Below are 72,089 nucleotides of genomic sequence, written 5' to 3' on the forward strand. Positions count from 1 at the left end.
AGAACTAACTGAACCTAATTGCACTGAAAGCATAAATACATCAGATTTACTCAAACATACTTGACAAAGTGGTGGAGAAAAAACTCTGCTCCCCCAAGAACAAACACTTAAAGTGGTCCAGTGAACGTCAATGGAATCTGAGCACCTAACCTAGTTAGATTTTATAAAACCAACAAGCAATTCCAGTAATCATGATGCAGTTAAAACCTTCATAAAGCTCTCTTCCTGCCTTGCCGAAATATCCACAGCTACTTGGTGAGAATCCTATCTTGGAATTTCCATAATTTACAGAAAACTTAGATCAACTTAATTCTTCTGTGAATTAAATGTTGATCCTTACATTCCCACCCGTTTTGTAAGTGGTCAAGTAAAAATTACTCTCCTGTAAGAAAGCATTCACCATTTAATACATCTCGACCTTCTATTCTGTCGTTAAGCTTGCTCCTCTGTACTGTACACAAAGTGAGTATTATTTGGATCCACAACATAGGCATTACGGCAGCACTAAGCACACGCATCTCAACCATGAATTTAAGTATCCTGTTTACTTACCATTGCCACCTACTCCTTTTACATGATTTAGCCTCACATGTCATGTTTACCATACCATCCTCACACTTAGCTTTAGGTCTAGAAAACATCTTAATGCACTCTGAAAACTTAACACAAAGGAAACAAGATTAATTTGACAACTAATTAGCACAACAGATTCTTAATTAGAAGGCCTGAATATTGCTGTAATTGAAGTAGATGAGTTATACGGCAGGGGAAAATGCACCTAATTCACAATGCTTTTCTACCATATGGTTTCTCTCTACAGTCATCCCATACTTTTTCATGACATTTAGATATGTTGGTACAATTAATTTCATTTATTTCTACTTCTAGAAGACAATTGTTACATTAGTACGACGACTTTGGAGACAGAGAAAGCTACAATTTCAAAATTTCTACAGCATTAAAATTGTCACTACTGAATGAGTTCATAGACTTCTTCTTTCATGTCTTTAATTAAAGTAAAATGCACCAATATCTCCCCTGCGTTCCCCAATCTTTAAGTGTGTGAAAAATTTGCCCCCGAACCCCAATGCTCACAGGAAACTCTCTGAAGACATAAAAATGTATGTGTGTTTAGTTCAGTAGCAGCTTCTGCCACATAGCCATGTAACAGGCAGGTTTCCAAAAATGTCAGCTAACCAGAGGAAAACCAAGTTCAGATTTAAGAGAGACAACTAGCCAACTGCATTAACCAAATAATACCAATTTCAAGGCAGTGTTTCCTCACGTTTTGGTATTAAATTCTAAAATCCAGTTTATGGAGGTACTGCTAGCTATTGCATTCTGGTCCCCTTTCAAAATACCTCAGCATATTCACAGCAGATTTTTTCCCTTTTAGCTTGTTTTCTAACATTTCTCTCATCTTATGACTATTCCGTTCCCTGTCTTACTAGAATATCAACGACAGTTGCAGCACTGCGATCTACTGCTGCTTCCACGTGCCAGAATACCTTTGGATAGGCACAGAATGATGCTCTGGCAATACTTGCCAGGGTAACGCCATACATTAGTGCCTTAACAAAAACTGTCGCACACAGAACAGGATGTAGAAGGCACTGAAGAAACCTCCTTTCACACTTTTATAACAAAGGCCGAGTTGAATCCAGAGTTCAGCAGCCATTGAGCAGCTATTGTTCTTCTCTGCTCATTTTACCTCCAGCTCATCCTATTTCCCTTCGATCTTCTGGTTTGTCCACCTCAGTTCCAGGGGATCCAGCCTTTGAGTTTGAAAAACCATGAAAACTGCAGAAGCTGTCATATTTGCTGCGAGTATAATCTGCAGGGTCATGCTATTGGCAGTTCAAAAACCCAGGTTAAAACAACTAACCTTCATTCCTCCCTTCCTGTATGAATGTTTTGTATGTTAAGATACCTGAAAACTGCACTGATACAGTAGCACTTATTTTAACTTGTATTACGAATAAACTGCACATGCTGTTTTACAGACAATATATATATTTGTAAATTTGCTCATGCAAAATTAGTGTGCACAAGGATTTTTGTTTTTTAATCCCCACACCTTTAAAAATGACATTTATGTCTGCTTTTTTTTTTTGAACTGTGCCCAAGCCCTCTCTTTAATATAATAAATCTTACACAGAATTTATCTGCCAGCCAAACCAATTTATGAAGATGAAACAAAATGAAAAAACGAATAAAAAGTTATACAAAAACATGGTGCACCTGGATGCTTGATTCCCACCTTCCCCCACACACACCTTTTTTGTTGTTGTTTACAAGTAGAGAGTGAATAAAAGAAAAAAAAATCATGGTCACAAAATTTTAACATTTTAATCCTAAATGTTACAGGGCAAATGGATGTTGGAACCTATTTCCATACACCATGCGTCAACTTTTAATTCCCAAATGTGGCCAAATCCACTAAAACAAGAGTGGTTAACAAACTCTGGATTATGGAAATACATTTCTGGAATAAATGCTAGAAAAGCAACAATGGGAAAAGCCAACTGTCTCCATAAAGGTAAATAAAGTGGAACAATGTGTAGATTAGATACTTTTTCTGTTTCTTACTCATAACCTGTCAATTCAGTGCATCTTATGGTTCAACATAATGGTCCCCATTTTGGGCAAACATCTAACTAGTGTCCATTGATTCCAAGTTAGTGGATGATGAATCTTTTTGGATACTTTCAAAGATGGCTGCCAGCTCAGGGTTAGAGCTTATCTGTGACTGAAATTCACTCATTAATGGACTCTTCTCTGCTTCTGGAATGGTTAGAAGCGCTGCTACTGCCCTCATAGCTGATCGTTTCAGTTCATCTTGCTTTTCAAACTCCTGTTTCACTGAATTTGCCTTGACCTACAGAAAAAAAAAGAAGCTGTTTGAAGATTTAGCTCAACTTTCCCTCTACACCCACCTTAACACAGACAGCTTATGAAGATCTACTTCCTTCCATAGCTTTGGACAACTTTCACAATAGTTTTAAAGGTCTTAAAATGTGTACTTTTTAGCAGACTTTTTACCAGCAGTTTAAAAACAGACTGAAACTTGAACACTGAAAGTAAGCAGAAAAAAAAGCTGTGAGTTACCAAGACAATTATCAAATTAAAACAATTCTAGCAGCCAACCTCTAGCTATGGTCAGGAAACAACACTGAAATGGTATTAACACTTCCAGCCTCCAGAGAATAGAATTTTTTGAAAAGAGTTCACCTTTATTAAAAAATTGATTAGTCTTGTTTGATTTCAGTGATAAAAACAAACTATTGTTAAAAGCAGTCAAATTTCTTGACTCAAAAAATAACAGATTACAGTATTGAAGAAAAGTAAATTAAGCATTAAATCACTATCAGAGTATGTAGGTGGATCAAGACAACAGTAGGTATAGGAGGAGACCAACTGTGCCAAGAACCAAGAGTCTCATAACATAAATGACAAAAGGAGAAAAAAACAGCACCCCTTTACACAGCCTCCATCCTTCAGCACACGATTTTTGACTGCAATAACAATTATCAGAAGTCAGAAAACCCCTCAATACTTTCACAATTTATAATGAAATGAGACAAGTTGTCCATGTAGCAGCTAGATTTTTAAGGCATAAAAGGAATGTCAAAGAAGTAGAGGATTTTAAAAAGAAGCTTAACGAGTTTACTCTTCAATTTGTAATTTAAGGAAAGGTAACACACATAAGGGCTCATATTATTTGTATTATTTTACCTATTGCAAATTATGAACTGCAATTCAAGAAATGCTGCAGCAATACACCTAGTTCTCAGAATTGTTCTTCATACACAAATTTGTTTATACTCCTGTAAGATAATACTAAGTAATTAACAAGCAAAAGTTAAAATTTAAAACAATACCTTAGTTGTACATGTAGCACGCAAAGGTTCAACAAGTCTATCCAGTCTCTGCAGTACTGCACTTGGACAAAGAGTAGACAGTCTCACCAACATTAAGAAGGTTAGCATCTAGTTTGAGAGAAAAACAATCCCAAAATCAGTTATGCTCAGCATGTGAAGAGAAATTCCTAGAATGCTGTGTAACCTTTAACAGCAACACTTTAAATATTTAGCTATTTAAAACTTCTTTAAACATATGAAGTAGTATTTTTACCATTTCAGTCTATACACTATTTAAAATATTTTTACTGAGTCACTGTGTGTACACACACAAAAAAAAAGACAGCTAACCTTAATATCATAGTGGTCCTTCAAGCCATCTTCAACATGGTTCAGGAATTCAAATATATCTAGTCTATCCAAACAGCTATCCAAAAGAGTATACATGCACTCAAAAGCAGCTTTCCTTATGTCCAACCCATCATCAACTGTATGCTTAAATGGTCCCATTTCCACCTGTTGGCAAATTCAAAATTAAAGTTAAAAAGTAATGTATTTAGAATAACTAAGTCTACTTATGTCAATTTAGCCCTTTTTTTCTTAGTTAACATACCTCTCTGATCAGTTCCTTTCTGACTTTCGTTTCATTGTACAGATGAGGAAGCACAGTATCTAAGAGGTCCCTTATTAATGATGGTTTATTGTGTGCAGCTGAGTTAAACGTCACTAGGGCTACTCTCCTGACATTGAGATCTGGGTCTTCCAACGTTTTCAGAAAATCACCTGCAATTGTGTACAGAAACAGATCAACACATTCCTAAACTACCAGAAGACAAGCCTACTCAGTACATATAAATGTAACAACACGTCTCTCAGCCCACCCCACCCTCAGCACATTTTCAGACTGGACATTTTGGAGTTCTATAGCACTGCCCTAGTAAAATAAATGCCTGCAAGAATATATCATTTTCATCCCCGATGTTTAAAAGAACTGAAAATTTAAAAAGGAGGAAAACAGAAGGCTGTAAACAAGTAAACTCCATAACCACAATAAAAAAGGGGGTAAGAAAACTGAAAATTATTTTTAAACAAAACTAAACAAGATTTTTGCAGTACTACATCCGAATAGTTTTTGACTGTATGAGTATTCAATACTTAGTAAATACTTCCAGAAACCAAAGGGGCATGGCACCTTCAGCGGAAGAGGAACAGCAGGAGGAAAAACCCACAAGCATAATCAACCAACTTTATATACTATTAAAAACTATTTAAGGTTAGTGATGGAAGTAACATACAGCAGCTGACAACCCCTTCACCATAAATAAAAAAGTTGCTCCCTACCAAACTGTTTTTAGAGATGAATCTTCGCCTCCCCATTATAATCAGTAGTATACACAGCTTTGTACCGATTTTACAGTGTAATCATATCCACTATAAAACTAATATTCACCATAGCATATTAAACAAATCTACAAGACTATCATACAAATGAGCATTGCAAAGCTCCCTCATAATCAAAGCTCTGGTTACTCAATCCCTGTAATAACTACACATGCTCCCAATAACTTTCAGACCACACAGCATTACAGAATCACAAGGATCTACATTTACAAGTCACCCAGCATTCACATATATACATATTTTAAGTGACAATGTCAAACATTTCCACAACTACCCTTCTGGTTAAAGACAGTACCTTACTACAACAAACTGCTATAATTCAGCAAGAGCATGGGAAAGGAAATCAGCTTTTAGGCACCATCCTAAATACCCTAACTCTTTGTATTCTTTGCCCATCGCAGCTTCAATACATACCACTTTTATCACATATTTTTTACTACTCAGAATTCAAACATGCTAGAATTAATACAAACATCTGCCTATTAAGGAAGCACCTGATAACTGTTGCAACAGCTAACATTAGCAGCTATTTCTGGTACCTACACAATGTTTTTTTCTGAAAGCACAAAGAAAACATTTTAAATGCAATTTAATCACTGGAAAACTTAGAGATTGTCACTAAAAGCAAATAACTTACCTATGCAGTTCTTCAAGAGTGGGTCTATGGGTTGTGGATGATCAGAAATAGTGAACTTAACAGCAGTAACCACTGAACTTCGTGCATATGAGGATCCTAATATGAAATAAAATCATGAGTACATAACAATAAAACAGCACAACTAAACCTTTTAATACTCTTAAGAAAGCTGAAAAATAAATGTTACTTATTACTTGCAGTGCAATGTTACTTCCACAGATGCACTGGTGTTGCATTTTAAACAGGGGGCAACAACATAATATTTGTAATAAACATCTTCTGTCACAGAAAATTCAAGTAATGAGCATATTAGACTTTTTTAATTCATCTCACACAAGCCTACAAGCAACTTTCCTTTGTGCTTTCTTCATGATGCACTTCTACTTTACATCATTACAGTTCTTGATGTGAAACTGATTCATGAATTATACAGTGATTCCTCTTAATACTTACAAATTCTAGAATTCTCGTCCGAAATTAGGAATACTGTAGTTTACTTAAAATGTCAATGCATTATAATTAGTCTATCAAGCACTGCTGTCCCTTTGTTGCCCATGCTCTTCCACTTAAGTTTATAGCTTTGTTGAATGTAACATAATTAAATAAAATACCATACTCGTACCAAAAGAAAGATTACAAAGTATTTCATGTTATGTATGACTAACTTCCTAGAGCAAAATGGATCTAAGCTCCAAGCTGTTCTTGGTGCAGAAGCAGGGAGGGAGAGTAAAAGAGGAGTATCACAGAACTTAAGCAGATCAGTTGCAAAAACAAAACAATTCATTAACAGATAGAATAAGGACATTTGCTACAACATATACATGAGTTATTACTACTCACCTGATGCCAAGTATCCCTTGAGTCGTGGAAGCAGAGTCTCTGGGTCTATTAAAGTAAGCTTGCCCAAACATTCAGCAACAACATTCCTTGTACCCTCTTCTGCACATTCGCAGTGTTTCAGAAGTAAGGCCCAGATGTTCTCAACATATGGCTTGAGACCAACCACTGATGCAGAGCTAATTATTTCTTTCAAGGAATGAAGAAGAAGGTATTGCCTCTTAGGTTGGCTGGTTATTTCTTGTAAGACAAATGGCAGATACTCAGGAAGATTGCCAACACTAATACTGCCTAATGCGTAAGATGCTGCTGATTTGACTTCTTCGCTAGGAGAAGAGAATGCTTCTAGTATTACAGACTTCAGCTCAATTTGTCCACTTAAGTCAATGTGATGCCCAACTTCCCCAAGAGAAAGCAAAGCCAAAAGCCGAATGGAATCCGTGGACCTTGAGTTCTTGACATCTTGAATGAACTGACCTACAACAGCTGGTCCTTCCTTGGGGCAGGCTCGAGTAAGGGCAGCCACACATTTGGCAATGGAATAGTAAGACTGCTTGTGAGTAAGTGCTGTGCTCTGAGAGTACACTGGACCCGTTAACATGCGCAGTAAATCCATATAGCCTAAATTATTTGTACCAGTCACAACTAAAGCTTGGAAAAATTCTAGCATGGCACTAAGTGCTCCACCCTGGAGTAGAGGCGATCTCACCAGCCCAATAAGTTCGTTGAGAATGGACCCACTAATCTTTGACAAGGAGGAAGGATATACTTTAGCCAGTGTTGTCAGAAAACTGATGGCCATCTGCGACACATGCATATCACTTTCACTAATAAGAGGTGGAAGCTCGTCCAGGACAGCGTCAATCATGGCAGCTGTCAAGCTGTCACTGTAATTCTTAATTAAGATATCTAGAGCAGAAAGAGTACCCAGTTTCAAAGCTCGTTGGTTCTTTCTCAAAAAAGAAGCAAGAATAGGAACTCCTTCCCCAAGGATTGGTCTCAAATCTATCTTCAAAGGAGAACCAGCAATCAGTGTCATGGCCTTCACGGTAGTTAACCGAGTGATCTCATTCTTCAGTCTCTCTAGGAAGATCTGAAGTGTACTAGGCAGGTCTGTACCCAAGCTGTCACCAAGGCTACAAATTATTTGACCCATGCAAGATATTGCCCTTTCTTTCACTTCCTGATCAATGTCAGCAGCCTTTAATCTCTTGATTGTACAAGTAAAGAGATCTTTGATGTAAGGAGTAGCATCAAAGGAAGAAGGCTGGTCTAAAGGACGAATGACCTTCACAAGCTGTTGGGTAACCAGAAGTGCCTCTGATGTTATCTTGTAAAACGGGTCTCCAACACAAGCTACAACTGGAGGTACCAGTGCTTGAACGTGAGGATGAAAGACTTGGGGAGAATGATTGCAGAGGATCACATACAAACAGGACAGAGCATCTATCTTCAGATTAGAAGAACTTGATTTGTCATTCAGTGAAAAAATTATTCCTGGAAGAAAGAAAAATGTACTTTTAGGTTAGGGTATTTATATTCTGTTAGAACACTTCAAAATTTCTGAACAAAGATAGCTGTAACTGTGTCAGGTTGGGTGCAGGAAAACATTTCTTGAATGATTCTAAGCCCCTTTCACCACTTTATTCAAACAACTACTTTTCAGACTTTCTCTGCACAGAAGACCTGGGCCATTTGATGGTTTGTGATGTCTTTTCTTAATTATAAAGGTAACCTGTACCCTTAACTTTTCCAAATTGACTTTTCCTTTTTACTTCAGAAGTCAGCATTTTAGGCTCCAAAAGCTAAAATATGGGCAATATTTTTGATGTAAGAGGGCAGCGTTTGATCTTGCAACGAGAGGCAAATCAACTTTTCATCAAAATATAGAAGAAAAATGTCAAGCTTACAGCCAACGCTTGTTTTCAAGATTAATGGATATGTGTCACTAAAATATTTATATGGTTTCACACAGTATTCACACAGTAGCTGATTATGTTGCCAATTTCTTCAAATAGAAACAACACTTCAAAGCTTTTGTAAAAAGCACATGGAAGATTTTTGTATTTAGAAACTTCATAACCAAGTTGCCAGTAAATCTTTAGGTTAATAGTATGTTTTTCATACCTGGTACAAGTACAGGAACATGTTGTGTTAGGGCTCCAGGTAATACATTTACTAGCTCAGTCAGCATGTTGAAGCAACACTGACGGGTCTTCACACTTTTCTCCTTCATTTGTTTGTGCAAGGCTTTAACAATGTTGGGAACCTGTAACCATCACACATCTGTTAATTGATTCAGTAGCTGACATTTCTTTCACCTTTGATCACTGGGGGATATAGAAGGCTAGGACACATCTTTCTCTATTTCTGATTTCTCCACAGAATCGGAGTTGTTATATAAACAGTAGGAAATTAAGATTCTAAAAGAATTGGTAACCATAAAAACAGCAATTTAACTTCAAAAGGTGAGATGAAATACATGAAAACTAGGTTTGCACTAATAAAACTATATAGAGCAACAACTGAAAATTTATTCAAATAATTAACTTAGAAAAAGGCAAATGCCATTTGACAACACTACCCTTTTTATTCTGCAAATAAAATGTTGTAGCAAATCAAATTTTATCTTGATCAGTAGATTTTTTGCCTACGTTCTAGAATGCACAAAATAACTACTTTGCTTTGGTTAAGGTGGCAGAACTACATAGGTCATACAACTTTTACAGGTGAGAGTAAAGAACAAGTCAGCTAAACATATTTGCATGAGCTGGTAATTTTTGTTTCCAAGACTGCTGTACTGTTCTAGGCCAGTTCCCGGGCTTACTCTCTCTGTTAGTACTACAGTAATAATTTGTAATCTTCAAATGACAAAGTATGGCACAGCATATTTCAGGAGCTATCCATATGAACAGGACAACTTCAATGTGTCTTCAACAAGATAACAAAAATTTTATGACCAACCTGACTCTGAAGCATTGTCAAAGGTGTTTCTCCCTGCTCCATTGCATCAGGATCACAAAGCCAACTTTGCACAGGTCGAGTTTGTTTTAAAAGAGAAAGATATGCATGAAAGACATCTGCTTTAACATTCTCTTCACGCTCTTTGAATCTGGCTATTAAAGCAGGAGATACAGTTTTGTAGAATTCTGGAAGCATTTCGTGTCGTGTGCTAACAACAGCATCCAGACATTTAGCAGCTGCACGCCTCACTTTCCAGCTCATGTCATCATCATCACTATATTCATCATCGCTCCCTTAGGAAAAAAAAAAATGCATATGTTCAGATCTAGACAATCACAGCATCAAGTTTTATTTTAAACAATTAATAAAAACACTCTTTGTTTCTTTGTGTGAGGCACTCCAAAGTAACAGGTGGAAAAGTACGTTACAAACCATACATAAAAGGCTTCTGAACTGCCTAAATCTTAAGACTGATTATTTTCTCTACCATTTTCTCACACTAGTCTTACACATGTATTTATTTAAGCTGGGAACTGGACAAGGTGGTTCCCATCACATTTACAGCCTGACTACTGATTTAAAGCATGTTCTTCTTTTTCCATGACATAATCAACAATGCAACAGCTACTAACTGATCAAGATTCAACAAATTATTCTATTCGGTTCTTTCTAGGAATACATCAAACCAAATCATACCCAAACTGACCACAGAAAACATACAATAAGCAATACAAATTGACTAAGGCAACAACTACGCAGCTCATTCAATCTTAAAGTAATAATAATGTTATGCTCTGGGTTCAGATTATTTGTATCCAAGTTTTCATAAGCCTTATATACCGCAAAGAATTTAGCCACAATATTAACAATAAATACTTTCTATTTTTCAGTCAAAATCATTTATCCTAACAGAAAAACACTGAGTATCTTTCAATTTTCAATGTATTAGATTGTATGCATTAAATAATGATATTTTATATATTGGAAGTACTAAGAAGTCTTTCCCATGACAAATATGTATTTTCAATTCATTAACCAACACATTTCTTACTTCAATTCAATCATCCATTTTAGATGCTGCTAGCTTTTACCATCTCATTTTTCCATCTTTCAAAGTATTTTAAAGTATTTCTCTTGTACTTTACATTCACCACTGGAAGTATTTATCTCCAACAGTAACATCCAGTACTTTTATTGTATATTTATTTTTAAATGAGTTCATATGCTGTTTTTAAACACATCTTAAAAAATGAATTCAGAAATATACAAGCCATTCAAATACTTGTACTTATTAGCAATACCACCCATTTTCTCAGACCACTGCAAGTTCACAGGCTCTTTCTCTCCCCCTCACCAAAAACCAAACATACCTTGATCATCATCATCACCACCATCAGCATCCATAGCATTTTCATCTTCGTCTTCATCATCATAATTGTAATTTGGATCATAGGTAAGGTATTTAAGACAAATGTTTATAATAGTAGATACATGAGGATAAACTTCTTTAGGGCATCTGCGTAGTACAGAAATAAAAGTAAAGTGAAATTACCTACAAGAATTTAAACATTTCTACCTAGAAGATGAAATTATCACATCTTACACTCTGAAGATGTTATAGCCAAGGCAAGTGTCATTGAATGCATTCATCTGAATCTGTACTTTAGAAAGGACCCAAACTACTAGACTGGAAGATTGCACAAAGACCAAGACATGCCTTTGGATATCAAGTTTTTGTTTTTATCCCTCATCAGCAGTGGACAGCCTGGCACAGTAGACAGTTTATGAAGTGCAGACATATGTGTTAAGCATACTGCTTAACATTTAAGACAGTTATAGGAACAGTTCCAGATCAAAGCTTGCAAAAATACATTGTACCAAGGAGACTACCAGTTGACACTTACAAAAAAAAAAGTACACAACACATAGGTACATCACACAGGTACCTGAGAATTACTTACCTCCTAACAAAGGATTCAAAGGCTTGAATGCAATACTCTCGTAGTTCATCGTCATCTACATTACAAAACTTTACAACCAAAGGAATTATTTTCTCAAGATATTCACCTGATAAAAGAATATTAGCAAAGTCATTATTCTCATTTAAAGAACTTTTTAGTTACAGATAATTTATGTAATTTTCTTACCTATTCTATGACCTGCTTGCCTACTGATAGCAGCAATACACTGTATATAGGTCCTAGTTGTTGACATGGAATCATTTTTAGACAGCTCTGTCAACAGATGTTCAATGAGGTCAACAAAAACCATATTGCCACAACTCATAACCAGGTGACCAAGAGCAATGATGGTTCTTTTCCTCACAGCAAGTCTGGGGCTAGTCAGCTGGGGGAGCAGACAGGTCAGAATTGAAGGATGGAAGTTAACAAGCAGTCCTCCTTGCCTTAAAACAGACAAAACACAAACTCAAACCAATTGAATCTAGGTAACTTTGTTCATATACTCTACCAGAATTATTTTAAATATTTTCAAAACATCACAGAGATTACAATTAAGTTTTTAAACATTCCAAAGGCTTAAACACAACAAAGGAGTTTAAAATATACCTTCAAAGCAACAAGCATTGAAAATTAGCTTAAAGCTACAGTTCTGAGAAGATGAAGCAATCATCAGTTTATCAACCAACTTATTTTCAATACATTCACTTTTTTTTTTTGAAAATGAGGCTTCATCTGAACTTAGTATCTTGCCATTTATTTTTTTTTACTTAACTTAAAATAATTTATATTTAATATTTGAAAGATTAAAAAGTTCAAGCTTTAAGGAGTATTTTATCAGCATTCACCAGCATTTCGGAAGAGGGATGTTTACCTGCTCAGCATATCAGCCATGATATCCAGCGCCTCCAGTTGAACAGACACATCTTCCTGCTTGGCTATAGCACTAGTGAGACGCCCTGTGATCTTTTTGCAAACATTAGCCGCTAATGCAGAACCTGAAAGTACAACAAAACCTCAGCATTTTTGTAATGAGAAAATACAGGTTTTAAACACCAGATATCCTTTGTCACTATGAGAAGCTGAACATAATACGAAGAAGCTTTCACACCCAACAAAACAAGCTTGAACAGCCAGTTGCTTTGCTGATGTAAAGTATTATGCTCTGCATTAGAACTGGAAGACTACACAGAAACACACTGAGTAGGATAGCTTTAGATTCAGAAGGTGAGCACAACAGAAAGGACACTGCTTTTGGCAGGGCAAGCAAAGGAAAGTGAAGACCAAGACCAGTCCAGAGCAATAAGTAAAAGGAATATAGGTAGAAATAAAGGAGTAACTAAAAGGTAAGGGGAAGCACAGAAGTAGATAAAGCTACCTCTAAAGAACAGCTGTAAAATGAAACAGGATTGTAGAATGATTTTGCATAAGAAGGTATTTAAATCTACTTGAAATACTGCTGCAACATTTGAAAAAAAAGGACAAAATATATACCCAATGTATTTTAAAATTCAAGTTAAAATTTCTTCACTGTATCTATGTAGGTTCCCTCCACCATACACACAACTCCCAGCATTGTTTAGTGTAATGTTGTGAAGCAGTTCATGTTTCCCGATGGCTAGCACTCATCTTCATTTGCATTAAGTTTTCTGTTGTTTGTTTGTTTGTTTTAACCCTATTTTTGCAATCTAAATGCGTAATTAATATCATTCCAACCTGTATTAAATATAGTTTGTTTTTTTTTATACTGAAAGATTTTGCTGTCTTTGAGCCTTACATGCAGCTGAAAATCTGCTTTTGTTTTATGTGGGCATATAAAAGAATAATAAAAGCTTCAAGCGATTTATTTATTTATAAGTTTTTGCATCTCACCACTACCTGATAAATTGATAATTTCCTTGTGGACTTCCAATAGAGGATGTCAAAATCAGAGGGTTTGGTGTTTTGTTTTTTAATTTAAGAAACCTCAGCTTCTAAAAACTGCATGTCCAAAACCTTTCTAATCACTTTTCTATTCTCATTCATACGGTAACCTACAGTATTAGAAAACCACTTGAATAAAAATGTAACACCACAATGATGAGCTATTCATCATTAACATCAGCTTTGGAGTAAAGACTGCACTCATTTAAAACTGCAGGTAAGCACTGCATTAATTTAGCAGGCAACTGTTAGAAACATTGGGTACATTCCAAAACACTTACCTAAACTGAGACAAGAAATCAGATCACTGAAGAAAAATGAGTTACAATCAATTTAAAAGTATACTATCAACCAAAAAGCAAGATGAGATTTATCTGTGACTAGAGTCTAGAAACATTCCACCACACAATTATTAAGATAGGAGCTTTTACACTCGATTTGTTATACCAATGATCATATACTGCAAGTTAATTTTCCCTATCCATACAATTCTTCAGTAAAAAAAAAAAAAAAAAAAAGTTTTTTAAACCAGCAAAATCTGTGAGTACAGTCACGGAAGAAACAGAAGAATATCTTGAATAGCAAGCTCCTTACCGCTGGAAGCTGGGGGGAGTTCTCCAATCACAGTTTTAAGGCCAATGCTTGAAATGTCACGTAACTGTTCTTTATCTGAAAGCATGTTTGTACAGAGTGTATCTACAATGGTCTCCACTTGATACTCCTTTACTTTACTCACCAAAGGGCCAAGGCTGTATAAACAAAAGAAAGGTATTAGGCTTGTAACCTTAAATAAAACCCTCAATCCTTCATTTTATTTCACTATTTTATTTGAAGTCACAAACTTTTAGATTGGTTTTGGTAGCAATACAAAGCAGAATTTTTAAATCCAAAAACCTTCAACTGGTTAGGCTGATAAACTCACCTTAGATCTAGTAACAAACTACTGGTTTAGTTCATCTGGTTTTTTAATCCATTGATGGAAACAGTTTCTGTGTAACTGTTCTGCTTCACAGTCTCAAAGTCTGAGTCCCTCTTAACTTCATCATACATAATGCCCAGATTTATAACTAAGTTACCTAGCCAGAGACACCAGTTCATGCGTTTGACCATCAGTGTCCATCCACACAGTTTGGACAAGTAAGCAAACTTCTCGATTACTGCATCTTTATTCTAGACAACACCTGGGTTCGGTCTGACAGACCCATTCTGTCTCAGAGTGCCTTAACTGAATGCAAACAGTGAACTAAAAATCAATGACTTGGTCTTCATTTACAGACTCCAAGCACCCCTTTACACACTGCACTTGGAGGAACGATAAAAAACATCACCAAATTTGGGGGGTTTAGTTATTCTGTTTGAGAATCAGGACAATTTTATATCTCTAGTCAAATGTTCCCATTTGTTCAAAACACTGAAGCTGCAGGTCTCTGGTGAAGTCTAGTTCATCTGTCTCTCTATGGCCTCGGATGCTGCCATCCATCTGCTTTTCTTTGCTTTGTACTGGTATCAAAAGTATTCCCACGTTCTTGCTGTGTTAATGCATTTTCTCACTGTGTTTAATTACTATACGATACATGATCTGATTACATCTATTAGCCACTATGCAATAAAAGTAGTTATGAAAAAAGACATGATTTCAGTACTCAGCAGATCCCATAAATTAATCAAAACTAACATCAAGAACCACAATACAATTAGTTTTTCTCTAACACAAAAGTGGTAGTGTAAGCACTTGGCCACAATCACCAAAGTTATATTAGCAAAACAAGGAACACTACGTTGTAAAAATAAGTTACAATTCCATTCACCTGTGAAAAGGCTCCATAAGAACAAGACTTCACTCTTTTTCCCTCTCCACTCCAGATTTGCTTACCTAGTTTCTCCCTAAACTTTTAAAACACCTGCCTTCAAACCACCTCAGAAATGGAAAATCAGTTTTGAAAGACTTGACCAATTCTTTTAATTTAATTCCACTCCCCCAAACATGCTACATTAACAACAAACATGTCAAATTCTGCAGAATGAGTATTTTAAGCTGTGTATTCCATTAAAAAACAGTAGTCAACCTGCACAAACAGTAACATCTCTGAAAGACACAGCTCCGTTGTTCTATGAGCTTCTGCATGATGATCTTGCCAGCTGTTCTCCCTCTGCAGGGAAATCTATCACATTACACCCAATCAAAGCACGCTTCCTAACGTAACATCAACACGAGTTGAGATGCAATAGGAAACTCGAGTTAGTAAGTTTCTGCAGGCTTCAGTTTTGGACTGACCCTGACAAAAGCAAGGGTTGCAGACCAAGGAACTGCATACAAGCCACACAGGAGAACAAGCAATGGCTCGAGGCAAAAATGGAGACAGCAGTAGGGAGGACCATCTACAGAAAACATGGGAACCATGAACTAGAAGTGAAGCTCACCAGCAGAATTCACAGAAACACAGATGCATCTCGAGAAAAACACTACTTAGTTTTTCTTCCAGGTCAATTAAAGGGATAATGGATAGCACTCTGTCTTGGTCTGGAGCACAGACCTTCCCCGGGTTATGTTTTATAGCTGATCCAGATGTCCCATCAAGAAAATCCTACAGCCTGATTCACAGCAGCATCTGAATGCTTTTCCACCTATGATACATGCTTCAGCTTGCACCACCATCAAATTCAACCTGAGCTACAACACGAAAGCACAGAAGGTTTTCAAGAGATTCTACATGCACCCTCAGTGTGAACGCTGATGAGTGAGATAACTTTTGATATGAAGGGCTCACCTCACCGGGTTATGATTTCAGGAAGTGGAAAGACTTAGACTTGAGCAAGGTTATTATTTCGGAAGCATTTTTTAGAAGCTTAAACTTTGTCGCGATGCCGTTTTTGTGTAAGTTAGCACCCAACTCGCAGTACATGATGTGGAAGGGTTTCATCAGGTCTGTGTGGTCTTCTGCTGAGATGCCAGAGCGATCAAGTGGCTTCAAGAGCTGCAGCAGCCTCCTGCTGCAACCAACAGAGCCAGAAGCCAGGGATGTTTCTGCAGATCACAAGGGAGGATCCAAATCTTTTTTTTTTTTTTTTTTAATCTGACCAACACCGTACACAATGTACACAGACAACCACTCTAGAAACCACAGATATACAACTGAAGCATATGGAAATAAGTGTATGAACAAATGCAGGAAAAGGAGCATCTTTAAGCCAATTGCAAGCCAATTCTATTAGGACTACGTTAAAATACGATGCCTCCATATAGCTTTTTCCCTGCACTGAACTTTAATACTGCATACATCTGCTTTTCATTAAGATTTATTCTAGCAAAGCTAACAAGAGAATAAAATGATCTCTGCAGGCTTAGTAAACAGTAACTTTGGAGAGCTGAAACCAAACTGAAACCCTACAGGAAAAGATGAACAAACTTGTTATCAAAATAACATTAAGTGTAAGGAAGCGAAGTTTAAGTTTTCAAATCCATGCCACCAGTTACTACAAGTACATCGGATTTTTGAGGCTGCAATGATTTAGGGCCATATTATTACTGAAACATCTGAAGTATGCATAAGTTTTACAAATAATTGCACCATCTGCTTGTAAAACAGATTAACATAATTAACAACAGAACAACTTCCAACTAGAAGTATTTGTCTAATCTAAATACTTGTCAACTGTCAAGGCAGAACCCTGGAGAAAGACAGACAGTCTTCCCATGGTCAGAAAAAAAATAGTATTTAAAAAGTTGTAATGTATTAATTTATAATTCAGTTTTCACTGATCAGAAACAAATAGCAGCTATCAAGCTTTTAGAACAGCTCGGTCACAAGTAAGTTTGAAACAAGTGTAGATAACTTTCTTCTTCCCTAAATTACCCTCTCAAAGCATTTTACTGAAACAAAACAAAAAAACAAGCCCAAGACACTAGGGAAAAAGGTGGGATGAGAACTTCCAACTTCATAAATGTGATTATCCAATGTAATAATGGAGTTGCCAGATGATGGTAGCGCAAAACCCCGAGTAACAAATAGCAGCATGCAGTGCTAGTAAATGAAGAAGCGCAATACATGATAGTCGAGTTGTACTAGATTACTGGAAGCAAGCAATCTAGATGCAAAGTATTTCCTTTCAGTGATTACAGCAGGGAAAAAATACTTTGGCTTTATTTCCTAAGATTCTGAGAGTGATTCTGAATTAAAAGAGCAAGTTTCATATTTAAAAAAAAAAAACAAAAAAACACACTGGCACTAAGTCAACCGTACAAAAGAAGAAATAAAAATCAAGATGCAAGCAGAAATTCTGTCCAAGATATCTGGCAAGATACTCATCTGTCAATAAAGACTATTACTCTGAAAGCAGATAGTCCAAAATCTAAATCAAGATATGCCACTCAGGCAAAAGCTTACTTTAAGCCTAAATCATCTAATTCCCACATTACTGTATTATAAAAACCCACAAGTATTTTAAGACTGAAAAAACACCGCTGAGTCTTCATAATCTAAAGGAAAAAGTTGCTGTATATGTATTGAGACAAGCACACAAGATGACGAGCGAAGCAGTCTGTCTTGTTTTACTGGAAATGGGTCTGGAGCTGAAGCCTAAGTCTCCAAGAACACAGCTGGATCCTGGGTTCACCACTAGCTAATAAAACTGTCAGGAAGGCAGCTGCCGGGGAATACACCAGTGACCCATCGCATTCAGAAGGAAAGGCTCGAGGCAACAGGATTCAGCATACAGGCACTCAAGTTAGTTTAGGAGCTCAGTGCTGTATTTGCCAAGGCAGAGCAAGACAACCCCACGCTTTTATTACCTTGCTGGTACTGCTGGGGAGACCAATTTCTGGATTGTTTTAGCAGTGGAGATCTGAGGACGCGTACCTCAATTCTGAAGAGCTGTCAACAGCAAAATGTTACCTGCTATTAATTTTACTTGTCAACCTATACATGCTTTGGATTTTCTCACTGAAATGCAACTTGGCACCACAGACCTTAATGAATTAACTTCTGAATGTACAGTCAAACATAAATTTATTCATTTTGAAGTTGTGTATTTTACTGATTCCTCTTTCTGGATGCAGCTACTGTCCTTTCTACTTTACAAGGGGGGAGACAAGAACAGTCTAATAAAACAGTTTAGAAGCACCTACAGGGTGAATACAAACCTGTCTGTTCCAAATTCCTCTGTAACTGTCTTCTATCCTGTCTCTGAGCATCAAGTTGTCTACTCCTGCCACAAAAGCTTCCAAACACGCTCCAAGTTCCCTACACCTTTCATACTTCTTACTGTCTATGTCCTCTCATCACTTCTTTTCACCATATAGCTCCCACCACAGGATGACTGTAGGCCTTCCAAAACATTACACCTGATCTGGTCACCCGTTTTCTCCACTCTTAAAAAAGGTGGTGTTCCTACAGCCCCAACTAAATGCCACACACAGATTTTGGAGGAAGCTAGACTGGAGGACTAGGTTCAAACTCTGAGGACTGCAAGCCAGTGACTCCAGACGGATTGAAAGCCAAGATCTACAGCTTTCACTTTAGGATAGCTAGCAGACATGGCTCTATATGAGAGGGAAACAACATACAACTTCCACCCCTAAAGCCTGCTCTACGTGCCCCCCACTACTGTTACCTTTCTTCCCCATGTCCAGAAGTCACAGTGGCAAGAGCTAACTGTCATCAGAAATGCTCAACAGAAGCAAAGGCAGCAAGCAAGTGCAGAAAAGAGAAGCACGTGCAATAATTTATCTGTTACATAAAGCAAACTTTTGCATTCAAGCACTATGTGTAACTTACATTATGATAGTAACCACAGAGTAAGTTCCAACGTCTTGGCACCAGTGGTCTGTGACTATGTTAGGCAAACCTATGAGCTTCTCTTTCAGTGGCAATACTCATAACACCCTGCCCCCACGAAATCAAAACGTTAGCACTTGAGGCACAGCACCTACAGAAAAAGCCCTGGAACATGCTTTCATTCCCAAGAGAATCGTACCTACTCCTTTCCAGGCCTTCCTTCACAGAGTGTAATCTGAATGGTTTCTCTCCCTGCCACCAACACCCTACTTGTGTCATAGAGCCTGCTCAAAATAACTGCAATTTGGGAATAAAAAAAAAAAGCATAGACGAAGCATATCTACCAAACACATGCACTGCAATATTACACTTTTTTGTATTACAGCACAAATCTTCAAACAAATCTGACACTGAGGCCAACTCCCCAAATTAGGCCACATACATTATGATCGCCCCAATGCCATAAACTGAGAAGACTGTAAAATGCTCTGCAAAATAGAATGAATTGCAGAGATGCAGCTATCTTAAAAATAACAACATAAAAACAGCTGTGGTATAACATTTCTAGAAGGTTCCGCATGCAGGTAATTTCAAGAGAAGTGTTAATTGAGATACCGACTGATACAGGATGAAAGGCATAAAAAGAAGTCCTTTAAGTGCACAGAAACAAAGATGCAATGGAATGGTTTCTCACCTGCTTCAGCAGGCAGGCTTACTCCTGCAGAAACAAACAGCCCTAACAGAGCAGCCTTGGTTAAAAACCTCAAAACTCGAGCCCTAACCTGGCACTGTCCTTTAATTGAGGGCCAGGGGCAGTACCAACACCATTACATTCCAGCTAACCATCTCCACAGCTGCTACATCCCGGAGAGTAGGCATTTAGAAGACCATACCAACAACCTTAATCTGGTCATGTTATTGTTTCAATCATGATAAATGAATACTGCAGTCTTAGGGTAATTTTTAGACACTGCTATGAGCGAGGACAATTTCTCCCCCCCCAGTACAAAAGCCCTGGCAAGTTTGTAGATGAGCATCTGCCAACACACAAATTACCACCAAGAATTTTCTCTCAGACACAGATAGGCCAAGCCATCCCTGACTGCATCCCTGGAAGTCGAAACATTTTCTCCAGCTGCTCAAAAAGCTCTCAGATTTCTCCACAACCTAATTTCACTCTTCAACCAAGCCTTCCCATCACTAGCTCCTCTTCCAGAGCACACCGCTGGCAGTCAGTGGCTATGCACAGCACCACTGCACTGCTCTACTCTCACTGCATAACTGTTTTGCAAGCAGCACAAGCACAAAGCACGTAAACAGAAACAATCACAATTCCAAGGTATGGCAACCATCCACAGCAGTCTGGAGAGAGGAATTCCCTTTGCATTTCAGTCAAGACTACAGTCCAGAAAGGTGTGACCACAGAATCTGTGGGAACTATTTTGCATCCATAACGCTTCATACCCCAACAAAGTATTGTAAACAGAAGCACAAACAAGCAGATGTACAATTACAGAAACATTAATATAAAACCAAATAACAGCAATATCTCAAAACTACAGGTAGCCCTCAGAGTAGCTATCCCAAAAGACAGCAAGCTCGCTCTCTATTAATCAAAAGCGATCTGGTTGGTGAGATTCCAGGTGGCAATGTCAGCCTTCCTTTTGCTGATATGAAGATCGCGTCTCCTGCTTTAGCAGTTTGCAAAGATTTGCACAGCTCTATGAAAATACACCTCCCACATCCCAGGCATCTGCAGCTGACACCATCTTTTTACGCATCAATGACTGACAGACCGTATTTCCACCAAAAAAAAAAAAAAGTTGCTCCAGAAGCGAAAACACCTAAAATAATGGGTAGGATGCTTAGTTTTTCAATGTAAATAAAGAGAAACTAAAATAATCAGCCCAGAAGTTGGTCAATTAGACACATTAGATTATCAGTTAAGTAAACACTTTTTTGCCAATGTCTGAAAACGACAAACTACTGAAGTGACAGAAGTCACTCACACAAACACTTGGAATTACAGTCCATAGAAGGCGTTAAACCAGACTTAACCTGAGTTAGCATCTTCATTTCATTATGCATTCCTCTTTATTCTGGTTTAGTTCAATAAAGTTGACATAGCATTTGTAAAAAACACCTTAATCTTTTCTGGCCTTTCAAATCAGGAGATATCACTTACGGACCTTATTGTTAGCATCAGGTTGCAAACTCAGCTTACCAAAAGGAGAAAAACTACAACTTCTCTTTTTTTTTTTTTTGGAGGTACGTTTTCGTTATTTAGTCCTCTTTGATCTTTTCCTTTTCAATGAAAAATCACATTTTCCAATAATTTGCATCCAACTTTCCTTAAAGTCAACAGCTCCTTCAGCTGTCTATGGAAATAAACAGCAACTATAGCAGCATCTCCTTTAAGTTATATACATCTGAAAATAAAAGTGTTCATAGCATGCCCTCCCTGCTAGGAAGAGGGATGTCATCTCACAACCAAATGTAGGCTGAAATTAGTATGGCTATCAAAGAAACACATTTACTTACAGGGAAGAGTTAAAATTCACAAATGGAAAATAAATGTATTTGATTCAAATCACCAATATAGCAGGATGTATAACAGTGTATTAGCACAGCATCCAAAACACTTTAAAGCCGCTAAACCAGCTCAGCCACACAACATATGTGCATCATCCTGCTCACATTAATGACTCACACTCGCAGCATCAGGCAGGGTTCCCTACGTTGAACTACTGCCCGGAGAAGTCAGGCTGATAAATGCAGATAAACTACAGGATGACAAGGGGAGGAATCACTGGAAGTAGTTACTTCAATCCCACTTTTCTATTTCATATTTTGAGATATATACATGTACGATGAATGATTATTTATTTTAAGTTTCAGGAAGCTTTTTAGCGTGAAACAATACAAATTTGTCAGTACAGGTTTTAATGGCAGAGTATCGCCCCATAAATAGCTACCAGACCGGGAAGCAGTTCATCCTTAAACTGCAGCACTGAACATAAGGAGTGATTAATGGCAGTTTGGGCCAGCCGAGCACTACCAGCAGCGAAGCACAAACAATCCAGCCCACACTCAGGCAAACCACACCGCTTGTCTAATCCAGATGCAGGTAACCTTGGATAGAGCTACAGGCAGTAAAACTCCCGCCACCATAAGGTGCTCAGGGTACCTTTCAGGGCACTACACAACTAGCCTTAAAGCATGAATGGTGTAAGAACATCCAGTAGTATTTTTTACATTGGCTGACTGTAAAACAGTCTTTGATCATCAGAACAAAGAAGTCCTTCAGAAAAAAAACACAACACACACTAAAATATTCTTAAGACAGACAAGGTGAAAAAACTGACCTAGTTTGCATCTACTGCCTGAAATAACAGAAGTTTGATGACTGCACTCCTTTCTTCTCTGCAGGGTCAAAGCTGGTTGATTTTTAATGCAAGAGTATTAAATCAGTTTATTTATTTTCATTTTGTTTCAGAGATGAACACCACAACCATCTTGCAAGATAGTTACCCAAGTATCCATGAACTCTCAAGCTGTTCAGCAAAGACAAACATGTTTTATCCTATCCGAAAGCAGTATGATATAGCTGAAAGGTTCAAAAACAAAAACACCAGTGTGCTTTGAAGAGATAATGAGAAACAAGTTCATCAGCATTTTAACCAACAGAGCACTTCCTATCCAAATGTGAAAGAGATTAGTGGGTAAGGCAAAACTTACTTGTTACTACACTTGCATAAGAAAAAAACATTGCTTTATGACTGCTCTGAGTTACTTCAAATCTTCTCTGTTCAGTGGCATCAGTAACCAAACCTTGAAAGAACAATCCTCCTTGAAGAGATTCTTTCCTTTTTAAGGACTGATCAGTAACATTGCCATTCAGTGCTTCCATGGACCTAGCTGGAAGATTCCCCAACGAATTGCAGATCTTTCTTCCCCCCGCAAAAAAGCTGTCTCAAATACAAATTCAGCAGGACAGAGCTTTCTGTGTACCTTTAAGGCACTCCTATGAAAGGGAATCTATACTTGAATGGGTCATCAAGCATCAGCCTGATGAAAGTTCCTGCTGATAGTCTCTAAAGAGCACCAGAGCATTTAATTTAATAAGGTAATCTAAACACAGTTTATGCTTTCCTCAGCTGAAAGTGGCAGCAAACACATAACAGGAATACACAAATAAAGAACAGCAACACAAAATATTTTAAAACCAAGAAGTAGGGGAAAATACACTGGTCAAATCTAAATTAACAAATTAGGTTCCTACCTAGCGTTGTAGCAGATGGAAAATCTAGTTTAGATCACCTTAAACTGCCTTAAACTACAGCTCAGCAGTGCTTCAACCTCTCCTATCCTGTACTCCCAGTATTGTTTCTACCAACGCTCATCTGAATGTAGGAGGAGAGAGCTGAGCCAGAAGAAATCTAACTCCCCGAACCAGTCTACAAGAAAACCAGATGCACTCAAGAAAATGGACACAGAGGGGGAGAACATCAGAATAGCAGCAGAATTAGCTTAGACTGGCTTAAAACTGTGACAGAACAATACTGTGAGTCTAAGTTACCTGAAGAAAAGTGCCTTTTTACGGTGGTGTCATTGGCTCCTCATCCCATCTGCATCCCCTTCCCTCCCACCTCCCAAAAAAGTGTATCTGCAAGTGATCAGGATGCCAAAAAAAGTTGATACATTCAAGGTACAAATTCGAGATGAAAGCTCACAATTTCCTGCAAAGTTTTTCATCTTGTTTCTTGTCCCCTTACAAGAAACTTAATGCTGTTCTTTAATGCTGCTTGGATTTTTTCTAAAAGTATTCCAAACTTTAAATTGATTCTGTCATTTTAATTAAATCCAAGCATTTTTATCAGTGTGTCAAAGCAAACTTTAAAAATGGAAGAATGGTTAATAAGAAAAGCACAGGGCATGCCCACATGCACAGGCAGCTATCTATTTTCCTCATTCTCTTTCCTTTGAAGTCTTTAACGTTACCTGTACTTTAGGTCCAAAATCCTAACCTTGTCATTAAAGATTGTTACATATACACTGTGTGCATTAATCTGAATTTCAGGGTAACTTCAGGCTATGCATTGTAGATGAGTGCTGCATGTATGCTGCAACCATTTTTTTCCACAGAATATTACTTTACAAAAAGCCAGCTCTAAGCCCGAGCCAAGTTTCATAATAATCTACTTAATACTTTTCATGCATGTGTCTCTTCTGACTGAGCACAGGCACCCTGTTTCCAAGCCAAAAAACTTAAGCTGTGCCACAAGGTACTTTGACGTTTTAGGGCTTCACATTCAAAAGCAACATGTTGGTTTGTGTTGTTTAGAAAACCTGGCAGGAGACATGTTTCAACAAAACTGCAACTCTTATAAGAGTAGTGAAAAAGTTGTGATAATTATATTATTTATACAGCTCACAGAACATTAAACTTTGGCTGGAAACTTGCTACTCTTGTATTAGATCCTCTGTGAAAGGTTTTAGTTATCACATAAAATATTTCAGAAGCCAAAGCAAGCGCCTCTTGTAAGTATATAAGCAGATTTATGTACGCACAGGCTTTAATTTTCTGCTTTGTTGATGTGATGGGTCAAATTGTAAAGAACAAGCTGAAACAAACTAACTGAGCTAGTCACAATGTGAAACTTCTTCAAAGCTGTCCCAAACTCTGCAGTGGTACATTTACTTCAACACATGCTTCACAGAACCTGAGACTCAAGTAGATCAGATGGGATATTTAAAAAAAGATCATGAACAAGAAATACTCTTATAGGAACACGAGGAGCTTCTTAACAGAGATGCCCTCCTTATAGAAGGCAAAAGGAGTCAGAAGAATTAAGTACAAAAAGTCATAATAAATGTAGCACCTCTTCAAAGAGGTGGAACACAGCCAGAAAAGCCACACCACAGGTAAAGTTAAATAAAGGGAGGAAGAAATGCCACTGAACCAACAGAAGCCTCTGAAAAGCAAGTAACTGCACCCTGACCCCATAAAACATCTGCGGTTCCTGTAAAGCACGTAAAACCATTCACACAATATTTCAAATGCTAGTGAAGAGGCAAGTTCCATATTTGATTAAAAGGTAAATACAGTCTTGGTTATGGTATTTCTGTTTGAGAAGGCAGATCATGGTACTGTAGTATTGGAGTAGTTTTCACAGTTAAATATCAATGTGGCAACTATCCAGGAACTATGATCTTGAAAATCTATTTAGCATTCAAGATTTATCACCAGAGAACAAGCACATCGTTCATATACCTTCAGCAATGACTGCACACCGTATTTGTCCCCTTAAACCCCAAACGTTAAATTGCAACGTTGACAAAAGATAGTTCTGTAAGAAGTTATGATTAATGCAGACAACCTGCAAAAGTTCCTATGTGGACAACAGATTCACGTTTATTTTGCATAGCAGTGTTCCTTTATTTTTAAAATTTTTGTGTTTTTCAGTCAACAGATGATTTTTTACATCACAGAGAAAGAATACATACCATTTGACAGCTAAGTTCTGCACCTCACCATTTTTATCTTCCAGTAATTTCAAGATCATCTTCACCACCTTCCTTTCACTGTCATCATCCAGCTTAATAGAATCTTTCTGTAGTTCCGTCATCAAGTCATTAGTAGCCATAAACCTGACAAAAGAGAGTCAGATAATTATTGCTAAAAGGATATATATGGGTCATTCAGTGCTCTACAATTCAAGATTCTCAGTTTCCACTATTTGTTACCAAATAAACCACACTTAACATTGGATTAGAGTTACCTGCTTTGTGATACAAACAGCATTTCTTCTACTTATAAAATAAATAAGGAGAAAATGTCATTTTAAGTTACAGTTTAACTTTTAGTCAGGTCATCATCTTTCCTTGGTGAGGAAAGCTCCACATTTTACTCCCAATGTTTACGCTGCGCTCCAAATAATCTCCAGCAAGAAAACTGACACTTTCCCAGATTGGAAGTAGTTCTCTCACTAGCTACACATTTTTTTTCTTAAGCAAGAAGAATAATACAGTTTTTCAAACATTCTCCCACAAAAATAATATGACAGACATCAACAGAGAAATAAAAGCGAAAGCTATGATTTATAAATTTTTCATTTTGTCTGTCCAGACTGGTTTGTTTATAGCCAGACAATGGCCAATGATGTTTATCCAGTCCTCAATCTAGGGCATGACATTAAAGTCTAAAATTAATTTTTGAGAGATCAGGAAAACAAAATCAGCTTTCCTATCAGTTCATTTAGTATTCAATACCACCGTCACACCAACCAATACAAGAACATACTGAGAAATGACTTTCCAAAAATACTTCTTTTATGCCTTTTGTTTCTTTTCCTTCTAAAGTCTGTTTCCCAATCTGTTTTCCTTTCCTAAGCATCCTTTCTTCTCAAGAAAAGTAACAGAGATGCCTTACTCAATTACAAATCCCAGGGGCTCCAATGCCAATCCCAGCCCCCAGACAAAATGGTCTCTTAATTACACAACTAGGGTTGACATTTGGCCTTCCGACACATCAGCCCCAAGCAGCCATCGCCTAAGCTCATCCTTGGAAGGTTATCTCCACCGCCTGACCTGCTCGATACTTCTTTATTGAGAATGAAAGCCAAGAGCACCTAATCTTAACGTGCATCACAAATGCCAGATGACTCCCCTCAAACAATGGACCCCGACTTATCCCGTCTTGTAACGCGGCCGTTCCAGTCTAACAGTCTCAAGGTGTTTCTAACTAAGATAAGTGAAGCCCTCGCTCATTCTTCATTCACTCCAAGAGTGCCGCCGAAGCAAGCCTGTAATCTGACAGGAACCAGATGTGTACATAAACAGATGATGAATGTGAAAGGCACCAGCCTGTACGAAGAGCAAGAGAAAAAGCTACTTGAAAAGTAAAGGGAAGGGGCAGATCGGATGGGAATAAGGGTATCCACAAAGCCAAGCAGCACTAAAATGTTTAAAAGCCATCTCCATGACACTGCTGTATTTACCTCTTTTTCTTAAACCTTAACAGCCTCCCCTCACTTCCTTGGGCAATAAATCCCATTTCCTAGCCTTCTGAGTTCACATGCACTCATCACCTACTTGTGACAACTTCCTCAGCTAAGCAGAGCTTGAACATCCTCAGCTCATCAGCACTTCTGCGCTTGGCTACAACTGAGGAGTCCTCCTCGTGGATTCCTACATTTAAAAAACAAAATACCCGAACCCCAGAGTGGCATGGGGAAGACTGGCAACGCTGAATTGAAGGAGCTAGTATTTAGCAACACAGTTTTGAGTGGTGTAGCTGTGGCCTTTGACCAGCTTTACATGGTGCAAAGCAGCAGCGCATCGGTAGCTCCTCACCCCTTGTACTCAGAGCAGCCATCCTCTTCCTCCCACAGCCCCGAAGTAAACTGCCACCTTACATCACTGCCCACTTTGAACTGAAGTTTCCACACAATAAATGCCACAAACAATTGCATCAGACAAGTTAGTTTATCCAAAAAAAAAAAAAATGTGGATTAGAATTTACTGTAGAATAGCTACTTGAACTGTGGTTTGCAGTCAGCTCCCTCGTATCAACAACTACACCGAGCCCCTTCAAATACACATGGTCTAAGAATAAATCCACTTATAATTACTAGTACTAAGAACTATTTTATCCATTATGCAAATACATGATACATGCAGAGGTTTCATAAAACATAGCATTGCATAACAGCCAGTTTGTAGAGGTCCATCGTCACTCATTTTACCGTTTCTAATTCGGATTTTAATCTATGTTGTTATGATTTTTAAGTATTTCAGAATCCCAAGGTTGTTCAAAGCCCCTGGAATGGGTAATCTGCAGAGTGCGCTCTCCTAAAGCAACTACAAAACAAGTTTTAACTACATGTAGCTTGGAAAACAACTTACTACAACCTCATCTGATAGGCATAGCCTCTCTTTTATGCAAAAAGTTTTAAAATCATTGGAAATCAATACTGAGAAGCAAATCCATCCCAATATTTTGTAAGACATCCTTCCCATAAGCACTAAATGCAAAGCTCACTTATTCACAGAAAAAAATTAGCATGATAAAACTAAAAAAAATATTCAGAAAACAGTTTGAATCTATTTTTAAGCGTAATTTAAATGACTCAGGCAATTCTGGTCTGCATCTTTTCAGACTAATCAGTTTTCGTTGTTTTTCTTTTTCTTCCCCAAAGTTTCTAGCCTAAACTCTCCTGGTAACATCATACTAGAGAACCTGAAAGAGATGGACAGAAAAAATATATACTTTTATCATGCCTGTGCCCTGTGCTTCAACGGTTTTGACAAAAGCCAACCCTATAGGTACTTAGTCATGGCCTGTTTTCTTTTAGATTTTACTATATTAACAAGAGGCTGCTTTGGATGTAACTGTGTCCTTTAACTACAAACTAAGAACTGTAAAGGTGCAAAAATGGAAAAAACACCAAGTGTGTTCTCCGACTTTTCCCTACCTGTATTGATCCACTCTCTGTAACAAATGAAAGCTTCATACATGAATTCCTGGGTACGCACAATGCAGACAAAGAAATTTAATTATCTTTAACCTAATGGTTTGTTAGAGCCACTGTGTAAGTGAATGGTCTCTTTTTTTTAGTTGTTTTTAGTTGTTTAGTTGTTTTTAGTTGTGTGGCTTTCAGTTGCTCTGCTATTTCATTACCTAATACAACATCTTTTGCATTTTATCTCCTGTAACCAAACGGTTATTCCAATAAATAGTAACAGTCTGGTGACAGATCCTAAGCTCCAAAATACGTATCCCAGTCCCGCCTTCATAAAACTTAACTGGACTCCTCTTTCTGGACACACACAGTTTTAGAGGGGTCCTACAAGAAGGCTGGGGAGGGACTCTTTGTCAGGGGATAGAGGAATAGGACAAGGGCGAAGAGCTTTAAAGTAAAAAAGGTGGGTTTAGATTGGATATAAGGAAGAAATTCTTCACTGTGAGTGTGGTGAGGCCCTGCCACAGGCTGCCCAGAGCAGCTGTGGATGCCCCATCCCTGGAGGTGCCCAAGGCCAGGCTGGATGGGGCTTTGGGCAACCTGGGCTGGGGGAGGTGTCCCTGCCATGGCAGGGGGTTGGAGCTGGGTGGGCTTTGAGGCCCCTTCCCACCCCAGGCTCTACACGGCGAGCCCAGCACCCCCCTGCCCACACCCCGCAGCACCCCGGAGCCGTGCGGGCGCGGGAAGCCGAGGCCCAGGGCCCCCCAGGCCCGCCCGTCCCGCACGGCGCCGAGCAGGCTCCGCTCCTGCGGGCTCCGCGGGCCTCGCACCCGCCGCAGGCTGCGGAGGCCGCGGCTCCGCTCCTCAGCGTGAGGGGAGGGAGAGGAGAGGGGAGGGGAGGGGAGGGCAGGGGAGGCCCTGAGGCGAGGCGGGCCGGGCCCGGCGGCGGCTCCCACCTGAAGTCCTTGTCGCTGGACGTCATCTTCTCCAGCAGGTTGGAGATGTGGTACGAGGCGCTCGCCATGTTGACGGGCCCGGCCGGGAGCAGCGGCGGCGGCGGCGGCAGGAGGAGGAGGAGGAGGAGGAGGAGAAGGAGGAGGAGGGGAAGGGGGAGGAGGGGAGGGGGAGGGCGGCGCCTCCCGGCTCCGCTCGCCGGGGCTGGGCCTGGGCCTGGGCCTGCTGGGGCCGCCGCAGCCCCCCGCGCGCCGCCGCCGCCGCCCGCGATTGGCGGCGCCCGCAGCCCCGTGACGCCGCCCGCGGACGTGGCGCCGAGCGGCTGCGCGCCCAGCCCGGGCCGCCGTTGGAGGAGGCGGCGGGAAGGGCGGCCGCGGACTACGAGTCCCAGCGCGCACCGCGCGCGCGGCCCGCCCGGCGCCGTTGGCGGGGCACGGCGGGAGTTGTAGTTTTGTAGTTTGGCTCTGTGGGGGTGGGGAGGGGGTGGCTCTCAGTCCTTCAGGCCCTCGCGAAGCCGCGGCTGAGCGCGGGTTTGAATGTATCTGGCAGGAGTCAAAAGCAACGACAGAAAAACGCGTTTTCCTTGCTGAATAAAAGTGTGTTTCTGTCTGTCCCCCTTGCAGAAAGCTGCCCCAAAATGTGCTGCGAGTGCTTCCAGGGCCAAACAGAGAGATTTTTTTTCATATCTATTCACATCACTTAAACACCCATATCGTAACCTCAGCAGTAACTTAAACACTCGGCTCCCCAGGAACAGCACGGCCTGGCCTCGGGGTCTGCCTTGGCGCAGGCCAGACTGGGCTGTGGTACTAGCACTGTGCCCAACAGGCCTCCTGGGTACGGGGGAAAACAAGTTTTTGTATCCGTAGCCAAGTAAAAATGCACTTTGTTACTTGTTTTTGCCTCCCTCGTTGCTGTACATGTCAATCTCATTGCTTTTCTGGGCAAAGCCCGTGATCTGTCTGCGTGTGGGTGGCTGATAGGAAGTGGTGGGAGAGCTGAGGAAGTGTTTCCATGTGTAAAACTAGACAGCCCACTGCAGGCAGCCTCCTCGAGCTTCTTACTGAAATAAAAGAACGTGAAATAATCTTAATCCTCCTTCTCAGTTATGCTTATGTACAGCAAAACTAAAGAAATGCTTTTTTTGTTGTTGTTGGAGGTTGATAATTGAAAAGAAAAAGATTTGAACTAAAACCAAGATGTCCTTAAAATACACATTTTTAGGTGCAGCTTGCAGGCCGCCTTTCACAGCAGCTGAAGGAAGGCATGTGTTCTTCATTAACTGAGCCAAAATCACGAGTGGCTCTGCCATGGCCTGTCACCCAGGGACCTTCTGCAAACAACTGCTTCAGAAGACAGAGACACTGCCATTGTCTGGCTGCTGGGCTGGAAAGAGAGCGTGGTGTGCATTGGTCTTATTCCCCAGAGCAGCTTGGTGTCAGGTTAGGGCTGTGCAGCAAAAATAAGGGACATAAGGAGGTGGACAGCGTGGGGGTGGATTGGTGACACTGATGTGGGGTAAGGATGGGTTACAGAAAGTGGGAGTAGTCGGGGGGAGGAAGAGGGAGTCTCAAGGAGAAATGGGGGACCATTGGTATGGGCAGGGGAACTGCAGTGAGGAGAAGCAATAAGAAGGAGAGGTAGCCCTTTCAAATAGGCCATTCACTTATTTGACTTGGGAATGCTTGATTGAGGGTTTACCTTTGGAGAGGAAAATCATTTACTTCCTTTTGCTTGAACACTTAGGCTGGCTATTCAAGGAAGCCAGCTGGAACAGTACAGATGAAGATAGGCTCGCTCCTGACTTGTTTGTGACAGCTGAAAACAGCTTATGATGTCTGAATTGTGATAACACTGTGCCACACACAGAAAAACCGTGCAGCTTCTCTTTGAAGCACCAAGACAGAAAAAGTTGAAACACAAATAGTTGTCATTTGGCACATCAATTCATGTTTTGCCATGTGGATGTTAGCACCATTCTAAATCACTTTGGTGACAGTGACTTGCGAGCATGTTACAATTACAAGAAATGATTTGTTTCTGAGGTGTCAGCTTGTCACATCATCGCTTCTCACGCACTGTTGGACAAGACCATTCTAACCTGTTCTTTATTTACATTCATGACTTTGGTCCTAAGTGGGGATCAGGTGGCTAGGGGGTGGTGAAAGATCATCTACTACAAAAATGTTCTGGCTACATAGTTACCACAATGCATGTTATTGAATAAGCATGTGAAACGAACCAGATGATAAAAAATGCTGTTATGGGAGAGATCTTTTATGTCAGTCCCTATTGTAGAATGAAGTATTGCCAGTGTTCACTCAAGTTGGGAGTTAACTTTTTAAATTAATATTGTTTCAAATTAGACACTAAACTGAGCTACTTCCCACTTTGGGGATTCTACAAACATTCACTTACAGTAAGGTTATTCATGCTGAGAAGAAAGAAAAAAAAAAAAAAGAAAAGAAAAAAAAAGTAAATAAAAATTAAAAAAAAAAAAAACAGTTATACAAAAACAGTTATACAAAACAATTCTGCTCCAGTTCATGCTTCTGACTGATTTTTGTCTTGTCCCTCTTTAGGTTATATTCCCCACTTTCCATCTCAGAGATTCTATTCCTGTCAATTTTCATGTTCCCAGAGGTATTTTAGCTTGCTTCCTTCTCTTTATCAATTTTTTTCTGGTTGTTCATGTTGGGGTTTGGCATCCTCATGCACAAATCTCTTCCTTAAAGATTTTTCAAGGGCAGGAGAAAGATAGAAATAAATCCATAGCATGAAAGTCACATCTGCCTTCTACTCAAAGGGATTCTTAGATGGGAAACGATCTGCATATCCTGAGATAATACTAAAAGTAGGAATTTAGTCTTCCATGTGCAAGATGTAAATATAACTGACAGCCTCTAACACATCCAGGATGCTTTGTGATCTTGTACATTTTAAAAATGATTTTTAAATCATTTAAAGTCATAATTCTGCTGCTGGTTTCTGTACCTCAACCAGCTTAGCCTGCCACTACTTAAACCTGGTTTCATATTACTACCAGAAATATGAAATATTTCTATGAAATTATATTATATTATTATTATATTATTATTAGTTTATTATTATTATTATTTTTATTTTTATTATTATTATTTTAATTATTATTATTATATTTATTATTATTATTATATTATTTTTATTATTATTATTATTTTTATTATTATTATATTATTAATATTATTATATTATATTATAATATTAATATGAAATACTACCAGAAATATTCATATTACTACCAGAAAATTACTACCAGAAATATGACTACCAGGTCATCATGGAGGAAGTCAGAGTATTTTTTTTTGTTGTTCAAGCACAATTATTACAATTGGGATTCAGCTATAGTAGATGCAATGTTCCAGAGGAAGTTAGACACACGTAGAGGCTAATTGAGAAGAGATTTTTTCCAGCTGATAGCAAACAACTTCACAGATGGAGTGGTACTCCTGATCTGTTCCCTGTAGACAAGTATATTAGATGCTCTTGGTTCATTCACAAAGATAGCTGAAAGCTTAATTAAACGCGGGAACCTGAAAGGATTTATCTTGCTTTATACTTGCAAATGCATTCCCCAAATGCTGAAGATGAGAGAAGAGCACTGTTCGATTAGGCATTCATTCACCTCACCAGAATTTGAGCCCTCACCAATTTGCTCTTTCTCTTCATACAGGAGTTGTGAGCCCACAGCCAGGAGAGGAAATTGGGGATGTGCTGTGTGTTCATATATCAGCATGTAAAGAGCTATACCACACAGCTTCACTAGGCTTAAAGGGACTCCTTTACGATGACGAATTTAAAGCCGGTTATCAGTTTTTACAGCTGGTTTTGGGGAAATAAAAGGAAAATTGCCGTTCCGAGTCAAAAGCTGCACACTGCTGTAAGCAGATATTTTGAGCTAGAAAACCGTACGGTCCTGGTTTATCACTTAGATAGGTGACTGACTTTGTACATCTGAACTATTAATCTTGAAAAAGATACTTGGGAAGGAAGACTTCAAAAATGGAGTTGACTGATTATAGTAACAAACCACAGATGGAGTCAAAAAAGTGATCTAAATTAAAACAAGAAAGAAACTTAAAAAGGGATGCTATGACTGTTTAACTATGAGCAAACAAATTGAAAAAACATGCAGTCCATGGCAGACCAGTCATATGGGTAAATGTGTGTTTCAAGCACTGTATTGCATTGTATAAACGTTTTTAGTTAAGTTTGCTTTTTTAAAGCTGAAAAAATTTTCACATGAAACTTAAGAATCACAAAGCATCTATCCAAAAGCAATTTAAAGCTTTGCTACTCTGTTGAATCTCACTTAAGACTGTTTCATTCTGGGACAGTAGAAAACATTGCTGGTCTTATTTATGAGAGATTTCTACATGCTTGCCAAGAAGAATAAGTAATATATGTAGTTGTAAACTGTCTGGCCTTTACTTCCTAACCCAGACAATCCTCTTTTGTAAATCAAAGTAAAGCAAAGCAAAATGTTTGTGTGTCAGATTCCATCAGCTGTAAGAAGAGAAAGACTGGGAAACGGTGCTGAAAATAATATATGTATCCAGTTAAGTAATGGACTGAAGCAACTGTCAAATGGACTGAAATTGCCTCTCTAAAAGAACAGAGCTCCAATAGCATCTTCATCATAAGATTGTCAGGAAATACAGTATCTTGAAGGAAAAGAAAATAATAATGTAACAGTCTTCTGACTAAAATTGGATAAAAAATGGAGAAAAAAAAAAAAAAAAGCTAAAAGTAATTTACTTTCTGCTTCTTAAACACTGCACAGATATTTGCAGCATTTGTGGTCAACAGGTTTCAAACATTTGCCACACACTCACGGATAAAAACTAAAATGAATCTTTCAAATAAAATCTGACTTGATATACGAGACAGAAATTTAGACTCCTAGATGTTTACCATTGTATTATTTCCATGCCAAATGAACTCAGCTTAGAAAACAGAAAAAAAGTCATCATGACTACCCCTTCTGAAAATTAATCCAGGTTGTTTTTCTTTTTGATTGACCGTTTGCATTTTCATTCCTTACCATAACTCTAAATGTCTGACTCCTTCAGACCAAGTTATGTTTCCCTTTATGTCAGCACACCCAGCTTTCTGCACATAGTGACCTCAACAATGCTTGTACTGGAGACACTTGTCTCAAGTAAACTTACAAGCACTTGCTTAATCAGAACTTCTGATATTGAACAATACTGTTTGTGTTTCAAAAGTGGTACAAGTAGGAATTTTTTGAAGTGTGTTGACTATTTAGGCTTATTAGAACCAGAGACAGCCATGCTATGGGTTTTGCTTACTCCACACGTCAGGAAAACCTTGACTATCAATAATTTAGAAATTTGTATGTTAGCACATTGGTTAATCACAATATGAGCCAAGGTTTGATAAAGAGTACATAAAGGCTCATCTGTTCCATTTCGTAGCATTTTAAAGCACTGCTGTTAGCGTGTTGATTATTGCCTAAGAGTGCTTCATTTCAGGACAACAGAACGTGCCATCTCCCTCATGTATGAGACTAGCAGCAAAATTAGCGAAGATGAAGAAATACAAACTGTATTATTCCTCCATGAATCAAGGTGAAAGAAAGGGCTAAAACTAAATCAGAATGAATAAATCTATTGAATAGAGCTTAACTTGACCGAATCTGATTCCTTGGATCAAGATTGAATCATCCATGGGATCAGCTAAGGTGAAATGACTCAATGATGCTCTTCTCTTGGAGCAGATGATGCCCTTCCTTGACCTCATTAGGGTTTTACTCAAACTCAGCTAGCTCAGCCTCACTCGTTTGGGTCAAGAATATTTTGCACTGGAGGCAAGGCTGCTGAAGGGGCTGGTGTCCTTCAGGCATCCTTCAGGTTTGTTGACTGTTTGGCATACATGTTGTGGTACCAGAAAAGACATGGACGTGTCTGGTCAGCTCCACACTGATGGGCTTTGTGGGTATCAACAACCCCTTGAATAGAAACAAGAATTGTTTTTATTTGCAAATTCTCTGACCATTACCTGTTGAACCTTGGGGCCTAATTTATTTCAAAACGATTCTCCTCTCTATATAAGTCGTTAACTACATGTTTGTGTGCTAAAATTAGTCAGCAGAGAGAGATTAGATATATATTTTTAAAAAAATACATATTATTAGTCTGTTCATATAATTCTAGGATTAGTAGCCATGCATTGTAACAGCAGGGCATAGTCTAAGTTTAGGACCAAATGTTTGAACTTGTTAGAGCCACCATTAAAATTTTTAAACCCTCTGGGCATGTGCAATTTCTGTTCTATTCATAATGAATATGTATAAAATTGAGTAGGTCTGACAAGTATCGGTGGCTTGCTTGTGAATTTATGTGTGTTAATAGCGAATACAAAACAAAATATCAAAAGGAGCAAGAATCTCATATATCTCATATGCATTATTCAAGCGGGAGCAAGCTCTTAAAAGAAAACATCCGCAATTAGTTTTAATACTTTGGAAATAATTACATGCCAGTAGGAAGACCATATATCGAAAAGAATATGTTTAAATTTCAAAACAATCTTCAGAGATCCCTCCTGTTGTTTCGTTATCTCTCTGGGGGTTAATGATGCCAGTACTTCGCAGTGAGAAGGCATTTTTAATAACTTCTATCAGAAAAGTCAACCCATGCTGCTACAGCCTGATCCAGAGGAATGTCATTTCAAAAACAAAAACAGTTCTACAAAACTTTTCAGTCTTTTTATGCATTGAAACGCTCAGTCCTGTTACTTGTGTTAGAAGCATCTCCTGCCAGTCACAGTCAAGGTGACCTACTTGGTTTTAATTTATTTTTTTTATTCCATTTTGTGATACTGCCAGTTTAAGGGCAAAATTTCATCTCTGCATTCAGCTGCAGCGATACCAGATCATGGCTTTGTTCTGTTATCATACTGCAGAGGCCAAAATTAGACCTTTTTGGAAGATTTTTATGTTGCTAGCCAGTTCTTCAGAAAGTGTGGAACTAATATATTGTAGAAGCAATGTCATTTGAAAGGATGAGATACAGAGAGACAATTGTCTGCTCACATCTCACAAAATAAAGATGATTTTGTCTCCCAACGCTTTCTAAGAATATCCTCAAATTCCGTTCCTACAATATTTCTGGAGGCAGTGATTTCTTTGCCAATAGAAAGAAATTTGCTTATTTCCTTTTTGTCGTGTACCTGATGTTGTCATTTACACCCATGCAGACGCAGTGTGAAAAAGCTGGTGGCATTTTGTGGCCATTTTGTCCTGGTGTGAGTCGTGGCACTGTCTGCAGCTGTGGTGGACATGGAGGGAAGGAAGATGCAGTTTTACAGCATGGCCTCCACCAAGCAGTCATCAAGGTGGGATGAAAAGACAGGATCCCTGTGAAAGCAGGAACTAGCATCCCCCAAGCTCTTCTCCCTCAAAACCTGTGCTGCCAAGAAGCAGAGAAACAGATGGAGAAGCACCTACAGTAATCTGCTAGCCTCGGATGTGGCTAAGCGCTGTTCTCTGTTTGAGATACAGGACATTTTTACTTCCACGTTTGCTGTTTAGATTAAACCACTGAGGCTTGTTGCTCTCAGGCCCTCTTCTCATGCTACCTCCATTCCTTGCACTCTCTTTCACTCCACATGGTGTTAACAGGGTCATACTAGGAATCCAGCGAAGGCCAAGAACAGTATGAGATTTATATTATGTTAAATTTACACAGCATCAGCAGCTGAGCCTGAAAGAGAATTTTCATTATCCCTTAGCAGCACACAGTCTAAGGCATGTAGCTGAGAGGCTCTGATACCATTGTGGAGGAATGGTTTCTACATGCTTCAAGGTCAGCTTGTAAATATAGTTATTTTATTGCAATGGAAATATCCAATTTTAGACAAAGCTCAAGACCAGGACATTACCAGAAGGGCAGGAATACCTAAGAGAGTCATTTATTTTTTTCCTGTTGAGAACTGTTTGTCCACAAACCAATGCAAAGAGTGTTTGTTTCCAGAAGCCAACTCCAAAATTACATTTCTTTGTGGTGACTCATCTAGTAGTGCAGCAGTGCAGTACCTGCAGGGCAGTCAAAGCAGATTGGCAGTGATCCATGGTATCTCATACCTCTGGGAGAGCAGCAAATCGGGTAACGTGGTTGGGTCTTCTGAGCCACCTTGGTTGATTCAAGGATGTCTTAAATACAGCCAAGCAATTAAGCTGTGGAAACTGATCGAATGCAGCATCATATCCCTTTGGTGCTCTTTTATTAGTAACCACCTGGATGTCCAGATAGATAATTCCGAACAAATTTGCTCCTTTGAGTGATTAGAAACTGAACTGGAATGAAAATCCATTTTCACATCAGTTGCTAAACACTGACCAAAAGAGCAAATATTATTCCGAACCATGTTCTAATTTGGAGGGGGGTGATAAAAATTGACATTCAACGTAAATGTCTTTCAAGATAAAGCACTGGGTCATGTATGGGCTGCTGTTAGAAGAGAGAGGAGAAAAGAACTGCATGTTGCAATTACTTGCAGGTAGGAATTGCATTTCCTGCCAAGTAAAACATCTCCTCTAAAATTGCTCTGTTTGTAGTTCTGCCTCAAGATAACTTTTGCACCTGCTGCTCAAAGATTAAACTACATCTGTTGAAAGGAAACTGCCACTTGGGGTCACATTTGTTATCAAATGACATTTTTTGTTTATTTGTGTAGCGAGGGATGCAGAATTAGAAATTCCCTCTCTTCATTTTGAGCTTTGCTGTAGATCTTCATCATAAAATATTTTTGGAGCCAGAAAAATGCTGAGGCTTTATGCTTTATAGCAGAAAATAAGAAAAAAGATAGTGTATTTTTTTTCCTAGATTTCTCTGCAATAATATACCTGTATTATTCATAATTCAGTCATATATATAATAATCTTAATTTATAATCCTTATCCCAAGTACCAGTTCAGCATTTTTCTTGATGTGCATAAAATATATCATAAGAACAATACAAAAGTAAGAACAATAGCTATTTTTGAAAAATAGGGTTTATTTATGGAGGTGTTCCCCAACATATGTGTTTTAGAATATTTGCAGAACACTTACAATGTGGGTACTCTTAACATGAAATAATGTTCCTACGGAGAGGTATTTGGTGACAGCTGCAGTTCTTTAACTTTCTACAGGTCCTATTCAAGAATAATTTCTTTATGGAGATGAGCTTGGTAACATTCAGCAGTGGTGAACTGTAGAATTATCTACATTCACAGTTTTTGCTTTAGAGGATTAGCCATTAGAAATGTATCTGCAGGGCTTGGAAAATTTTTAATATGAAAAAGCCAACTAATCAGAGCCTTTCACAAAAAAAGCAAAGGAATAATGGCTGAATACACATCACTATTTTTAACAAACTGATATGAATCACTCAGTCCCTCAGTGCTGATTCCGTAGCGATACGTTCTGTTTTGACAAGATCATTCACTCAAGCTGTCTTTCTTTTGGCACTTACAGTTGGTGGCATACAGAGTCAAGCAAGCCTAAGCTTCTGGTCCTTTTTCCCGTCAGGGTGTAAAATTGCTATGAAAACAGAACCAGGTGAAGATTCAGAATGGAACCCAGTGATACAATGTTATATATTGTTGGACCCCACAGTCTTGGTATATGTTTGAGTTACTTCCAACAGAAATCCGCTGAACTTGCTATTTCATGTATTCGTTTTGTTTACCAGTAGTTCTCATGAAAACCTAGTATAAGAGGTTTAGGATGTGTTTACTGTAATTCATATGTTGCTTTAAGAGCCATCGTAATTTGTGCTGAATATAAATGCCTGAATAATAAGACTCCGCTTCAAGGAATGGGAGCAAAACAGAGCTTCATCAAAAACTGTTCTCTGGATTGAGCGTCAAACTGTGTAAGAATTTCCAGGGTATTTCCAGTGATTAGGGAATGCAAACGAAGTGCAAAAGAAATGAATGTTGTGCAAAACGCTGAATAATATCAAGAACTGATGGAGTAATCAGCCCGTCTTGTTCCAAAGAGTTATTTTTTAAAAGCAGATGGAGAAAAAATGCCACAATCATAACCTATAATTCAAAGATGGAGGATGCAGTGAGAGCGATATTCCATTACAGTTCATTTTTCCTTTTTCACTGAAGATCAACAAGTTGAACAACAGCTGAAATCAGATTGTTATAGACAGTTATTGTTTCAGCTGTCATTACTTTTTTATTATTTGCCATCAATTAATATTTTCGAGCAGCGCATCTAGTCTTGATGTACTAAGACCCACTTAGAAAGGAACTACTGGATGATTATTTAATAACTAGGGATATAAACATGGGGAAGAGTTAAAGGAAATAATAAAACCAGTGTGCATAGAATCTCAATCCGGAAGTGGTTTTGTTTTGCTAGCAGGGCCACCCAAAAATAAAGACTGAAAGCAGTGGATGTGTTTTGTGGCCACTTGAGTCTGACAGAGTGAAGGTTCCCAATATGTAAAGTTGAATCACGCTGGGTGCCAGTTGTGGTAGTTTTTTCTCTTGCCCATAAAATAATCTTGTGATTCCAATAATAAAAAAAAACAATTTCACTCCAGTGCTGCAGTTTTATTCTTATCCCTTCAAACCAAACGCAAGGAGCTAATGGCACATAAGATACGAGAATTATATATCACATTGGTGCGGAGTGATCTAATTTGCTCTGATGCAGAAGTCCTGAAGAAATATGCTGCTAAGGCGATCCAATCAGCTGGGGTTTATTCTTTTCCTGTTCTAGTTTAGAAAGCAAAAAAAAAATTACCTGAAAACTAAAGCTATGCCCTCCAGAGAGTTACCTTATCACCAAATCAGTCACGAATGGAATGCAGAAATCTTTCAGGGCAAATAGACGTTGAATCCATCTTGGTGTTATCTTCATTTTAGGGCTTCAATAATGATATTTCAGAGGAATTCATAACGAACCTGCAAAAAAAAAGGGAGAGGCATGGATGTTTCACTACAATTTCATACATGAGTTACAACAGTTCCCAGACCGAGACCTTCCTCTCTAATGGTCATAAACAAACCTATGGCTAAAGAACCATGTCAAAAAAATCTTGCCAACACAGAGTGTACCTGAACGCCCTGGGAGTTTATTTCAGAGTTCAAGTGCAAAGGTACTGAAGTGTGATGTTTCTTTCAGATGCTAATAATACAACCAAGTAGCGAGGTCTAGAAGTTTCAGTGTGTTCATGATTGGGTACTGTCTCTTGAATGTTTAGGGTAGTGATTTAAATCCAAAATAAGTCAATACAACAGTCTATGAATTTTGTTGCCATCTCAGCTGTCAGAGAATTAGATTCAGAGTTTCTGGTAAACTGGTATTATATCACATATAAAAAGTCCCACCATAATTGTCACCATTATAAGCTTCAGAGAAAAACATTGTATAGACTGGGGCAGTCATGAAGAACAAAACTCACATTATTCTTCAGGTTGTTCCCCATGGGGCAACAGATTTATGTTAAGGAGTTTGGCCTGGAAGAGAAAAATAAATAAACAAATAAATGAAAAAACACTTGTAATGCTTCCCTCCTACAGCTTTTAGTACCAGCTTTTTGTTTAGCCAAACTTGGTCAGTTTTGTTTTAATATTCTTCATGAACATTAGAAAAAAAACATTTTTGGGGTCTACATAGAATCACTAAATGACAGCTGAAAAGAAGCAACTCAGGAAATTAAAGCAAGAAATCTTTTTTCTTTTTTTTTTGTTCTTCTTCTTTTTTTTTTTTCTTCCCACTTAAGAAAATATGTTTCAGATTTCCATTCTCTTCCATTCTTTCTTGGTAATTTATTCTTTAGTTTTGTGCAACAGGTCATTAACCTGCTTAACAGCCCTAAATCTAGATGTTTTCCCTTTAGTGAAAAGCAGTGAAAATCAAGTGGGTAAAATACCAAATCTTACTTTCACTTCATTTTCTTTGATAGTTTGGGGGAATACATGATCCAGGATTTTTCTCTCACAACAGAAAATGGTAATTTAGCTGTTAACTACATGGGATTCAGATTCGGGACCCTCACTGTCTGTGTACAGTCTTATTATCTGCTGGGTCTGATTATGTTCTGATTAATATTACCTAATGACTATGACCACAGGTGAGAAGTTTCAATGATATTTTGACTTCCACGGCCACTTGACAGAAAGTAGGCAGAAAGTACCACCGTGAAATTCTTGTCCATCTTGGTCTTTTTTTGCTAATCAGAAACGAGGAAAATCCATAAGAGGAGGATTCAGTTTCTGAGTCTCTGCCTCCCATATTTTATTCTGCAACATAAACCACATGGGTTCTTAAAAGACAGGTTGTGCAAAGAAAGCAAAAGCTAGAGCCATGCCTAAAAGCCTGGTGACAGTTCAAAAGCCCTCCTAGGTTTTACCTCTCTCTAATTTTAATCTTTTTTTTTTTTTTTTTTTTTTTTTTTTTACTAGGAGTTACTATTCTTAAGATACGTTAAGATTTTCTGTGTTTCCCTTGACGTGTTCAGTCTTGTTCTCACCTATATAGATGCTCCTTTTGAAATTCATAACCTGGAGGCGAAGGCCAAAACCTTTCTAGCTGTAGAAGCAAATGTATTCACTTTACTTGAAGGATCATAAAAACCCACCTCTTTGCCAGAGATGCTCACTGAGAGAGATGTCAGCCAGCGTGGCGTTCCAGGATTAATTAAGGATTTTGTCTGCCAGACGTTCTTGAAGTCTGCTTTTTCTTGTCTTATTTTTACTTTTTGGCATGTAGTAGTATTTCCATATTTATTAAATGTGCGCTGATAATTACATGCAGAAGAGCAATTAGCAGCAGACAATTTAGTGGCAAAGAATTCATAATTTGAACTGTTTACCATTCAGAGATGACTGGAAGTGATGACAACTTGTTTCCAGCCCATTGGACTTCTCAGCTGTATGAGTGATGGGGCCCTATAAATAGAAGCAAAACTGCTCCAAATGAAACTTCATTTCAGTGATATTGTTATAGTAGAACTTCCAGCTGAAGTAGCCATTTTTAATTCTCTGTTTCTCTGGTCTATCTTTGTATGAAACACAAAATCATACCTGTGCAGTAGGCAGTCTATCAGATATTTTATAATTCAAAACCTAAATTCAAACCAGCGACACATCCCTGTTCATCGTGGTGTGTTGAGTGACCTGTCCACACACAGCCTCTTGTTCTTACTAGAAAATAATCTGTGTTTCATGAGTGAGCATAAATTATGTTTCTTAGTCAAAGAAACCCAGTGGTGTCTGAGATCTATGGAGGTTTTCTATACTTGTTTTAATAGAAACTTTAATTATCTGTCTGCAGGAGCATAGTTTCTCTGTTCCAAAAATAATATTGCAATTTCAAGCACAGTCACTAGACCAGAAAATGCAGAACTCCAATCAATCAGCTCATATCTGAAAGAAGGAAAAGATTTGATGAGTATTACAGAGAGCTCTTTCTGAATGAGTAGTTCGAGGAAAGTGTTTGAATGCCTTTGATCATGGACTCACCAGGAACCAGAATGTCTCACTTTCCTGACAGTCCTTTCAGCTTGAAGTGTTTCAGTCCATTTACATACGGACAAGAATAGGCACAGGCACTACCAGTTTTATAAGGGCTATTATCAAGTTCCCTTGTCCCCTGTGATATGCATCAGAGAAAAGATTTGAAAACGGCACTGGAAGACCAGAAAGAAGGAGAATGCCTGAAAAATGGGAGACACCTCCCAGGTGGTGAGGCATGATTTCTTTCTTTTATATTTTATATTTTATATTTTATATTTTATATTTTATATTTTATATTTTATATTTTATATTTTATATTTTATATTTTATATTTTATATTTTATATTTTATATTTTATATTTTATATATTACTATTTTCTTTTATATTTGGTCTTTATACTTTAGTCTGTTACTCTTTTGCCTTGTTTAAATTGCAGTTATGCAAAGTCACGTCTCCAGTGTAAGCCTTGCTATCAGTTGTCACTATTTACGGTCATCCAATCCACCAAAAAAAGGCATAGAAAAGTCAGTACATTTATGATTGAACTCAAGTCATCACAAAGAAATCTGGTACTTGTTTGTATAATAATACTAGGAAAGAAAAGACAGGTAAGGAACCAAGTTCAGAGATGCCTTTAAAACAGGCAGGGACAGAATATAATCATGGCAGTTTTAATACTCCTCTAAAAATCCACATGAATCTCAGCTGTCTATGTCAACCTGAAGACTTGTGGTGGCATCCTGCCCTTTCAAATACTGGTTTAAGGCTCATACGAAAGAGAGTCTGCTACCTAGTGAGGAACCATTTCCTTTCAAATGCACCTGCCGTGTCTGTCCAGCCAAGTATTGACCTAATCAAAAGTCACTCAGTTTATGAGACCTGACGTGACTACGGCCTGGCAGGTATGGTTTGTAATACTTCAGAACTCAGCAGAAGAATACAAGTCCACTTTTTATTTTAGACATCCAAGCCTGAGCATGCATTTTGATTCACCATGAACACTGATGTTTATTATAAATAGAAATGCAGAGAAAAGGATCTGTTTTGAGGCTGTGGTGTTTTTTAGATTTATTTGCATGTGTAAGTGATTTTTCAATCTGACATAACAGGAAACTCTTGTTTGCCTTACAGTTCAAGTATAAGGATGATGAAAAGCGTCCCCCAGCATTTGTCATGAATATACACAACAGTGGCTCCATAATGAGCTTTCAAACCAAAATCGGGGAGCTTGGGAAATCTTTTGTATGTCTGTACCTGCTGCATTGAAGACCTATAGATTGTTGTCTATGCTGCTCTTACCAGTGCTTTTACAGCATCAGAAGGCGTTGTAGCCTTCAATCTGTTGCATAACTATAACTGTGAGCACTTGGTTTAATTCCTCTGAAATCAATGCTCACTTTTAATTTGCTAACCCTAAGTCAAAACAGAAAAATCCAGAAAGACATTCAGGCAAGTTTATTTTAAAGAGAAAGGGTGTGTTTCTTTAATAAAAATAATAAGAGACAAGCATGCAGTAACACAGTTAATACACCTACACAGAGGCTAGCAAAGCATAGTTAGACAGGCAATATTATTTATATTTTAATAGAGATTCCTGCCCTGTTTCATGGAGCATCCCTTCTGGTGGAGATCCCTATTCTCCCTCTCACCCCCCAATTAATCTATGTATATAAAAAAAGAAGAGGGGGGGGGGGGGGGGAGGGGGAGGAATAAAAATAACAAAGGATCATTTGGGCATTGAAATGCTATGACTTCCCTGTCCTAGCCTGGGAAAAAAAAAAAAATAGTCTTTATGATAGATTGCAGGAGTCCATCTGGTATGTGTGGGGCTAACAATCCTTTTCCCTTTTAGCAGGGAGACGTCTGTCTTTCCACAGAGCTCATTCTTCCCTGCCCGGCTGCCTGCACATTAATAACAAGGAAAAGAATCCGGTGATTCAGTGATTGATACCAGCTTATGCTAAACAATGTCCCCTCCTGTTTCCAATAAACATGGCTGTTCAAATAGATTATAGTGTCTCAGAGCACTCGCTCCCCCCCCAGCCTGCCTTAGATGTCCTTTAGCTGCTCCTTTGTGATGGTAATGAAACTAAACAGCATTTCAAAGCAGGCTTTGATTAGCATGATAACCGTGTAGTAGCTTGATGGTCAGCGAGGAGTGATTATCTAGCCTTCCAACACCAACAGTTTAGAGGGAAAGTTGCACAGAGTGGTAAAATGTATGTGTGTGTGTATAGCTTTATGTATGGGTGTGTTTGCATTCACATACGCACAGGCATAACTCAGGTATCAATAGCTACTGACAAGGTCCATTCATTGATATTCCCCCTTAGAACAATGTTTTCTTGATGCACCAGCTAATTACACCAATTTGCCACAATTTGCCTGGGTACTGCATATGCATTTAAATAGGGGACAGGAGGTGGCATTGCAGCAGAGCTCACTAATTCATTTTATCATAAAGAGCATCATCACACACTGGTCTAGCCACTGGGCATCACTGGAGGTGCTACGTTTGGAAATGGAGAACAGCAGGAAAACTACAGAAAGCCCACTGTCTAGAGAACCATGTGGCAGCAGCAGTATTTCAGCATGGGCTGAAATTAAATGCCATGGCACTATTAATATAGTCTTCCAAATCAAATTATTTGAGACGATTTGCTTCAGTTGCAGCAACGAGTTGCATCTCCATCAAAATGAACAGAGACGTGAGTCCCTGCTGGGAACACGCCCCATTCTCTCTTATAATATCTATTCCTTCCCCCTGGAAAATAATTGTAGGACAAAAGTTTATATCTGGATTGCATTTATCTGACATAGGTCATCATTTTAGGAGGTTATAACCAAACGAGGTGATGGAATAAGCAGTAGCCCATTGGCTATTTCACACTATTTAGACTTTACAATGCATGACTGACTCCTCTTGTTTCTTTTTCAGTTTCAACTTGCAGTTTCCCTTTTTTTTTTTAAATTATTTGGAGCAAGAACATGAAAAACTGTCTTAATTGAAATAATGTTTCCCCTGGAACTCATTTTTGTAATGTTTGTACATATTTTGGCAGCTCTTCAGGATGCCGCATGTTAAGCAAATATATGACAAGTGAAATTTGGTAGTCTGCAAATACTTAAATGCCAGAACATGGAGAAGCATCATGCCATCTATATTTGCAGCGTATGTATCTGACAATCCAAGCAGAAAGCAAGAGATGAGTAGGTGCTTTACAGAGGCAACACCAGATGAATTCAGCAGCATCAAGGAGCTGATCACTGTGATACAAAGCAGCGTGTCATCACTGTAAGTGTGCTCAGCACTGGGGGCTGTAGTTACCACAGAGTAGCAAAAAGCCTTATGAAGAGGTTTATCTGCTTTAACACTAGAAATGCAAACAACATGAATCCAATTCACACTTTGTAAATGTTTTTTTAATTTATTGCTTGTGTGAACGATTTTACAAATTTCAGTGACTAGACATTAAAATAGCAGATACAATTCAAAGTGGGTAAATTTAAGTCCAAGGACAAGAGCATGCCTGGCTGTGTAATGGAGCGTCATGATCAAGAGATAATATCCCTTTATTCAGCACTAATTAGACCGCTGCTAGAATACTGTGTCCACTTTGGGGCCGTACACTACAAAGAAGACATCAATAAATGGGAGCAAGTTTGATGGAGGGCCACCACAACAGCCAGGGCTGAAGCACTTGCCCTGAAATGATGGATTGAGAGATGATGGCTTCTTTAGCCTGGAAGAAGAATGGCCTTTGGGGGATGTAACAGCAATACCTCCTAACTAGTACCAACTAACCCATACCAGAGCCTGCAAGGAGGTTATTGGGAAGCTGGGGCCATGCTCTTCCTGGTGGTGCATCAGGAGAACAATTGACAGTGGCCTTGAATTGATATAGTGGTAAATCTGACAGGCTATAAAGCAAAATATTTTCCTTATGAGAATAACAAAATGTTGGAATAAGGAGGTTGTGCCTTCTCTGTCCATGGAAGTTTTCAAGACCCAACTGGATAAGGTCCTGGGCAGTGTGGTCATGTCTTTTTGGTGACCCAGCTTTCAGGAGAAGGTTGGACTAGAGACCTTCTGAGGTCCCTTCCAGCCTGAATTATCTGGTGATCCTGTGTTTCCCACAACACATAGCTCAGCTGTACAACTCCCTTGCAGGATGCTGCAGACACTGAATGTTAAATATAGGCTTAAGAAGCTGGACAGGGTCACCAAAAGGAAATCCACTGAACACACAGAATCTGTCTGAACCCCAAACACTTGGAGGCTGGGAAGTGTTAAGAGAAATATAGTAAGTTTGCTATAATCTTATATTCTTCACTGAACAGCAGCTTATGGCCATCATCAGAGATGTTTTACTGGGCTAGATGGACTGGCTGTCCATCTCCCAAACCATTACAGCTCTTTTTGTGTTCTTACTTCTATAAAATACACCATCAGCATGATCTACTGCTTCAAACCTAAAATTTTGCAGAGCTTTTAATTACAGGGAAGTGCAGTTTTTAGAATGTCATCCACACCCTTGGAAGGAATAGTAAAATAATGAGGCTTTTCAGTATATTTTTCAGTCAATTTTCATAATGACAGTATTTCGGAGGGAAATTGAAGATTGTAGCTTGTTACCAGAAAGTACCAAAAATGTTGCACAGAGATCTATTTTTACTTTTTGATTTTTTTTAATGTTTTCAAAAGTTCAACAAGTTCATTCCAATCTGCCTCTCAAGGTCAACCATCTGAATCAATGATCTTCTTAGCTCCACCAGTTCTGATTTTTGAATAAAATTGTAATTACCAGCCTTTTAAGCACCAGCTGTTCTATTGAAACATGATACTGGTGGTGTGCTCAGTCCTGGTGGAAAATATCAGTGAGCTGCTCTTCACTGAAGCCTCCTGGCTGATTGCAAGGAGCATTTATGGGCACAGAATTAAAGGGGCCACAACTGGGTCCTGAATTTGGAAACCTTCAGGAGTACAGTCACCTTCCTTCTTTTGTGAATTATCCTGTTCAAACACAGTGTTAAACGACCACTGTACTCATTTCATACAAAATAATGAAAAAGAAAGTGAAATATAATAGAGTATAATATGCAAAGGGGTAATCTGTCAGTTCATCCACCAAACCTCGAGTGCCTGTCAGTGCACAGAAAGAGAAATGCTTTTGGGAAAGCATATCTCTAATTACTTAAGAGCACCCAAAATGTGTACCATCTATATCAACAGGAGACCTGGTTAAAACTTAAGGTGAAGGTTACAATATACATAGGGTAGGATACAGTACTGGAGCAGAGATCAGTCTTGGAAATAAAAGCTTAAGAAGTGCATTTATAGCAGGATTTGAAGGAGAACTGAAAGGCTGATTGGCACAGGAAGTGGCATGGGAAAATAAAAGCAAGAGGTGGAATTTGTCTTGGCAGAAAAGCAATGTTCCACTATTAGGAATGCCTGCAGGCCAAGAAGAAAAAAAAACAACCACCAACACGATGCTGAGACTTAATGTAGCTTTCCCAACTGCTTGAAAGCACAAATCCTACACAAAATATGTCCCAACACAAGTATAGTTTTATCTGTGCAGAGCTTTTCTGTCACAGAGGGGCTAGGCCAGCACTCGCTCATAGACTGGGCAGCACAGGCGGGTGAGGCAAGTGGGGCGGTCGGGCACCGGGTCACTGGCTGCCCTCTCTCCCGCATCAGATTTGTGCTTTACATGTCACACAATATTATATTTTCCTTTTTTTCCTCTGTTTTTATAAGAGGTGAGCATGGCTAGGGTTAGCAAGGTGCCTGAGGAGCAGCTCCTGCCAGGGCGTGTGGCACTCGGCCTGGAGGACACAGGGCAGGCCGCTTGCCACATTGCTCACAAAACCTGAGGCACTGCAGCAGTGCCGGCCGACTGGGCACTGCTGTAGTTTCCCATATTAATTATACAGCCTTATCGCTCTCCAAAGCCAGGGAAATGTCCATGCTGTCATAAGCCTTTAGGTAGGAGGACACTCGTCCCTCTGCAGCGCGCTATCTGCAATCGCAGTGCCTGGCGAGCCAATGCGCTCGGTAAGCCTCTCACTTCCACAGCAGACCCGGGGCTGTATTTATTATTCCTGCATGCAGCACACTGCCAGTCGCCCCGTTAACTCGTAAGGTCCCAGCTCAGGAAGGCCTTTATGCGCTGAATGAAATCTCTCTTTTCTAATGACAGCACTTAGCATGCAGTCATGATCCCTAAACCTGGCCTGAGGAAGGATTTCTTCCCAAATCAGAGACAAGTGGATGCCTGGATCAAAAAGGCAATACAAAAGGAATCGTGAAGGAATGTTAAGAACTATTTTATTTCTTCTTCCTTGTTACTCAGAAATTCATACAGAAAAGGAGAAAAGCAATACACATATGTTTCACTGGGAAATACAATTCAACTGAATAGAGCTACCAAGGTTATTTCTTTTGTGCTGTGTCCCTCAGTCCCCAGTTGCAGATATTTGTAGTGAGAATTATGTTTTACTGGTTCTGTGTATAGGACCTTTTACCACAGTAGCTCCTGATCTCATTCAGGATCTCTAGGCACTCCTGCAGGACAGGTAATAGTAATTGGGAACCAGCACGGAAGTTATTAACACCTATTAAGAGGCCTCGTGTTGCTCATCATTAAGACAGCAATGATGGGAAATTCAGAACGTCTGTATGAATTATTAAACACAGACACACAGGCTGGGGAGCTCAAATTATTGCATTAAAGATCGTGTAAGAGTCAGAGACTGCGTATTTCTTTTTAGAGACGCTCATTTTGTCACTTCCTCAATATTTGTCCTTGCTTTAAACAGTATCTTCAGGGTGTTGTGCTATGCTAACTGAGGCTGATCAGACTCTCTTGTCTTGAAATATGCGACTGGTGCCTCACATCTCCAGACGACGCTGCTAGAGCAGCTGAGCACTTTCAATTCCTATTTCTGCACTACACCTGGCTTCTGCTGGCCAACACTAGGCTATTTAATCTTAATATTTCATTGAATTGGTGTGTTAGTACTACATCAAAGGCTGTGTCTTAATGAAATGCATCAGCAAGATGGAGTCATGGCATTTGAAGGCTACATGAGCAGAAATGGATGTTTACTCCAAATGGAAGAGGAAGCCTTGTATCTATGCTGCTGGAAGTTAGAGGTTTCAGCTCTGGAGTAGGCGAAATGCACAATATACATTTGGTGTTATGTGAATTTCAGAGCTGGTGATAGACATGTAGTTCCAGTCAGCTGGCAGGGATTCATGGAGCAGGCAGAGGCTGCTGCAACCAAGCAAGCTTCCATATGCTGCCTTGTCTCAAAGCTAGTCTGGAAGCAAGGAGAAAATACTCTGTCGTGGCTTGGCGTATTCTCGGCTTCACAGCCAAAAATGCTGGTGGGCTTTGTGATTTGCATCTGATGTGTGGTAGTAGAGTTTTTTTTTGTCTGGACACTGGGCTGAGACCACCCAAGTCATCCCATATAGGTCACAGGGGGGTCTTTGGGGGCTAGCAGTCCTTGGTCACCAGTGAGTAGTGACTGGTGTCAGAAACAGAGTTCAACGTGAAGGATCTCTGTATGCTGCTGCCTGTGCTTTAGGCTCCTATTTTCTCAGAACACCACAGTCCAGAAAAATAAAGACCCCAAATTAACAAGGGGTATTTCATTAACTCTTGTTCATGACTCAATTTTTTTTCTCCATAATAAATCATGATTTGTTTGCAGGAGTGTCCCCCCTGCAGAAGCAATAAAGGGTTCTTGTCATGTTTTATGACAAAATGTGATTACAGGCGATATTTTGATTTTTCTCCTTGAGCAGATTTCATACTTTTTTAACCTCTCTTCCTGTTGACGTCATTTGATATCTGTATGCATTTATCTCTGAAAGCAGCTCTCACAGAAATCTAGAAGAACTCTTTTCCTCCAGTGTCTTAGTTTATACATTACTTACAGATGCAATACACAAAGCCTATTCTCAAATGCAATCTGTTAAGCTTGCAGAATGACTGATCAAGCTGTTGGCTCAATTTTCTCTCTGATCATTTAGTTGATAAGGTAAATCTTGACTCAGTCAGATTTTCCGTGGTGGATCGATCGAGTGATGGAAGCTGAATACTGTATTTTCTCACCCAAAGATACCCAGGGAAAAAAATCAGCATCATGACACATCTATTTTGGTAGATAGTTTAAGCTCTGAAGCTTGACTTTTATCAGCTATTAATATCCATGAAGAATAACTGCATATCAGAATAACAGCATTTACACTCAATCTGCTGTAGTGTAAATAGCTGTATAAAATGCACAGGAGATATGAATTGACCCTGGTGTGTTTTGTGCCAGTGGCCCACTACATCAGTGGGTTTTACTGGTAAGAGATTCTGCATAAGATTGCCTACAAATGACTGACAAGTGAAACACTCTCAACTAATAATAGAAATTAGTAGAAGAACTTTCTAGCCTGAGAATCACATTTTGACTTTTTCTGTCTAAAATGGATTTGATTTCATCTAGACTAATTCATTCCTTATTAGTAAGAAGAAAATAGAAAAATTACTCTCGAGGAAACATTAAGGAAAAAAAGAAAGAAAAAGGGGGCTAAATATCTAAATGTAAAATATACCCTTGGACATGATTATAGTTGGTCTCTTAACAGTAAGGACATGCAAAAAAAAAAAATGGAGTTCTTTTCAACTCAACAGAACTGAATGGCAATCAAATGAAAATCCTTGACTTCCATATTAATCTACCTCTAGTCTGCCTTAACACAGAATGTGCCATCAACCACTGAAAACACTGAAACTGTACATTAAATTCATCAGCTATACTATAAGGCATTTGGAGAGTATTTTTTTAAATCACATTTGCATAGTTTACGCATTATTCTTTTCCTTCTTTAAAAAGTTGGCAAATGACTGAAAAATCCAGACATTACCCACTCTTTGCATAATTTATCACATTTTATTACAAAATATCAGGAATCTTTTGGGTCATTTTGGATCCAAGTTCCTTCTGAAAACAAAACTGTCCTTTTTTGGAAAAGAAAAAAGTTCCTGGAACATTTTAGTTAATTGTAATAATTAAAAAAAAAAAAAAATTTTTTTGTTTCCCTAGTGATAATAAGAATTGTTTAAAGATAAAAGACTGCATTTTAAATCTTTTCAGTGAAAATGAAAGAACTTAACCAAATATAGGATTCAATCCACTGGTTGTGTGTACTCTAATAAAGCTTAGCTAGATGTAACAACCTTCTTTCATTTCCACTTCTGCCTTCTTGAAATGTGACATTAATAAATATAATAACTAAAAATAAATATATATATTAATAAAAGAAACAGCTTGCTTTTTCATATAGGAACGATTTCAGAAAATCAAAAATGTGGTTACGCAGTCGGAATTTCTCGATAAGTAAAGGTGTTTGAACTGCTGACCACTCTAAAAATCACCGAGCTTCTTCTTTGGAAGATATTGCTTCCTCATTCTCTGTGGCTTCTCATCTCAATGACTGCTATGTGCTATTAAATCTGTCAAGGTTGGAGTTGTTGCCAGTAGCTTTTCTGCATCACATCTCAATGTTACCAAAATTAATACTCCTGCCAATCTCAGGCACATTTGTTTTTGTTTACCTCCATGGCCAGTTTTTTTGTATGCATCTTTATTTTAAAAATTCCTCTTAATTTAGAGGGAGCTATGAAATGGCAGTGTATAGTTAAAAAAGATGTAGTACTGATCGAACAGAAAATATATTGTTCTGCCTTTAAGTGGAATGAAAAAGCGCCATTCTTATATCTTACTCTGTACATTACTGACACAGTCTTCTGGTGTGATTATGTTCCAGCAAAACCTCACCCAAATCTACACAAGATTGGTAGTTTATATTTTGAACCTTAATACTGGAAAGGAAATATATATATATATATATATATATATATATATATACATTCTTATCATTTTTAGGCATTTGTGGAAGTCTCTGTACCAAATGGAAAGGAGCTCTCTTATCTGCTCAGACTGATGTATGAAAAAGCAATATTGCCTGTGGATATATTATCTGGATAAAATAGCCACTTTCCAATATTGTGGGTAAAGGATGATAGTGGTCATGATATTCACATGCCTGTAATGGCCTGCATTTTGCTGATACCTTTATTTAAGCACCAAGCAGAAAGATGAATCTTCCAGTTTCTAAAACAATGATGCTGTGAAGCGGTTGAGAACTGGTTTTGGCACATTTTTTCCCATCACTCTCTTAAATTAGTCCCAAAGTCTTATGCTTGCTTATTAGGCTTATAAATACAGACTGCTTCCGTTCTACTCTGGCCACTTTCCACAATATTGGCAGGCTTCAAAGGACGGGAAAGAAGAAACATGCTGATGAAGCCTGCACTTTCTGTGAATCTGTTTCACTTATTGTAGCCTTTAGTTCATACAAATTTCAGCTGTGAAGCATTTGCTTGTGTAGCCATCATATCACAATTTCTCCTTCTGCCCCAAATCTTTTCCAGCTCCTCCTTTATTTTAAGGTCTTTCTTGTGCCACATCTTCTGTGTGAAGAGTGAGAAACAAAAATAAGTGTTTATTTGCCAGTATCTTCTGGATTTGAAAGAACTTAGCAGCTAAACCCTGCAGTTATCTGTCGGGAAAATAGTTGCCACATTCATTTAGTTCAGAAATGCCAAGTACCTTTCCTGAACTGGGGGCTCCAAGTGTTTCATAAAAAAAGCAGCTTGAGGGTTGTATGCCGAATCCTTTTTGTGCTGAAACCACTGGGGATGTTATTCACTTCAGAATTAAGATACCCAAACATAGATGTCTGTATATGGATGTCTACATGTGGGTTTGAAGTGCTTGTTATGGGGTAGTGGGGATAAAGGCCATGCCCATGCAGGGAGGCTTGGGCAAGCTGCCCATGCAGAACTACTTGAGATGTTTTGAGGCATCCACACCATGATGGTAGGTAAGAAGTAGGATCTACAGGAGACTGATATCATAGGATCATTTAGGTTGGAGAAGATCTCTAAGATCACTAAGTCCAACCATTAATCATTAGCCAGAGTGGTGTTCTTCCAGAGAAGCAGTGGAAGGCCAGGAGAGATGTGCTAATGTACCTTAGCATCATCCACCTCTGTTTAGCACCTTTCTAGCCCTCTGCTCTGAAGTGGGCTGGATTTCCTTCTCACAGCTCTCTGTCTCTGTTGATTATCGAGTGAGATGTGTCTCTCACCTGTGGACACTCACATCCAGGTGTCTACATTTAGGGTTGATAATCTGGAGCTGAATTCCTCCATGAGACTCACCATTGGGCCCCCAGTTTTAGCACTTTGCACCACATTGGGTCTGCTCTGTACCAGTGGTGCAGGACAGGGGTTTCTGGAGTAGCTGTAGTAGCACTGTGTTCAATAGGAAGACTACAAAAATGCAGTCGAGGAATTTGGTTGTGAAACACACAGATTTAGAGCACCCCAAGCATATGACCATCTCTTTGGAAAACAGACGAGTCTTAAGGCAGCTGAGTGTAAATTGAACGCGAGCAAATCTACCTGGACTGGCTGTTGCAAGTTAGAGGCATCCCTAAGGCAGGTTGGCCCTAAAGATTTGGTGAGAATTATTAGCCACTTTTGACATTTTTGTTTGGTTGGTTTGTGTATGTGTTTTGTTTTGTTTTTTTCTCTCCCCTCTTTCCTCAGAGCCTACACGAAGTACAAATTGCAGCTCCCAAAGACTGGGCCAGTGTCCTTCTTCAGCGACTTCAGTGTTGAGATAGCAGGCAAGCAACTATTAACTTGTCTAATGATTAGGAAAGCTATAAATATAAAAATAACCTCTGTCACTGATATATTTAGAAGTATTTATCCTAAATTGGAAAGAACTGGAAAGTATATGTTGACTGCCTTGAATAACATTTGACAATATATTTACATTTCCCTTTCACACAATTTAATTTCAAAGTAACGGGTAAGAAATAGCAGCAAGGCTCATCTTGTGACAAGACAGATTTCTGGCCATATGTACACCATCACTCATAGACATCCAAAGGGGCTTTGCTAGAGTTAATCTGACGAGGAAATACAAGAGCCCAGCATGCAGAAACACAGAGAAGCCGTTCAGATCTGGAAACGTCTATCTGCACCAGCGTGGCACTGCCCTGAGCTAACATCCTCTGCAAACACATCTGAACTGCCCTGAGCCTTGAACTGCTGTGTCTGCACTGCCTTGGGGTACAGCTTGGGGACTTGCTAGCTTAGGTTTGCTGTGACTCAGGTGCTCCGTTACGTGGCAGAAACCTGGCCTTCATGTCTAAGTGCAAGCCTACAGAGAAATTTCAGACATGAGGCTCCCCTCTTCTTTTCTTCAGGACTCTAATTCTCTTTAATAATACATATATTTCAAACAGACTTAATTGCTCTGGTACCAAACTGTACAAATTTTAACATATTCTCTAAGTCATTTTTTGACACAGACATTTGTCACCACTCTAATGTCCGGATACACAAATGCCTGATGATGTCACATTCACTATCAATTCATTTAAATATTTTTTATATCTATATTCATAGAAATATGTGTATAAGTAATTTAAGTAATCTTTCTCTGCCACAACCAGTGTTCTGCTAAGTGTTGTTAACTGATTCAGCGCTATTTCCAGGATATTTTAAAATTCCTTACTTTGTGTAGCAGACTTAACTGATGTGGTCCATTTATTCCCCCTCCAGTACATTATCTCCTGAATGTAAAATGAATTATTACCTCTTCTTCAGTGTAACAGTGCATTATGCTCCACAGAAGACCCAAGACTTTTAGTCTACATTCCCACAAAACATTCTTCCATTACGTCTGGTTGTCTCTAATTATACTTACTTCACTAACTGGTCATTCACGTTGCTCTAACAGTATTAATACTTATATACTTGCACAAAAACTTTATTGGCGTGGTTCCCAGGGGATGTTAGACTCTGAGGGCGAAACTCACTCCCATGCAGCTCATTTGCCAGCCAAGAGAATGCAGTTTGTGTGTGATTTATTGATGCATGGCCCAGCTGTTCAGTGTCTGCCTAGGAGATTTTCATCATGATTGCATAAACCCTGGGTGAAACCTAGCTGCTGTCTCGCAGAAGGAGTCCCATCAGCCTTAAAGAGTACTATTTGCGTGTTAAGTGTGTAAAGCTTGTGGCATTTATGTGAGAATCACTTTACTCAGCCCTGAAGTGGGAAACGTTTCTGACAAGACATACAACTGCTACTTAACATTTCAATAGATACTACAGAAAGTTTAAGATGAGGTGTGAAAAATAACATATTCCTATAAAACTGCAGTGCTGTGGTAGACAAGATTATTAGTACCCTCTCTGAAAATACGACTTTATTATGCTAATTTGCAGTAAATATATCCAAGTCCCTCTTAAACTCATGCTGTCATCTGTGAGTCAGAAGAGAGACTTACACCTTTTGAATCATCAGCTGGGTTTCCAATAGCATATGGGTTTTCCCCCTTAAGTACAAGGCAGCCCAATCCTGCTTAGGTTGTGATATCTGATTAAATCACAGCTTAGGGCTTACACAATAATTACTAACAACTTAATTATTTCACCTTATATTTACCACACTGCTGCTTTTCTACTATTTTCTCTACTCATATTTATTCCTTACCTTTATGGTTAGAAGACAAAACCATCTACAAGCTATCCGGCTTGTGGCCATGAAACCACCCCTGTTGCTTATCCTTTCAAGTTTCTCCTTCTGGAGGAGACAGAGGAGTGTTGCTCAACATATGGCTATCATTAAGTTAATAATCTTTTGTTTTGATGATGATGCTGAAGGGGATTGGAAAAACTTTTTTCCAGAGTTTCCAGTTAGCACAGCTGTTGCCTTAGCTACTGTGTTGGTTTATTTGTAAGTAAGCGTATCGATTTTATATTAATCACGTTATTGCACCTATTCAATTAGAAAATCAATACACATGTTTTGCAGAAGTCACTAACAGTTTGGAAAGGGTGAGCTTTTTGCGAGCCACTTAGAGCTATCTATCATACCCACCTGCTATGTATTGCTTGTTTTGCATTTTATTTATACGACCCTTTCTCCTGCTCCCCCCATCCCAGTGTTACCCCAAATGGGAAGGTCTTTTACTGGCTTTTCTCTTTCATATTAACAAAAACTCAAGGGAGAAGAAGTCAGAACAGTATTCTGGTTTGGGATATGTGGTAAGTTCGAAACCATTAACAGGGTGAGGGGCATTAAGCCTAATTTATATGTCAAAGCCCTGATTTGTGCAGCAGGGCAGCACTGAGTTTTACACCATTGTTAATTGCTAAAAAAAAACGATACTTTATTTCTTTCAGTTTCATATCCACATTTGTAAATTCATGCCAGAAATTGAAAATAGCAGGAACTGAAAACAATCTCTCATTGCTGCTGCATACTTGCACTGTCCTGTGGCACTGGGATATCCCACGTACAGGGCTTAGGGCTCCTTGAGGTGCAGAGCCTGGGAGTTAGGTGGATGTGTGAGTCCCCAAACCGCAGGGGCAGAGATCAGTGATGATCAGCCAGGTGTGGGTGCAAGGTTTCCCTTTCCTACAGATGCAGGAGTTCCTAAGTTCTGCAGGAGGGTCCAGCTTTGCCCAGGACCATCCCATTTTCCCACTCTATTTATCCCACAAGCCTTGGGGTGAATGGCAAGCGAAGGCAGATAATGGCCAGGGTAGGGCTATGGACAGCGGACAGTCATTTGAATCCTGTAGAAGACTTTTGCCAATTTGACATTACAAGAGAACTTGTTCAAAGTTCATTAAGGAGCAGCTCTGTCAAGCTCTGGGCATGTGTGAGGTCCCTGTCAGCTGGGCAGGTAGCAAAGACTACGCAGACCTGGAGTCCTCCAGGCATGGCAGCATGAAGAGGTGGCCATAATTATCTGGGGTCTACCTTCAGGCTGTGGTATCTCTCAGCAAGGAGTGTTCCTTCCCTCTTTGAAGGAGGGTGCAGCCACACAGCCCGAGTCTGTCCTGCTCCTCCTGGTGACTGCATTTCTCTAAATACTTTTACCAGCAAAATTACACAGGCTAAGAGTCAATTCATCTTTTGATTTGTATGCATGCATATATAAGAGCCGAGAAGGAAGACAGGGAGAGCCAAACTGTCTGCACACACATTAATTTCTTCTGTCTCCTTACAAAATCCATTTTGCTAACCGTGATCTACCCTTTTAAATCCATGCAGACTGTCACAAGTTGCTTTGTACTTGTCAGCATGCTCTAGCTTGTTGGTGACCAGTGATATCAAATCTTCTGCCGTATCAATGTCAGAGATTAAAAAAATCCTCATTTTTTCCCCCTTGAATATCTGCATTTTTTTATAAAGGTTTTGTTAGCCTATTTTTGGTTCTATTTTTTTTTTACTCCTCTTTTAGACCATCATTTTGAATGATCTTGTCTTTTTAATGCTCATTCCAATGGAGTAGTATAAATATTTTATCTTAAATGTATTCCAGCAGAAGCAGAGTGAACATTAGCTGTCTATAAGGGTTAACCCATTAGTGAAAAGGATGCCTGATAAATTGAAAGCGTGGCTCTTAGCCAAGAGGGATCACTATATTCTGAGCATTCGTTTTCATCCTCAGGAGTGGCAATTCATGTTGCCTGTATCAGATGTGATACAGCTTCTGAAAGAAGCAACCTTAGAGGCAAATTCAGTGCATTGCTATTCAGAGAGCTAGCCTCTGACTGTATACGTGAATTAAGGGCATTGCTTACTTACAAAGTTATCATTGTATCTGAAATCATAAATTGTAACTTGGAAACACAGAGAAACTGTAAATAACTTTAAAATAAGTCAGATTCTATTTTCAAGGTATGATGTGGCATGTATATAAATGTGCAATTTTAGGAGGAATTATTTATTCAAGTAATATATTAAGCACTGACATATTTTAAATATTCTCAGCCATAATTTCTTCTGCTCTGAGTGCTAAAATCAGTAATGAAGGCAGGAGCCAGATGCCTTGATGGAGCTGTTAATCCAAAAACATTCCCATAACCTCAGTATGGATAAGAACTGCTAATCAAGATTGTTGGAGGTGAATCTGCCATAGAACAAAATATAATTTAAGGGTAATTAAGCAGCAGTTAACCTTTCTCTTTTAAAATAAAATAAAGATTCCACACTTTTTTCTTTCTGAACTCACTTTTCTTTATCATGTCTATTGTATAGCTCTCTACCTGCAAACTTTAATTGATGAGCATTGCATTTATTTTCATTGTGTATCATTTACATTGGTGTAAACATCTGCACAAGAGCAAGGAGCAGAATCTGGGGCTTTGACAAATGCACGTGATAGTGAGCTTATCATCACAATTCTTTCCAAAGAAAAAACATGCAGAGCTCCAGTGCTAGTATTGCTTTGATGTAGAGGAATTGATGGCAGATCACATTGCTTGTGGACTACAGACACAGAGGGTTAAAGGGCAGCATTTTTGGGCCTTCATTTTCTTAGCTATGATGTTAAGACCAATTTTTAGACACTTGTTTTGCACATGGAATCGCTTCAATTTTCTCTAGAAAAGCACTTTATAAATTCAAGTATTGCAGAACATGCTCAGACATGAAAATCATAGGATCTGAAACATCTAAACTCTGCATTGCTGACATGAACCTATTGTTCATTACGGAAAAGCTCTTTATATTTTAAAAAATATGGAAAATTAACGTGTGCCTACAGTTATGGGGGATGCATTCACTTATACATATTTCTTATATTTAAATTATATTTGTAGAATAGGTCCAGTAGGTAGGATGTGCTTGTTCTGAAATAGATGAAAGACAACATCAGTATTCATTTCAAGATTTGCTAGTGGATGTTTCCTGTTGTTGAAGGAGGAACACATTTGTTGACACTTTGCAGAATACAAAATAATTTCCCAGCAAATGCTCCTTCTTTGCTCTGTTTTCCTTAAATTTTTCTGGCATGGAGAAAAGCATGTCAGCAGCTCATGTAGAGCATGCAAGTAAGATTTATTTTCCCCAGCATGATTATGTACTCTTGATATTTCAGCAATCTATGGAGAAACATCCTGTATATTCATGCACTGACTTAGGAAAATTATCATTCTTATTGGTTTCCAGCTGTTCAATAGCAATATAGACAGATCCACAAACAAATTGTAATTACTTTGGGCTTATAATTCATCATTCATTAGAACAGCCTTCTTGTTTTTCTTTCTCTGAGACCAGACAAGATTTGCAAGTTTGGCAAATAAATAGTAACAAAATAGTCTGAAATAAACTGTATTATAGGAGGGAAATGAAAACTCCAGAACTAAAATGCCAGCGACAACAGTTTTCCAAGATGTTTTACATAAATATCTGTTTTCTAATTTATTTTATTTTATTATGCATCCCAAGAGTTGGAGCATTTTCTAGAGAATTTCTGGATATCTGTGTTACCTTTCCCATTTATAACAAGACCCCAAAGTGGCCAGAAGCCTGTGATGAATCCATCTTCATCTCCTCTTGGACGAGACCATCCAAGTGCACCAAACTGGCTTTCAGCTTTTAAATGCAGTATTTTGTTTCAAATGAAACTGCAGCTGTAAACTTTTTTCAAATAGCAAGCTGATGGCTAAGACAAGGTGTTGGTGCAAGGGTTTGCAGACAGGTTCCCTGTTTTGCCTGCCAAGTGCCTTTTTGCAGTGTGAGAGTTTCCCTTCAGGCCTGCTCGCAGTCCAGCGGAGACCTCCTGGGCTGTAAGAAATCCTGTCAACCCCTCTCCCCCTCAACCCCACCCCACCTGGTCCCTAGAAGAAGAATTTCCTTTGGTAACCTCCCAGTCCTGGATCCCCTAGGGAGTTGCTTCTCCTCCCACAGAGCACTAAAGGGAGATGCCATCCCTGTGAGCAAAGTAAAACAAGTGTCATCTTTCTTGTCTTGAAACAAGCACAATTGCATGCTCATGACATAAGAGTCATCAGAGCTGCACATATACTACACAGGCAATTGCTTTTTTTGCCAGCTGCCTTTTATCCAAAAGCAGAATTCACGACTGGTGTAAGCTACCACAAAGAAAACATGACGCATGCAGCAAAGAAAAAGATGGAATAAGATGTACTCTGAACTTGCTGTACTCCTAAACTTGCTTTATCATGGCAGCTTGTTCACTTTTTATCTTTCATACAGTTACAGTTCCTGTGTGAATTGGCAATTGCGACCAGTGTTTTTTGCAGCAGCACCTTAAAGATTTGTTGTTTCAGTCACAGTAAAGCAAATCCAAAAACCTCAGCTTTGCAAAGCCTCCAAAAATTTATGGCAAGCTTGTGTGCTCTGTTTTTAAACATGGGCAGCAATATCCTTTGGAGCCCTCCTGTACTTAATGTGGGTAGTGATTATTTCCTCACAAATGCTCTATATATGTCTAAGTACAGTAGCTGGTGTGCAGGAGCTTGACAGAGGTGCTCCTATTTGAAAACTAATGTCCAAATTTCATTGGTAGAGGTCTCCTGGGGAGAGGCATGGAAACAAGCAATTCCCTTATTTGTTTCTGTAGGTTTTGATCCTGTGCGAAATCAAAAAATCTGTGGCACAGATCACTATCGCATAGTCCTGGCAGTGGCTGCTACTGCAGGAGGTGGCTGCTGTCCTCACAGACTAAGGCTAGGGTCAACATCCTCTGCTCTCACTGAATTCAGTCAGAGGCAGCCAGCAACCTCAGATTCCCCTCCTTAGAAGCCTTGTGTGGTGAACTGTAAAGTTGGATTTGTTTCAGAGGTCTCAGAGGCTATTGCTTTGGTAAATCTGGACTTGAGAAGAGTATTTTCCCCCAGTGAGATACCAGCCAGGGAGTCATTAGAGTAGACTGAAGCATTGCGTTTGAATTGCTTAATAGCTAATTGGTGGATCTACCCATAGCCACAAAGGGTTAGCTGCAATTTCTGAGCTGGTCCTATTAGACTTTATTCAATGAGACACTTTATTACATTATAAAGCCGCAGATCCCCTTGTTTGTGAAGTTTCATCTTCTTTGCTCCATTGTTGAGACAGTACCATTACAGTGTTTTGGTGTCTGTAATCTGTTCGATGGGTCACAAATGTGCATCAAAGGCTTTTTTTTTTTTTTTTTTTTCCCCAGTCAGTCTTTGTTGTTACAAAGGCTTTGATAGAGTTTATGGTATTTTTGTACAGGAGCCTCATAGGAGAGAAAGCAATGAATAGGCTGGAAAATAAAAAGCTCTTTCCCAGGTAGCATAATATTGTGCTACCCTCAATTTGTTTCACAGTGAAAATTACTAGCTAGGGAGTTTTATTAAAATATTATTTGATATCAATCTCCTTATTATATTATATGAGAGAAAGTTCAAAGTGATGTGTTTGTGTTGGCTGCCATTGAGGTGCCATTTTCTCTGACAGGCACATGTTACTCGATTATCATTACCCTGCATTTCTTCATTTTCTAGGCACTATTATACTAAACAAGCCAACCAACCAACCCTTAATAAGGTTTCCAGCACTGAAAGAGGCTGGGCAGCCTCCTCCTGCTCTTTCTCAAAGGGAACTGAGAGCACCCGGCTCCTTGCAGGACTCAGCCTCTTCCAAGAAACAACCAAGTAGCCCCTAACTGTTCAAGTTTCTCAAAAGTATATTGCTATTTTAATGCTGTTGGTGGTATTTTTCCCCTAAACATTTCGTCTCTGTCATGGCAACAGCTACTTTTAGTTCTAAGTTTGTTTTCCTATCCTTCATGTCAAAAAAAAAAAAAAAAAAGAGAGAGAGAGAGAAATTTGAAATATACTCCCTATAAATGGTAAGATCACAATTTTTAACTTTTAGTGACTGTGAACAGTTACAGCAGTCATTTGTGAGCTGCTTTGGATTTCATATGCAAAGGTAAACAATCGATCAGACTAATTATAAAAAAAGAATGAAGAGAGGCACCTAAATGTTCAAGACAAGAAGCAGCAAAATTAGCATTCCCACTACCTATTTAAAAATCAAGAAGTAAGCTAAAAATAATCAGATCTTAACTGGGCAACAGGGGATTGATCCTTCAGTTTCCTCTGTACAGTTACCTTTAATAGGCTTGCATGAGTGCAAGTCTGTTTGGATACCTGAATGTTCAATGTCTTGATATTAACAGCTAAATGTTTTATTATCCATGCCAGGGCTAAAGGAACAGGCATTTAAGACCCTTAAATGTAACCCTTAACAAATGTACCACAATTAAATATACTGGAAATAAAATATAGTGGATGAAAAAATAGATGTTTCCCAAGTGTAACTGGAGGATTACATACTCTGGTCAAATTAAGAAAAGACTTCGAAATGCTGTAGAAATCCAATATTTCTTTTCAGAGTGGCCTGATCAGCAAGTAAATTACAGTCAACCAAATTTAAGGAAAAGAGTACATTGCAAGTCTTTTGCTTATATAAGTAAAGCACAGGATCTTCATGGTTTTTATTAAAGGTGTTCCTCCACACAAGTTCTGACTACTGAGTGATTCTTACAAATCTTTGTTCAACTTGCATGTATTTATAAGAAAACAGGACAATATTTATACAGAAAATAGTGCAATTGATTCATTTGAGGAAGGAAATGAATATTTGTATGACACTTTTTTGCACCTCCTAAGTCTGAAAAAACAGCAGTACTACTTAGTAACGTTGAAACTTTACAATGAAGTTGAAAGATGCTGCTGGCTTTAGCTCTGAAGTGGTACTACTTTACGCGGGCTGGTTAAGACAAGGTGTGTACCATCATCTAGCTTAAGAACAAAAGGGTTTATAAATGGATTGTGTTTATTATCCAGAAAATACACCTTACCATGGTCCAGAGGAGAAACATACATAATATATCCAGAAGACAGATATTTCATATTGGTTCACTCTATACCATACGTTTCCTTTTTCTTTTTTTTCAGGTAAGTGTATGAATCTCTGAAAGTTAACTGTGAGTATTGCTTTACATAGAACTTGCTGGATTTTCTAATTGAGGAAAGCACTTTTCACTAATCATATTATTAAAGTTGTGGTTTGTTGCACATCCTCTTCTGGACTGGGGCTGTTAGCATGGATTAATAGTAATAATTAATACTAAACTGCATGTCTTCGTTGTAGAAGACTCGTGATAAAATACTTATCACAAGTCCAATGATCAATAGACTTTCCAATCCTAATGTTATTTGAATGATTTAAGCAATTTATGTAAGACAATAGTGTTTTCTGTTTTAAAGTGTAATTGTAGGTTTTCTTCCTGGTCTGGTGCAAGGGTTATAAACACATTCTCTAAGATCATTACGTTACCTCAGACACCTTAAGAAAAGCTTCCCTCTGATCAGCTAAGGGTTCTGTATATTGTAGGAAATGCAGAGAATAGTATAATTCACATAAATTTGCATTAATTATACAGAATTCCCTTAAAAAGACTATATTTAATCTACATTTCAAAAAAATCAGTGTGAACAACATTTTTGCTGATGGGTAACCTACTTGAGAATCAGCTTGATGGCTGTTTGTTATGGTATGTAAAAATTAAAAACCTTTTCCCTAAGATTTGGGGCAAAACTTAGAAACTGTAAACACATCTAAGGCAGCTGTGGTCCCGTTCTCAAAAGACACTCGGAGGGTGTCTACGTTGCCATGTGTTTTCGTGTTCCAACTCACCTGCTTCTGCTGGCACAATACCAAGCTCTTCATGCTTCTAGTGCAGAGCCTGCTCTTACCTTTTGAGAGCTGTCCTCAGAGAATCCCAGGATGGCTCAGGTAGCTTTTGAAGATCTCCAAGAAGGAGACTCCACAGCCTCTCTGGGCAGCCTGGGCCATGGCTCAGGCATCTGCACATCACTGAAACCTCCTCTGCTCCAGTTTGTGCCCTTCGCGTCTTCCTGGCACTGGGCACCACTGGAAAGAGCCTGGCTCCATTTCTTTGCACCCTCCCTTCAGATATTTATAGACATTGTTAAGATCCCCACTGAGTCTTCTCTTCTCCAGGCTGAACAGTCCCAGGTCTCACAGTCTCAATTCCAAAGACTTGGCATTAGGGATGCTGGGGTATTGTGTCAAAGCTTGGATCCATTTTAGGAAGTATTTCCTGGATTATTGTGTAAAACTGAGTCCATCTTTTCTGTCCCTTTTAAGAGTTAATGGCTTTAACTCAGCTATAGTCTTACTCGAGGCACTCCAGAGACTGCACACTGGTTGTTTTCCTTCTTTCCATCTCACTGCTGCTCATTCCAGCTGCCCTCTGTGTTAGCTCAGAGCTCATACAGCAGGCAGATGTTCTGTGAGACACTGGAAACCTGAGCTACTTTTTGAGTGGTGGAGTTCAGAGAAGGTAACACTACCAGCAATGGGAATTCCCTCACACTGCAATTGTTCTCACACTGCAAAAATTAGCACTTTTGGTACAAGGTGTGTTCAGGAGGGGCACAATCATACCAGTGTGGAAACCTGGGATGATCAGCTGTAGCTCCAGGAAGCAAATCTATTTCATGAGCTTGCCCCAAGCCTCCAGGAGTGGGACATTTATGCCCTGCAGTGGAACCAGTTGCCCCACAGAGCTGGCTACGCTTAATTGCTGTAAGTTCATGGCTGGTTCAGCACCAGTGAGTCATTATTTCTCAGCTAGTGGGGATGTGTAAGACAATCAATCGTGTGGCTTGTGTGTGGATAATGGGTATAACTAATGTGCCTGAAATAGCAGCTGGCTTTCCGATAATGGGCTTCCCAAAGTGTGCTGAGTGTCATTAATAGTATTCATGTCTGCAGGTCGCTTGCCAGAAAAAGTAAGTAAATGCATTTATCAGAATTCAACACAGACAAGCATCAAAATGAAACATGCACAAAAGGCATTGAAGAACGTGTATCCACCTTGGGAATTTCAGCGGCCAAACCCAGTTTATTTTGCACGGGCTGTTCTGTTCTGTGAACAAGGAGCACACCACTGCTGGCAGCAGGACTGACACCCTCAAAACCTCTCCGCCCACACCCAGGCTGTGTGCAGAGAGCAGGAGGAGTGAGCACCCCAAGAAAAATCAGATTGCTGAAGTTTGCCTCTCTCTGCAGCCACCGTGGCTTACAGGCAATACAGTCTGTGACAGCACACTAATTATATGTTTGGTATAAATCCAAGTCATTCTACCAGTGTGAGTCTGGCTCTACAGAGAGCAGCACTTGCAAAAAAAAAACCAAAACAAAACAACAACAACAACAAAAAAACATGCTTAGGTTACCCATAGCTCTTATCTACATATGCAAGGATTATCAATTACGTGTCTGCTCGCTCTCTCTCTCTCTCATTTTCCCTGTCCCTCCCTGGAATCTGCCTCAGATCATGGAAGACAATGGGAGACAGAAAACACGTGACTTCTCCCTAAAGAAATGGAAGCAAATCCCATTCCACTATACACAGTATCCTTGAAAATAACATTCTCATTGGTCACAATGAAATCAGAAATCATTCCCTGTAATACCTACATCAAAAAATACAATGAATGTCAGTTGTCACAGCATAGATTTGATTTCTACCAGCCCAGATGTTCTTTAGCCTTTTCCTAAGCCATCCTCATTCTGGGGTGCCTCCCAGTCCATTATTTCATGCATACTGATCCTGAGTTTTTAATTCTCCAAGATGTTCCCCAAAATGAATTCCTCTCCTGCTGCAGGCCTTATCTCCTCCCTGTAGAAGAGCTTGACTGTGCTGAGAACCCTGCTTGAGAAATGAAAGCGTCAGGGCGCTGAGTTCCAGCACCAAGTGGTGCAGTGAGCCTGGGCCGGGGCTGCAGAGGGCTGGGACCAGGGGCACCACGTCCAGCTGGGGGCCAGGCACTGGTAACCGATACCCCAGGGACTGATACCTTACTGTTAACATGTTTAATGACCTGGACGATGGGACAGTGTGCACCCTCAGCAAATCTGCAGAAACTGGTAGGGGTGGCTGATAGACCAGAGGGTTGTTCTTCACTCATAGGGATCTCAACAGGCTGGAGAAATGGGCTGACAACAGCCTCATGAAGTCCAACAAAGAGAAGTGGGAGAAATGCAGAGTCCTGCCAAGGGGAGGAACAACCCACAGTACAAAAGAGGCATGGACATGCTGGAGAGGGCCACAAAGATGATTGTGGCCATGAAGCTGGCAGAGGTGAGGCTGTTCAGCACAGGGAAGAGAAGGCTCAGGGTGGATCTCATCCACTTCTGTAACTACCTGATAGGAGGGAATAAAGAGGATGGGGCCAAACACTTCACAGTGACAGAAACAAGGGACAATGGGCTCCAAGTGAAATGCAGGAAATTCAGTGTAAGCATAAGCAACAACTCTCTTTTTCTTACCATGAGGGTGGAGGAACACTGGCACAGGCTGCCTGGACAGGTTGTGGAGTCTCCGTCCTGGAAGGTGCTCAAAGCCTGACCAGGCACAGTCCTGGGCAGCCTGCTCTGGTTGATCCTGCTTTGAGCAGGGTGGTTGGACTGGATGATTTCCAGAGGTACCTTCCAACATCAACTGCTGTGTGATTGATAGTATTTTTCCTGGAACAGGACATATGCAAAAGATACTTTGGTTAAATGCAAATCCGTTTGCCAAGGCTGGGACTGACAACACAAAATACACAACATCCTCATTGCCAGAGGTGGGAATGCCTGCATATGTCAGTATGTGAGGTCTTTTAGGGATCTTCAGTACTGTCAGTAATTTAGACACATTGCTAATGTGAATGTATTGGTTAGGGCTTAAGTTACATCAAAAATCATTAGGTACCCTCAGATACTCTTGTATGTTTTTCTTTAAATCTGTTTTAGTTGTCAGAGACACCTTTTGCAAAGAAGAAAGTCTTAAGTAATTCCAATTTTCAAGTCTCTTTCAGGTAATACCCTGATTTTGTTTATACTTCAATATTAAAAAAGGCAGCAATAAGTTAGGTTGTTAGTATTTGTGTAATGATTGTTAGTATTACATTGATAATTCTGTAGTGCATTGCAATTGATTTACAAAACTAATTTTTGTGCAAACAACACACTTAAAAGGACTAATTGGAAATGCTATTTCAGCAGCACATGAAAAACAAAATTTTGGAATGTGGATACCTCAATGACTCTAGAACTTGAAGCCTCGGCATGGTGGAAATGGTGTCTCTTTTGTTTTGGGGAAGGTTAGAGACAAAGGAAAAGGGAAGTAGCACCAGGAAGTCTGCCAGCCCATGTGTGCCTGTTTGGTGGCACACATGATCACAACTCTACAGATTGTCTTCTGCTAACTGCAAGCTTGATCTGCTTGTTCAGGGATCTGAGGAACCTATAAATGATTCTAAATTTTCTCTTTTAAAGGCAATTTTGAAATTTGTCCTGCCTCCTCACAACATGAAGTGGCCTGACGGCTAAATCCAAAGGCATGCAGGCACATAACATGGGCAACAGTTACAAAACAGATTCCTAAAACCACAGCTACAGCCCATAAAAGTCCCACCTAGCCTTATGGTTATTTGTAAGGCTGCGTCTACCACAACTCCTACCAACCATCATCTAGGTACCTGAATTTCTGACACTGAGCCTACACAGAATCCCTGCCGGCTTGCCAGAGCTAATTGTGTGGGTGCACCTCTCTAATTCTTAAACCAGCCTGGGACTGACAGCCCAGGTAGCCTGAGCCTTACCCTTCTTCGGGCCAGGCTCAGGCTTCCTCCTCTCCTGCTGAAGGCTGCCGCTGTGCCAACATTGGAGATCTGGGGCCACAGAAAGAGCAGATAGAAGGAAATTTCCTCTGCTCTGTGTAGGGAGGACATCCCCAGTGAGGCTGACAGCAAAGGGCCGCAGGTCTGTGGCAGAATGCCTTACTGCCTTTTGTTAGCAGTTGTTAATAGAAGTGTTAAAATGCATCTGAAAAAATCAATTGTTGGTATGCTTGTGTCTCATCTAGGAACTTTTTGATCTGGTGTTCTGTAACGTGACAAATAGCTTTTGAGATAAAGCACCTTTTTCATAAAAGGAAAATAAAGAAAGGAAACATAAGGACAGCGTACAGGGAAGATAACACAGTACAGAGTGCATCTCCGTTTTGCCTAGTGCTCCGTTCTGACAAGATTGGTATCACATTTTTAATGAAATTACATCACATTTTAATGTGACTTCCATGCATTTATGCAACCCTCAGCAGGAATGTGTCAGTCTCAGGTATGCATTGGTGACCGGTCTATTTAAAAGGACCAAAACCCACCTCACCTTCCTCCCAGATGGCACAGGTAAATACTACAGAGTTGAGGACAGTGTGGTAGGCTCGGGCATTTTCCATCTGTTCAGAACAATACGGACGTTTCTGGGGCTTGGATGACCAATAACCTATAGAAGCTGCAATCTCTTGTTATTACCACAGTTATTTTAAAAGGTCATTTTAGACTCTTAGCACCTTCTCGAACTTTTTGTAACCACAAATATGTACATGAACATGGATAGTGACTTCCAATTACTGAGGGAAAAAAAAAAAAAAAAAAGAAAAAGCAAAGTTTAAAAACCTAAAAGCTCAGGCATCTCCTGTAATTTAGAGGTAATTACTGGCAAATATTTGCAGATACTGAGAAACTTTCCAGTCCTCCAGCCCCCAGTTCAACCCATCTGTATATTTCTCCTACTAGCTTTTAGGGAACAAATAAGAAAAAGAAATAAAACAAACAAACAAACAAAAATACAAACAAAAAAAATTGAATCTCTTCTTTAGAATGTTTCACAGAACAAAACCTTCCCTTGGGCACATTGTACTTCTTTTGCTGTTTAATTCCAGTGTGCTTTACATGTGCTTCAGATGACATCCATGCTGCAGTGTCAAGTGAGAAGAAAGGTTGTCTCCTTGAAAATCAAGATTCGACTCATTTAAAATCCTCTGAGGGAAAAAGCTGTGGACAGAAAGGAGCTAGCAGGAAGTTTATATGCTACTGGTGTGATGTATTCACCATTAAATGCACATCTAAATCAGGTGACCGCTCTCTTACATTACTAACATTGGGATATGCAGAAGCAGTTGTTCAGTGTGAAACAGCTCATGTGAGTAACAGAATGCAATTAAATTAACTTGAGCCAGGCACCCATGCAAGCTTTTCCTGTAGCACAGAAATGGGGAATTACAGAGTGTCATTGCTTAAAAGGATTTATCTGCAAGGTCTTGCATAAGAGAAGCATACATACTCCACTGATGATGATTCACAATGATGTGAATATTGCTAGTTATTTAACATGTGGTATGCTTATTCCTGAAAAGCCAGCAATATTTAGAAAATGTAGAGTTTATCCCTCATTTTGAAACACGTTTCTGGAGCAAATTCAGAACAGCAGCTGGAATTTTATGACTCCCCCAGGACCTTGAAGAATCCCACATTCAGTCCTAGAGAATGTTTACTCACTTTAAAAGTGATGGCAATATAAAAAAATAGCTAGAAAATGGCTTGTTGGAGGCTGGAGAGTAGGGCAATCTACTGCTTTATTCCTTTGACCTGCAATTTTGCACAACTCCAATGCTGGCAAAAAGTCGATTGGAGGATCTGAACTACAATGTTGAGGCTCAATGTTTGTATTTTTTTTTTTTTTTTCTGTTCATAATGGAAAGGCTAGGAGTAAAAGCTGGACATCAGAGGCAGTAGGTAAGATTTAGGACATGGATGACACACAATCATCTGAAGTTTTATTTAATTCCATAACACTTTAAAGCCCAAGTTTGCTGTAAGAAATGGCACGGGTTAGGAGAATAAGTGTCAGAGCACGTTTTTATGATGCAGCTTCTAAAGCAACACAGCCTCTAACCCACTTCAGTGCCTCAAAAACCGTCTCCTTGATGCGTATACTCCAGAAACCCTTGGGATAGTTTTTAGCCCCATATCCTCGTGTGGGTGCTTGCAGTGCTGAGCAGCTGTAGGGTGCTGCAAGCTCGACTCCAGGCCCTGTTTCCTTTGCACCCGCCTTGGGCAGTGCAGCTCTCTGCCAGCACACCCCAAAGGCATCTTCTGGAAGCTTTGCCCTGCAAGCAACGCATCTGGCTGAAGATCTCTTATTTTAGAATGCTAAGACATTCACAGGCACACTCACATTTTTTTTCTGTAGAAATACCAATGAGAAAAATAACCATTTTAAGTAAAGGGATATCAAAAGAAGAATATGACTGTAAATATGTCTCTTCTTGAAGACAAGGCTATGGTTCAAGGATGCAATAAATCCAAATTTAGCACCCCCAGTAACGAGACAAAACATTCACGTGTTCATCCTGATGAAAACTCAGCCTGCCAGCTCTAAGTTGTTAAAATGCTTTCAGTTTGGTAACATTGTGCCACTGGTTTTTGTTTTGATCCATTATCAGCTGCACTCTCACAGACAGCAAAACCAGCTCCGTGTGGTATACTCCAAAATTCAGCAGGAGCCCAAGATGTGCCTTATCCAGGACATGGATCACACCGGTCCTGCTCGGTGCCCCTGCCACACACGAATACAGCACTGCTGCTGCTGAAACCTCGGCCTAAGTGCAATCAAAGAAAAGCCAGTCACTGCAGCTCTCATCAGTGGGATTTTAATCAAGAGGCTTTCATGAGTACCAAGACGCACATTTGCTTTATGCACTGGCACCAAGTCAACATGGAAAAATGCTGTGTCAGGAAACTGTCGTCATGTTTACAACAGAAATTAAAGTCAGGAAACCCTTCAAATTTTCGTCTGAATGAAGGGCTCGCAGATAGTTGTTTGACCATGTAAAATTACTTAATTTCTATAAATACGAGGAAATGACAGGCAATGCAGAAATAGTCACAACATAACCGGTAGGCACAGTGAAGCTCATATAGCAGT

The 72,089-nt window shown here is 39.2% G+C and overlaps 1 protein-coding gene across 1 annotated transcript; it reads right to left on the minus strand.

The window, feature by feature from the left end:
* Positions 1-2,324: 2,324 nt before the first annotated feature.
* On the minus strand, positions 2,325-29,934 carry CAND1 (cullin associated and neddylation dissociated 1). The gene is made up of 15 exons (XM_084306324.1): positions 29,775-29,934; positions 25,862-26,005; positions 14,175-14,329; positions 12,532-12,655; positions 11,847-12,103; positions 11,661-11,766; positions 11,070-11,215; positions 9,700-9,992; positions 8,863-9,004; positions 6,739-8,232; positions 5,899-5,994; positions 4,474-4,643; positions 4,212-4,376; positions 3,882-3,989; positions 2,325-2,878 (listed from the first exon to the last, which is right to left on the minus strand). The coding sequence occupies exons 1-15, from the start codon at positions 29,840-29,842 to the stop codon at positions 2,654-2,656; spliced, it is 3,693 nt and encodes a 1,230-aa protein (XP_084162450.1). The 5' UTR covers positions 29,843-29,934; the 3' UTR covers positions 2,325-2,653.
* Between the last annotated feature and the right edge of the window lie 42,155 nt (positions 29,935-72,089).

This window comes from Netta rufina, assembly GCF_964035555.1.
Source record: "Netta rufina genome assembly, chromosome: 1".
Taxonomy (NCBI): domain Eukaryota; kingdom Metazoa; phylum Chordata; class Aves; order Anseriformes; family Anatidae; genus Netta; species Netta rufina.

Coding starts and splice junctions, on each gene's coding strand:
- CAND1 (XM_084306324.1), bottom strand. CDS start 29,842: ATGGCGAGCGCCTCGTACCACATCTCCAACCTGCTGGAGAAGATGACG. Junction 12,656..14,174: donor ACTCCCCCCAGCTTCCAGCG/GTAAGGAGCTTG, acceptor TTGTACTTTCAG/GTTCTGCATTAGCGGCTAAT. Junction 5,995..6,738: donor CAAGGGATACTTGGCATCAG/GTGAGTAGTAAT, acceptor ATTTCATATTAG/GATCCTCATATGCACGAAGT.